Raw genomic sequence first — 72089 nt, 5'->3', positions numbered from 1 at the left:
TTGCAAAAGCACTCATTTTCTATTTGCTTTTACTGATTTATGTAGGTATTTACTTTAACTGTCCTGCAGCGCGCTGTTGTGTGGTTAAAATACGCCATCTCTTGGGCTTAAAATCCATCCAGGGGGTTATATTTTCACCGTTTTAATGAAATAGATATGTCCTTATTTATCTATCATTGGTCATACAAACACATTTTTTTCCTACCCTATCACCAGACAGGAACATTGATTCTTCAAAACCCTGGATTACGTTACATTTTTTCCCCAACTTTTTTTCATTCTCTGTAACTACATTTTAATTATTAACACTAAACTGTGAAATTATTAAATTATTTCCAATATCCAATTGAGTGCAATTAAATTCATTTTCAAGTAATGTCATGGTTGTGATTTTCTGTTATAGTTTATTCCTGTTTTATTGTGTTAATTTATTACCCGTTTCCTTGTTGTTTACTGTCTCTTGTGTTGTCTGTTGCGTTTTACCCTGTGTTCATCCTTGTGTATCTTTTATCCTTCAGTTTCCTGTTTTATTTTGTAGTCCGTTTTCTCCTATGTCATGTCTTCTTTTACTTCCTGCCTTTGTGGTTGTCTGCCCCACCCTGATGTGTTTCACCTGTTCCTGAGCCCTCGTGTCACCTGTCCCTTGTTTCACCCTTGTTACTTTGTGTATTTAGTCTCCGTGTTGTGTTTGTCTGTTGTCAGATCATTGTGTGTATGTCTACACCCACCCCCTTTTGTCACGGTGTTCCAGTTTATTTTTGGATGCCTGGTCTTTTTGTTCCTCAACGGTTTTTGGTACTGTTTTTGCCTGCTTTCTTCAGGACTCCTTTTGTTGTAGCCCTTGTTATTTTATTAAATCCTCACCACTGCTCTGTTGTCTCTGCATTTTTGGGTCTGCCATTTCCCTAATCGTAATAAGTACTTTGATTATTATGTTTTCATCAGATGTGCTGAGTTATCTCCCCTCACTCTGACCTTTTTTATTTTCTTCTTTTTACTTGTAATTAAATCAATACCCTGTTTAAAAACTTTAGCTAATAAGAACATGCAGGCTATAAACTGAGTTTTCAGATTGTCCCTGCAGATTTGACTTTTTTTAGCCAGCCTGGATTTTTTTTTAATGGTTGTTCATTAGCTATTTGCTGGGGCATGAGATGTAATGCTTTCTTAACTGAACACAAAGCTGTGTAAATAAACCTTGATTCAATAACCCAACCACTTCCTGAGCCCACATACCCTGGGAAAAAAAGCATTTACCATCCCAAGCTTCTAATATCAATGAGCAGAAAACTATACTGCTGATGCTCAACTTTCCCCCTTTTTTAGAACACAATTTAGTGGACGTTCACACCTACCTGGTTTGGTCCAGACTTACTGACTTTTCAGTTTGATCTGAACCAACATTACAGGTGTGAAACCTCCTCTTGAAACAGCCGGAATTTGGTCAGATGAAAAGAGGTGGTCTCGGTCTGGATCAAACTTAGTCTATATCCTTGACGTGCCACTTCCGGGATTGCTCCGTTGCCGCCGAAAAGACCGCCAGATTTCACTCATTTAGGCCGGATATCCGTTGCCTTGGGCTTCCTTTGTGTTGGCGTTCTAACCTCTGGTGGAGGACTATGGTTAACTGCTCCTCAGATCTCTGCAGGGTAAATCCAGACAGCTAGCTAGACTATCTGTCCAATCTAAGTTTTCTGTTGCACGACTAAAACAACTTTTAAACGTACACACTTTCCACCAAAACAAGTTCCTTCCTAAGACTATTTTGCAGAGGCACCGCGGCTTTTCTCCGGTGCTTAGCGCCGCCCAAGACGATTGCGATTGGTTTAAAGAAATACCAATAAACCAGGGCATGTTTTCCTCCCATCCCCGAATGCTACGTGGAGTAGCCAGACCCTCCTCCAGCGCGCTTTAGAGGTGGGTGTGGCAAAGCGAGACTAGATCAAACTGAACCATGGACCGGTTATTTTCTAGTGTGAAAGAATTTCTTTGGTGGTCACAGTTAGAGAGTAAATGCGGTAAACATATTCTTTGTAAATCTTTACAATAATTTTGCGAACAAATTAAGCAGGCCTGCCTTGTATTGAATAATTGGAGCCCAGGTGCAATTTTTTGTAATTTTCAAAATTTCTGATCCTCTGAATAAAAACAGAAAATTGGAAAAACAGTTTAAAGATCCAATTTTTTAATTTGTCAAGGCGGGAAAAAAATTACAAATTGGATATTGGAACCCATTTTTCTGTTTTTCCAAATGTCCGTTTGTGCTTAGAAAATTGAATTGATAAGCGTTACACTGACCGAACATGAACCTTGTTTCGGACTTTCAACTGTGAAAAAGCCCTCAGTTGCCTGCTTGTCGGTTAACAAGGGTCGGCTATCGGTCAGAAAAAAATATCTAAATTAGCATCCCCAATCCACACAGTTAGTAAGATACGGAACTATAAGAACTAACAGTATTAAATGTTTAATGAAGCCTGGTTTAAGAAACCCTTAGTGTTGCTTTTATCACTCCAGCATGCCATTGCTGGTGGGGTATACAGAATGTACCTTGAAGAAGAATATATAAACATATTTTTACACTTGATTCTGAGAATCTTCAAATAAATAAATGCATCAAAAGTGCTGCTGAGTATGTGTTGATGTGTGTAAGCCTCAGATGCCCCATACGGTTTCTGTGGCTCTCTTTGAAAACTTCCCAGTCGATATGTCAGGCTCCATTGATTAACCTGACTGGTAGAAAAGGTAAGTTCTAAGCACCTCTCATGCTACTGACGATGAATCTCGACATAGCTGATTAATTAGTGAGCCTCAACTGCTGCCGCTTCGGAAAAAAAAAGAGAAAAAAATAATACTCTTTCAAATTTTGGAGTCAGCAGTTGTGTTCCCCTAATAAATAATGCATTGATCATTCTGGGGAAGAAATGGGAAGAGGGTGGAAGATAATGTTCGTTTTGATTACTTACCTTCTAACTACACAAGTACACTTGAACAGTTTGTTTTTCAGTGGGGTTTTTAAGTAAGCAAGTAAGTAAGTAAAGTGTATTTGTAGAGCACATTTAAGCACAGCTTAAGCTGACCAAAGTGCTTTCTGAAGAAGCACCAAGGTGCTGATAAAATCATACAAATGTTAGAAACAAACACACATACCGAGCAGCATCCCAGTCAACAACAACGAGCAGCAATTTAGAAATACATAATCAGACAGAATCAGCGCTTAGTGTGAAAAAAAAGCCCAGTGAGTAAAACTTGAGTGTCTTTAGCCTAGATTTAAAGACAGAAATGGAGGGGGCGCATCTGATATCTAAAGGCAGCTGGTTCCACAGTCGTGGAGCAGCAGCTGCAAAGGCTCGGTCACCTTTTAATTTAAGATAAGATCGGGGGACATAAAGAGAGATTAGTCCTCAGATCTAAGAGACCTCGGGGCTGAGTGCCTTTGAATAAGATCTGTTATATACGATGGTCTGCCTTTTTCTATAGAAAACACTACACACTCATTTTGCTTGACAACATGGCAGCTAACACACTGATAACATGTTGCTCACAAGATTTAAATCTGCTATTCCCCCTTCATTTACCACTGAAACGACACCTCTAAGAGCTGCTAATATGCCCTACTGTGCTTTACAGTGGCTTTATGTACTAGCAGTACCCTGTACTGACAATAAATCTGTTTAACATCCCCCTGTAACAATAAAAACCAGCAGTTAGCACTCTATCAAGCTTTATTTTGATTTGTGTATTGTCGTGGCACCGCCATAAATCATACTTGTGTGGCACTATGTCTGGGCCACAATATAATCTATACTCTGTCAGAGCATTTCACTAAGGGCAGCTTCTCCTCTTGCTGGGCTGAAGCGTCTCCATGGCAACTATATAAATGTTTTTCCCTGCACAGATACAGGCAGCTAGCCTGACGTCGTCATACTCAGATTCTAGTCAGAATATGAGTCTGATACTGCTCCACTGGGCTGTGATTATGGAGCGTGTTTCAACCAAACCAGGAAAGAAAATGCCTCTGCACTCAATTGGATAGACCTACAACCAATCAGAGCAGCGGAGTATGTGACATATAGGGTTGGGTACCGAAACGCGGTGCCAATAGGGCACCGGTTCCGACATAAACGGTAGTAACGAGACCGAATAAGAACGAAAATTTTGGTTCCTCATTTCGGTGCCTGACATCGCTGCTAGTAGCTGGATTAAACACAATGGTTAAAATGCTGACAGTTTACGTTAAGCGGTGTAAAGTGTGACTGTATTTCCCTGTAGAGGATTCCAACAGCGGGACGTAACAGTCTGACTGCAGCTGCCGTTGTCGGAAAAACAACACAGACGGTGCGTTCACTTGAAACTCGCCAGCCATGTGGTGCATTCAAAGTTATTGTAAAATACCCTTTTCCCATCCGGTGCTTGTTTTTGTCGTTTACCAGCAATTTACTGGTGAAATAAGTCATTGTTAAAAGTTATTGTTATTACATTATTAATCAATCATTTAATTTTGACCATATGGCCTAAGCAATAAACAAGCCGTTCTTTAATGTCGCCAACTGTCGTTTTGTGCTCCTTTTTATATTTTATATTATATACATTATAAATATATATATATATATATATATATTTTGGTTCAGTCACCATTTAGGCATCGGCACCGTTTTAAAAGTATCGATTTAGCACCAGTATGGAAAAAAAACGATACCCAACCTTAGTGACCTTAGTATGTTGAGCGAAGCATAGTTGTCAACAGAACTCAACTGCACGCACGGTGGAAGAAGTAGAAGAAGAAGATGAGTGTAAACGATCTTTGCCGGTGTTGTAAAAATAATTTAAGGATACACGGAGTACTTACCAACACGATCATCATTTTTGAGAGAAATAGTAAAGGTGAATGCATGTACGAACAAGTTCTCCGTTTAGGATTAGAACTCGATGATACGGGTTACGTGGTTGATTACGTTACTGTTGATCATCTGTCCATGCCCGCCCTGACAATTTGATTGGTCCAAACAGCTCTGGTACGAGCATAGTTGCTCCACAACGGATCAAGTCCAGACCGATCTTCCCGACCTCAAATGTTGTGGGCGGGGCTAAATTTGGCTGGCATCCAGGCTAACGGGCCGCCATTCGTAGACGCATGCTTCGGTCCAGTGACAGAAAACAGATCAACACTGAGCACACTGTCGCTTGTCGGTCTTTACTGTAAAAGTTTCTGCACTTACACTTGCTGTGGCTCTTTCTTTTGTTGCTGCATTTATTGTTCTGACTTTACACAGGTGTAATAGAGAGGCAAAGTCCCTCCCCTTCCGGGTGGACCGCCATGGGACCTTATTTCAGGAAAAAATATGTACTGTAGTGAACAAAGTGAGAGAAATAATTTTGAATTCAACCATGAATTAAACATATGACGTTCATCAATTTAAGAGTCTCAATTTGTCGTAAAACTGTTGAAATATAAGACTCTGAAAATACACATTTTAAAAAGGCTACACACTTCAAAGTCGCATGGGTGATGTCTCGCTGAAGCTACGATGCCTGTGTGTTTCGTACCAGGATGTAAAGTTACTTTCTGTCACTGCTCAGAGCTTAGCAGGCTAGCCGAGCATCAAGTAAAGTGAAGTCCATTGTGCTAGACGAGAAATGTAGCTCACGGAGCGGTTTCACACAAAACTAAGTGGTACTACGACAAACCTGCAAGAACTTGTTGACTTTCTTGACTTGCAAAATTATATTTAAATTGATGAACATAATGTGTGTAATTAATGGCACAATTCACTACTGTACTTATTTTTTGTTTCCGAAATAAGGTCCCATGGGGTCCAATGGAAGTGCAGTTACTTCACCTCTCTATAGCGTTCCTTTCACATGCTGCAAATACAGAGAAATACAACTACTTAGCACAGCAAGGACTTAATCAGCCCCACCTTGGATATTGCTGTGGATGAGTCAGGTCCCCGCAGATTTGATAGTACTTTCATGCAAGATCGTATTAAGAACCTACATAGATCAGAATATTTACAGTCTATGATCAGAAGCAATGAAGGGTTATATGTTTTGTTTGATATGCCATGTTTTTGTTTTGGAAGAGTAGCTGCTACCTTACCGGCAGCTAATGGGGATCAAAAGAAAGGGAGAAAGCCCCAGGTTTCTGCGTAAACCAGGTCTTTGATGCCCTCACCTCAATCCACAGCTACCTTAAATAAATAAAAATGTATACACAATCCCTGAGAAATACGCAATACATGTCATTTATCATACTGTGTGCTCGTTTTCACATTCAACCTTTTTTTATCAATCATTCAACCAAAGAATTGTCTTGCCAAGAAAGCAAAGCCGGTGTTTCAAAATCCAGCCTGCAGCAGGCTTGACAGAAGTATGGAAGGTTTTTTTTTTATGATTCAACTGAGGGCTTGTCATGTGAAATAGGAGAGTAATTTACCAATGCAGCAGCTCACAGGAATATCTGAAGGTTGGGTGAATTTCACTCTTCAAGTGTGTTAGCATAACTCCAGTTTATTTAAACTGGGGTCTTATTTTTGTGTAAGCAAGTTATGAATTTAGCCAGACGATGTAGACTGGTTCCCTACAGTATTCATAGATAAAGTTTAAAGTTTAAAACCTTTCCAGTACAGAGTTTTTATTTTGAATTACTGTTTCCTGCTGCAGATAATTAGCAGTGCTATGATGTGCGATATTATAAAACATACTGCATTTCTTCAGTCTCTTGGTCTATCCTTTACATGTGGGAACAGTTGCCCTCTAGTAGCATCAACAGAGAAGAAGCTACAGTGGGTCATTATGACAGTCCCAAACAACATTTTCATACTACGCACTCTGGGCTTAGAATCTACAAAATATTTGAAACCCTATCAGGAATTCAAACACCACATTCAAAAACCTATTTCAGGAGGACTTACTTAAAAAGACAAGCTTTACCAATTTTTCTGTGCTATTTGTACATGTAAAGTCATTTTTGATGTGCCTTCATAGTAGATTCTCTATGCTGCCATTATTTTTGCAACACATCCAAAATTTTTTTTTAATTCCAAAAAACTATTTAATTTGTTTTCTTTTTTTTTTTTTATTATATTTTTTTTTTTTTTCTTTCTTTTTTCTTTTTTTTTTTTTTTTCTCAACTCCTTTTTTTTTTTTTTTTTTTTTTTTTTTTTTTTTTTTTTTTTTTTCTACTATTTTTTTTCCCCCGACATTAGTGTTGTACTTAGCTCTGGGGAGCTTATTCCCCGGAGTCCTTATGTTTTTTTTCGCCCAGCAGTTTTCCTTGGATTAGGGTGGCACCTAAATCATGGTTGCAGCTGTCACCGTGGTCCTGCTCTGCACCCTGCTATGCCCTGCTACGCTCTGCAGTGCCCTGCTATGCCCTGCTACATCCCGCTATGCCCTGCAGTGCCCTGCTACACCCTGTAACGCCATGAACTACTACTATTTCTAGTCATAGTTCCATTATCTTTATTGTGACTATTATTGCCACTGTTCATCACACCCCCAACTGGCACCGTCAGTCACCTCCCACCAAGAGCCTGGGTCTGTCCGAGATTTCTTCCCAAAAGGAAGTTTTCCTCACCACCTGAGGTTTCTCCCTAAAAGGAAGTTTTTCCTCATAAATGCCACACTAAATGCTTGCTCTTGGGGGAATTACTGGAATTGTTGGGTCTTCGTAAATTATAGAGTGTGGTCTAGACCTACTCTATCTGTAAAGTGTCTTGAGATAACTCTTGTTATGATTTGATACTATATATAAAATTGAATTGAATTGTTGTCAGGTGTTTCTTTTGCAGTCAACATTGTGAACTCAAATGTATTAGGATACATACAAACTTAACTTTTTGCTGTAAACTTAGTTTCAGACACGCCACAGTTTGGGAACAAGTCCTTCAAATTAAACAAAAAAAATATGTGGCCCTCTAGAAAGACACATAAGTGTTTTCTGATCTGACGCCACTATCGCCAGGAGCACTGGTGGACTCTAGGGGTTAACTGATAGAACTGGTGGCCAAACTAATGAAAATCCAAACTCAGTTGTAATAAACCTGTTATGGGTCAGTGTCTGTCTCCCTGTCCCAGCCTGTTTTCCTGTTTCCCCTTTCCCTTATGTGTGTGTTGTCTGTGTCTGTCTGCGTGTCACTCAAGAGGATTTAGGTCTAGGGGCGTGGCCACTCTCACCTGCTCTGCTCCAGCCAGCTGCAGATCATTCCAGTAATCAACCAACAGCCAGCTGCAGCTCACTCCAGTAATCAACCAACAGTTATCTACCCGGGCTGTTCACCTCTTCAGCGCCAGTTCGTTGCAACCATTCCTGTGGTAACGTGGCTCCACTCTGTGCTCGAGAGAATTCAGTCCTGTTTCTAGCATACCTGTTGCCTCCTTTGTGCTTGTCTCACGCTTCCCATCTCTGTTCAGATCCCGCCTCTGGACCTGCTGCTTTCGGTTCTCATCTGCCTCCTCGCTGCCTGCTCACCTCGCCAACTCGTTCTCAACCAGCCTTTCCACCCAGCTCTCGTCTTCGCTGCCTGGCCACACACCCGCCGTCTGATCTCCAGCTTCGACTCCACCTGGAGCTGCTCTCCTGGCCATTCCCTCCTGCGCTATCCACATTGTGTCCAATAAAACACTGCTAACCGCTCATCTGTGTTTGTGTGCCTGTTCTCAGTCCTGGGTCCGACTAGAGCCTAACAGAACGAACTGGCCACACAATGAACCCGGCTGAGACGCCACACGAAGCACAGGAGGACGGCATGCAGCACGCCCTCCAGTCTCAGGGATTGCTGTTGGGGCAACATGACCACCTAATACGGACCTTATTGGAGACCAACCAGCAGTTGTCGAATCAAGTGTCCAAGTTAACATCACAAGTGGCTGATCTGGTAACATCTAATGCCTCCCTATCTGCACCTCCTCCTGTTTCCCCAGGCTGGGCTTCTACTGCTCCCCGAGAGCCCCCTGTCACCTCGCCTGAACCCTTCGCCGGTGAGCTAAACAAGTGTCGTGGTTTCCTTCTTCAGTGCCGCCTGGTTTTTGCACAGAAACCCCACTCCTTTGCCTCTGAGACGTCTAAGGTACAATACGCTCTAGGTCTGCTCAGAGGGAGAGCTCTGGTCTGGGCAGAAGCCGTGTTCACTAACCAGCGTACTGAGGGGTATTCTTTCGATGAGTTTTCCTCACGTCTTAAGACTGTGTTTGACCACCCAGACCACGCCGGTAATGCCTCCAAGAGACTCCTGAAGCTACGACAGGGCACAAGCAGTGTGGCAGACTATTCCATAGAGTTCTGGACATTAGCCGCTGATTCCAAGTGGAATGATGAAGCACTCCAGGGGGCGTTTGTAAACGGTTTGAGCGACCCTGTCAAAGATGAGTTGGCTGTTCGGGATGAACCCACTAACCTCCATTCTCTCGTTTCTCTAGCCATTAAAATCGACAACCGGTTACGGGAGAGGAGACGGGACAGGAGCGGTCGAGCCTGCCCCACTAACAGGGAGAAGCTGTCCTCTACCGGCCAGGCCACAGCCCGACCAGCTCAGCGCTCACCCCCCTTTGAGTCCTCTACTATGGAGCAAGACGAGCCCATGCAGCTGGGTCGTGCTAAACTGTCCCCAGCAGAAAGACAGCTGCGCCTTCGGGCTGGCGAATGCCTATACTGTGGGGACGCCACCCATTTCCTCGCCAACTGTCCCGTTCGACCAAAAGACAGAGCTCGCAAGTAAGGGTGGGTGTCCTTGCGAGCCCTACATCTACCTCCCACATCATAGGCCCCCGATTAGCTATTTCTGCCACACTCCAATTCAGGACTCTGTCCCTTCCGTTAACCGCATTAATTGACTCCGGAGCAGAGGACAATTTCCTCGACGCCAACTTTGTTAAACAAGCAGCTATTCCCGTTACATCTCTACCTTCCCCTATCCCAGTCACTGCCATTGACGGTCATCGCTTTGCCCGGATAAGCGCGCAAACTGTCCCCATCTCTCTCATTCTGTCAGGCAATCACAGAGGACGATTCGGTTTAAGGTAGTCACCTCACCTACCACTCCCCTTATCCTCGGTTATCCCTGGCTTAGCTGTCACAATCCCCACATTGATTGGGAAAACCACAAGATCCATAGTTGGAGCACTCGTTGCCATTCTGTCTGCCTCGGATCTGCTATTCCGCCCTCTGATAACCTCCCTCGCTCTTCCGGACAAAACTCCTGACCTCGTCGCCTGTCCTGATGAGTACCGAGATTTAACGGAGGTTTTTAGCAAAACTAAAGCTCTCTTTTGCCGCCTCACAGACCCTATGACTGCGCCATAGAGCTTCTTCCCGGTGCCCCCTTACCGTCCAGCCGGCTATTCAATCTGTCCCGGCCTGAGAGGGAAGCCATGGAGACCTATATTAGGGACTCGCTGGCTTCAGGCATCATCCGTCCCTCGTCTTCCCCTGTCGGCGCCGGTTTTTTCTTTGTTGACAAAAAAGATAAAACCCTGCGTCCCTGCATCGACTACCGGGGACTCAACAACATTACCGTCAAAACACATATCCCCTGCCACTCATCAATTGGCGCTCGAGCCCCTTCAGGGCGCCACTGTATTCACCAAACTTCGACGCCGCCGCTACCACCTCGTCCGTATCAAACATGGGGACGAGTGGGGGAAACGCGTTCAACACTCCCCTAGGGCATTTTGAGTACCTGGTCATGCCATTCGGTCTAACTAATGCCCCTGCGGTTTTTCAGTCCATGGTGAACGATGTCCTAAGGGACTTCCTCCACCGTTTTGTTTTTGTCTACCTAGACGATATTTTGATATTCTCCCAGTCCCATGAGCAACACGTCTCCCACGTCCGCCAGGTCCTCCAACGCCTCCTGGAGAACAAACTGTTTGTTAAAGCGGAGAAATGCGAGTTCCACCGTCAATCTGTCCCTTTTCTGGGATTTGTTATTGAGCGGGGACAGGTTTCCCCGGATCCAGAAAAAATAAAAGCTGTGACCGAATGGCCCACACCCACCTCACGGAAACAACTGCAGCGATTCCTCGGCTTCGCTAATTTCTACCGCCGCTTCATCAAAGACTTGAGCCGGGTGGTAGCCCCCCTGACTAAGCTCACCTCCCCCAAGATCCCGTTCCTGTGGACCTCGGAAGCTGAGACTGCTGTGAGTACACTCAAAAGACTGTTTTCAACTGCTCCTGTTTTGATTTATCCTGACACCAGTTCGCAGTTTATTGTTGAGGTGGATGCTTCTGATTCTGGGGTGGGAGCTGTACTGTCCCAACGCTCCTCCACGGATCAGAAGCTCCATCCAGTGGCTTACTTCTCCAAGAAACTGTCCCCAGCAGAAAGGAACTATGACGTGGGGAACCGGGAGCTGCTTGCGGTGAAGCTGGCTTTGGAGGAGTGGAGGCATTGGCTGGACGGAGCGGAGCAGCCTTTCATCGTCTGGACTGACCATAAGAACCTGGCCTACATCCAGTCGACCAAAAGACTGAATTCTCGACAAGCCAGATGGGCTCTGTTTTTTTTAGTCGCTTCAATTTTGTATTGACGTACCGTCCAGGTACACATAACATCAAGCCTGACGCTCTCTCTCGCCAGTTCTCAGACACAGAAGTGACCAGCACACCTGAACCTATCCTGCCTGCTTCCTGCTTGGTGGCGGTTGTCCGCTGGGAGATCGAGGTCCTAGTCAGGACTGCTCAAGAGACAGAACCCGGGCCCACTGACGGACCCCCCAACCTTCTCTACGTCCCTTCTGCCGTACGACCCCAGGTTCTCCACTGGATTCATACCTCCCGCTTCGCTTGTCATCCTGGCATGAGACGTACCCTCACACTACTCAGGAGACACTTCTGGTGGCCCTCTGTCGAGGCTGATGTTAGAGCCTACGTGGCTGCGTGTGCCATCTGCGCCCGGAATAAGGCAACCCACCGGCCTCCCTCAGGCCTGTTGCTTCCCCTTCCAGTCCCAAGCCGCCCCTGGTCCCATGTGGCCTTGGATTTCGTCACGGGTCTTCCTCAGTCTGAAGGTAATGACACCATACTCACCATTGTGGACAGATTCTCTAAATCTGCCCATTTTGTTGCATTACCTAAATTACCGTCTGCCAGTGAGACAGCGGACCTCTTTGTCCAACATGTATTCCGTCCCCATGGAATACCTGTGGACATTGTTTCTGACAGGGGCCCACAGTTAATTTCTCAACTCTGGAAGGATTTCTGTTCTGCTCTGGGTGCCTCTGTCTCTCTCTCCTCTGGTTACCACCCTCAGACCAATGGCCAGACGGAGAGGACTAATCAAGACCTGGAGGCTGCGCTACGCTGTGTGGCAGCCCAGAACCCGGCTACCTGGGCCAGACACCTTCCTTGGGTCGAGTACGCCCACAATTCACTCACCTCGTCTGCCACCGGCCTCTCCCCATTCGAGGCATCAGTGGGTTACCAACCCCCTTTGTTCCCGTCACAGGAAAAGGACCTGGCTGTGCCTTCAGTTCAAGACAACCTCACCCGCTGCCGCAAGATCTGGGATGACGCCCGGGAGGCTCTCCTCCAGACCGCGGAGCGAAACAAGAAGACGGCCGACAGACACCGGGTTCCTGCACCCCAATACCAACCAGGACAGAAGGTCTGGCTCTCGTCCAGCAACGTACCCCTACGGACTGACTCCCGTAAACTGTCGCCCCGGTTTCTGGGACCTTTCGAGGTGGAGTCCGTCGTCAACCCGTCAGCTGTGCGGTTGAAACTGCCCCGCTCTATGAGGATCCATCCGACCTTTCATGTCTCCCAGTTGAAGCCTGGCTCCTCAAGCCCCTTGTGTCTGCCTACGGAGCCCCCTCCTCCGCCTCGTCTTATTGATGATCATCCGGCCTACACTGTGCGGGAGCTCCTTGACGTCCGGAGACGTGGTCGGGGTTTCCATTACTTGGTGGACTGGGAGGGTTATGGTCCGGAAGAACGGTCCTGGGTCCCCAGGCGTTTTATTCTGGATCCTCAGTTAATCTCGGATTTCCATCGGGCCCATCCTGACAAGCCTGGTGGGACGCCGGGTGGCGTCCGTTGAGGGGGTACTGTTATGGGTCAGTGTCTGTCTCCCTGTCCCAGCCTGTTTTCCTGTTTCCCCTTTCCCTTATGTGTGGGTTGTCTGTGTCTGTCTGCGTGTCACTCAAGAGGATTTAGGTCTAGGGGCGTGGCCACTCTCACCTGCTCTGCTCCAGCCAGCTGCAGATCATTCCAGTAATCAACCAACAGCCAGCTGCAGCTCACTCCAGTAATCAACCAACAGTTATCTACCCGGGCTGTTCACCTCTTCAGCGCCAGTTCGTTGCAACCATTCCTGTGGTAACGTGGCTCCACTCTGTGCTCGAGAGAATTCAGTCCTGTTTCTAGCATACCTGTTGCCTCCTTTGTGCTTGTCTCACGCTTCCCATCTCTGTTCAGATCCCGCCTCTGGACCTGCTGCTTTTCGGTTCTCATCTGCCTCCTCGCTGCCTGCTCACCTCGCAACTCCGTTCTCAACCAGCCTTTCCACCCAGCTCTCGTCTTCGCTGCCTGGCCACACACCCGCCGTCTGATCTCCAGCTTCGACTCCACCTGGAGCTGCTCTCCTGGCCATTCCCTCCTGCGCTATCCACATTGTGTCCAATAAAACACTGCTAACCGCTCATCTGTGTTTGTGTGCCTGTTCTCAGTCCTGGGTCCGACTAGAGCCTAACAAAACCAGAATTATCCTTAACAACTTCCAACCTGTTTGGTTAAATATGTCTGAAATCGTGTCCCTTGTTTCCTTAAATGGCCTTCCTGCAGTTATTGCGCTCCAGATTAGGCAATCACCACTGGTTAATAATTCATTTCCAAGGGTATAAGTGGGTGTCTGAGGCCATTAAGGAGATCACTTGAAGACAAATGTGAAATGGACAGGATTTAGACATAATCAGCTTAATGTCCCTAATTACAGGAAGTGTTATTTTCCCTTTACTGAAGCCACCAAAATCATTTGAATTCATATGTTAATCAGCATAACATAATGTTATGTTCTTATCAAGCAGTCTGGCCTGGGACTCATGCTGTGAAATGTTCAAAAAGCTCCTATTAATCAAGGGTTATTATAAAGCTTGACAGGCGCCAAACCTAATGCAGCCCACCTCACATGTCCCTCCTCTCAACATTTATTTTAGACAATGCTGTATAGCCAACTGCAGGGTTCATCAGGGGTCAAATTGTCGACTTTGAAGTCCAGACTCTTGGAAATAAATTGAGACATCAGGTAGAACAGTAGGATCTTAGAGTAAGTATAAGTCTTAATTATGATAGTTTACATGCTTTATTGTTCCAATGCTTTTCCTTGTGTTTTTAGTTTTTACATATCCTCACCTTAAGTCACATCCAGTTCAAAACGGCGGCTGATAAAAGTTAAGGTGTCAGGTACCTTAGGCTCTCATGAGGTCCGGATACAAACGTTCAATCGATGTTAATCAGTGAACCCATGCACACCTAATGGCTGTGGGAGAGGAAAAAGGCAGATTGTTACATCATCTCTATGAAAACAGGTGATACCAAGGTAATGGTCTCTAATGAACATATATCTCTCACAAACCACCCCAAAAAACAAAAAACCCAACCACCCCCCCCCCTTTTTTCCCCCCCCCACAACCAAATAATTTTTGTTAAAAAAAATGATATCCATGTCAACTGCTTCCAAGAGTCAGTGTCCTAACCCAAAAAAATGTGGGGGAAAAAAGGGGCGCCGGGCAAATTGAAGGGAAATGTAGGAACACAAGACCTAATTTTGAAATGTGGGAACATAGGGCTGTGGGACCATTAGGCTGTGGGAACATAGGGCTGACCCCCTGAGTCTGACTTAATGTCCCGCCCACAACACTATCTGACTATCTTTTAATGTGAATTATGTTGAAAGTTTCTAATTCATTAAATAATTGCTTAAAGCATCTAAACAATGTTTTGTGTTGGATTTTGTAACATTCCAAAATCTTCATTTTGACTTAAAGATTTTCATTTTCACTGTAAATGCATATCGGTTCCAAATATCGGTTATCGGTTTCATTAACTACTAATAATCGGTATCGGTCGATCCCTAATAGCATTCACTGTTTTTGCAGCAGAAAGCTAAGGACGATTGTTGGACGAGGAATGAACTAAGATCAACCGACATCCTTCTCTGCTGCTATACAACCAAATATTAGAGCCGTACAGCATTATAGACCTTCACATTATCAATGATTGTGTCAGGTTAGACTTCACACACAGTCTCCTGGGAAGACTGTGATGTAAATGTTACCTGATAATCATCAGCGACCAACAGATTAGTTTTCCCAGACACATCTGACAGACATGCAATTGATGTAATGGTTTCAATACACAGCACTTCACCCTGCCCGTGTCTACAGCACATTGTACATACGTCCCCCGACTGTATCTATCTAAATACAATAATGCCATTTGTCAGCAGTGTTGTATGTGACACACACTTCCAAATGAACACAGCAAGGTCAAACTGCTCCTGCTAGTCTGAGGGACACAACAGTCTACACTCTGTTTGTGTTACAGTAAGAGCGTGTGCTGTCAGTGCTGAGTATGTGTGTGTGTGTGTGTGTGTGTGTGTGTGTGTGTGTTTGTGTGTGTGTGTGTGAGCTTTCAGTGTTTGTCATCCTAGTGAAATAAAGGGGACGGGTGCAATTTTCCATCCTAAGACACCTTCAGGGAGAAAAGGGAGAAAAAAAAAAGCTTGGCTCATAAGAAAAGCAATGTGAGGTCTGCTTTCCAGTGCCAGCATTTGTCTCTAATTTTCTCCAAGTGCCCTGGAGCAAAACAGTGAAAAGTGCTTATATTGAAAAGTTTACCTGGCAATATATTTTCCTCTGTGATTAAAAAAAAAAAAAATCTACTGGTGGCTTATTCTAGTGCCCAGGAAACCTATCTACACACGCCCCTTAACAGAAACTGAACACAAGTGTTGGATATTTTATTTGAACTTTATTTGAAGGCCATGTGTTCATTTGGCAGGAAACGTGTTCTGAGTGTTGGCAATACTGCCAAGAAACAGGATGAGGCATGACCTTTAGTGCAGCCCCCTTCAGACAGGGAAGCTGCCAAACAGTTTTTAGTAGAAACCCCTGATTCAAACCTGTTCAAAGTGGGCTTTTGTCTACATTGAACCACTGTGCACACTATTGCCATCTTACAAACAGCATTAGCTGTAAGCACGGCCTAGTAACTACAGTAATTTATGACAAATTTAGGTTCACAACATACCAGGTAATGCATAAGTCACTTTTAGGACTTAATAAATGCTTAAAATGAAGTGGATTATTCGATGTCTTCCAACCAGGTCTAAAAGAAAAGGTTTTCATACTTGTTTAGGTCAATCCTACGTGCCATTAGCCTAGTATCAGAATAGGGTAAGCTGCTCAGAGATAGCATCATATGTGAGTGGTACAATGCATGTTTTGTTATGGAAATGGGGATGGATTGCTGTGTGTGCATTCAACTTTTGGCCACTGAGATACATACGTTATCTTCTCTGTAGTCTATATCCACGACGTTCCACTTCCGGGATTGCTCTGATGCCGCCGGAAATTCCGCTGGATGTCCCTCTTTTCAGCCGGATGTCCCATTACCTTCCTCTTTCTTTGCGTTGTAATTTCAAACTCTGGTGGATTTATGAAGACTATGGTTAACTGCTCTTCAGATTTCTGCAGGGTTGCGTTGGGCTTTCTTGTGTTAGCATTTTGACCTCCGATCGATTCATGAGGACTAATGGTTAACCTTTTCTCAGATCTCTGCAGGGTAAATCCAGACAGCTAGCTAGACTATCTGTCCAATCTGAGTTTTCTGTTGCACGACTAAAACAACCTTTGAATGTACAAGTTCCACCAAAAAAAGATTCTTTCCAAGGCTATTTTGCAGAGGCACCATGGCTCCTTATGGCGCTTAGCACCGCCCAAGACGATTGTGATTGCTTTAAAGAAATGCCAATAAACCAGAGCATGTTTTTCTCCCATCCCGGGATGCTGTGTGGACTAGCCAGACCTTTCTTCGCAGCACTGTGGAGGAAGGTCTGGCAATGCGAGACCATCTTCTCTGTAAATGTAATGTATGCTGGCGTAAAACAGATGCACGGGCCTATGCCCAGTGCAGGCTTTATATTCTCTTTTATCTGGGACATTTACATGTCCAAAAAGACATCATTACCCTGAGGCTATTGATTTTCCTCCATGAGTTTACGTCTCTCACTCTGCGCCAGCGGAGCAGCTTGTAAAGTTTCTTTTGGCTCAAACCTATGGCTCCTAATAATCTCAGATGCCTGTGCACTGTAGCTGCAACATTATGCATCCTTGTTTGAGTAAACCCTTAGAGCAGCAGATAAATCTCTCCTTCCTCTCGAGGAACTTTGGCTTTTATTGCAGTCCTCTCCTTTGTCTGCCTGATGGATTATAGTGGAGAATTTATGCACACTTGACTTATAAATCTTGATCAAGCGCTCTTAAGCATCATAAATCACTACTTGCGCCATTATCTGTGCTTGACTGTGGGAAGGGTATGACAAGAAGTGTTTCGGAACACTTTTTAAATATTTAGCATTGTACTATTCATGTATTCATTCAGTCATAATAAATCAGACTGCCGTGCAATTTAAAAGTTTCTGAAGCCATCACAACCATAATCATTATTCTATGTTTTTCTGCTTTGCTCATATAATATAAAGGCACTTGTGTTTTTCATAACACCTCTCTTGGCCATGATTTGCCTTGTTAGCCCTGGGAAAGGCTCACCACCTACAGCGCCCCGTCCGCAGCTAAATGGATCACTCTGTGGGGCCAACATCTGTATTTGAACTGGCCCGGAGCCCAGTTCTCGGCCCTGGCTTCAAGCACAACACGCCATTTATAATATATTCCCCCGTCTCCATTCTTGGATTAAACAGAAAGTGCCATTGAAGCAAAAGCTGCTCGAGAGAAACCAACAGCTGTCTTTTTCAGTTGCCTCTGCACTCGGTCCTTCGGTACAGGCTATGTGCTGAGGTTATTTGGTTTGGCACATTGATAATGTTCACATCCCCGCTCAACTGTACATCGTACAGATGGAACATGAGGCTCCGTGGCCAATGTTGAAGCCAGACATCCACCGCTGTGTTTAAAGTAAGACCATGCAAGATTCACACTGCTCTCCCATCGGATTGTTTGTTGAGCTTTCTGCGGTCCAAAAGTCAATGGATATGGATGGAATTTCCAAAAAGAAAAAGCCGAGATGGCAAGGGAAAATGATGAACGCTGCTCTGGTGGAATGTTTTAGAGCCTGAGTTGATTACAGTGTGCGTAACGAGTGCGTCTTGCAGATTTGGCTTCAGAATGAAAGCCTGGCTAGCCCTAAAGGAAAAAGGCAGATGCTGAATCTACTGAAGGCAATGTAAGATCTCACTCCAATTTCCCAGTGTTATTCCCCTACAACTCTGCCGGTACATGTGATGCAGAAGCATTAGCACTCACTAATTACATGCCCAATTTCCTCGAACAGGATTGTTTTCATAGCGAAGCTCTTAGTCTGTTGTTCTGATTGATCTCTTGACTGTAGCTGAATCTACAAGTTCAATCCTTTCTGAGTAATTTCATCTCTGCTGCAAAATAGCATTTAGATGCAAATATAAATGTTTGGCATGTGGTCATGCTTGCATCATTTACCAGCAAATGAACAACTCTTGTATAAATAGATATCAGCTGCCAATCTGATAGGGATTCCACTTAAATCATTTCATTGAACAACCCCAAAACACGACAGGTTGAAACTGACTAATCTGTTTCATATTTGGAATTTGATTTGAATGTAAATGGAAAGCTTGTGCCGTTGCAAGAGGAGATGAGATGTTTGTGTCTGCGCTTGAACGGCAGCCAAGAATCTATGGCTGCCTGCACTGTCAGCAGCCTGGGGAGGATGCTTGATAAAAGGCCACATTAGGCATGAAATAATCTCCAAATCACCTAATGCATATCAAGATCAAAACAAGCGGGGTGGGAAGGACGGGTGCTGGTGATGAGGGGAGAGGGCTGAGTTGGGGAGCAAAAAAAAAAAGTAGGCAGAAACAAAGGAATGTCAAGGGAAGTCAAGCATTTTGTGCAACAATAGCGAGGAAAAACTTCCTTTTAGGCAGAAACCTTGGACAGACCCAGGCTTGACCACCTGCCACTTTGCTCGTTTGAAAGCCATGATGTCTCTCTCTCTCTCTCATGGGGGGGCCAAATTCTCTGGGCGGGCAAAGCAGAGAAAGGGGAGGTGACCTTTCTCCTTATGACCTCATAACAGTCCTTCCAGAAGAAGATGTTTTTTTTGATTGTTGCGGGTAAAAATCCTTGATTATGCAGCACGTTTTCTTAAAAAATGCGATGGAATATGGAGGATATTTATGCAACTTTATGCGATGAAATTGCGGGAATTTGCAAAAATTGCGTGAACTTGCAAAAATTGCGGTTTGATGAAAAAGAGAAAAAAAGTGATTCCCCAACACCCTGCTTTTTTTAAAAAACTATTTCAAATTTTTTTTTTACAGATATTCAGTCATCGCAATACGTAAACAAAGATACAAAAATATATACAAATGATATAATATGAAAGTAAAAATGAAAGTAATAGTCTAAACAGAGGGAAATAAAAGATACAAAAGAGACAGACTTTCAAAAATCATTAATAATATAGACAGCAGGAGCACTTAAAGAAATCTGAGTAGACATCAGATATTAAGATAGCTTTCTGATACCAACTTAAGAGACTCAAAGTACATGTCAAATTCAACCTCCAACACCTGCTTTTCGATGAAGTTCACGTTGCGTAATTACGTCACTTCATAACGTTCCCATGGCAACAGGGGAAAATGGCTGCTCTTGTGTGAAGTAAACGCAACATTTTTCAACTTTCTGCTTAAATATATTATGTGACTTTTTTGCAACGAAAATGCAAGCCCCGCATATTTTGCGCGGAAATTGACAATTTATTTGAAAAAATGCGGCCCACGCATAAATATGCGGACTTTGGCTGATTATGCATTGAATTATGCGATCGCATAATTGCGTTTTTCTGGAAGGACTTTCATAAGGAGCAGATTCCAGATCGGCCCATCTGAGCTTTCATTTTCTCAAAGGCAGAGCAGGATACCCAGGGCTCTGTTTACACCTATCACCATTTCTAGCCACTGGGGGACCATAGGCAGGCTGGGGGAACGCATATTAATGTTAAAAAACCTCATAAAGTGAAATTTTCATGCCATGGGACCTTTAAGAGGTGAGAACACATAAGGACTCTGGGGAATAAGCTCCCCGGGGATAAGTTAGTCACAAGCATTGGTGGGACATGAATGCATGCAGATGGAAAGAGAGAGGAGAAAGGAGATCAGTGTGTCAAAGGAAGTCCGCCGGCAGTCTAGACCTATAGCAGCATACCTAAGAGCTGGTCCAAGGCAAACCTGATCCAGCCCTGCAAGGGTTTGGTGGATGAATCGGACGACTATGAAGAGAAGCAGAGAAGAGGAGGGGTGCCGTGTCTGCAGCTATTTTTCAAACCTCCTTTGGAATTGGATCATCATATAGATGAAGTATCAATGTTGGGAAGATAAAATCTGGTTTATTGCAACGTGGGTCTTATTTATTTATTCATAAAAAAGTTGATTTCATCCGTGAAACATAAACAACTTAATGCAAACACCACATTTCAAGTCCTGAATGGAGCAGAAAAAAGATTAATCTTATATAATCCGCCCCTCTTTCACAAAACATACATTAACAAGACAAATAATTAAATAATACAACTATTCCCTTAGCAGGTAGCGTTATTTTCGGGCTTGTAGCTTGCTAGCTCGAAGTTTGTTCGTCGTTTCCCAAAGCGAACAGAGTTTGAGAACGACAACAACACAGAGAGGGGAATGTCAGGCAATTATCCTGGAAATGTACTTCCGTTGATCCAGACTAGAGCGCGGATCGCGCCGCGTTTTTCTGTCCGAGCCCGGCCCGCGTCCGACAGGGCAGTAACTGAAGCCGACCCGAGCCCGACAGCCATTAAGATATTTATGTCCGAGCCCGAGTAAAATTCTCATACTAATGACACCTATGTTTTTTTTTGTGTGGAAAGCTTTTATTAAGCAACTGTAGGAAGGCATTCGGAAATGTCAACAGATGAGCGCATCAGCGCACATACGTACAACGTCTGCTTCCTCTTTCTCTATCTCTCTTCTGCTGACTTTCCACCACACACACTGAGCTGTCTTAAAGGAACCACAGCGCCATTTTACAACAAATGCCTTATCGCGCTGATGTGACCGAGCCCGACCCGAAGTCGAACATCATTTCTAAATATCTGTCCGAACCTGGCCCGGCCCGTCGGGTTTGGGTCGGGTATCCATCCTCTAATCCAGACTACGTGGCTGTAGACTCTTTGTTTGTACAGACTCAAAGGAGTCACCAAAAAGCTTACAATGGCTAACCTTTCTGAGCTAACAAGCTTGTTGAATGTCCACACACTGCCTGTGGATCGTTTGAAGTGTGAATGAACCGTAACAGACAGGCGAGACACGACAGAATAATACCGTCCTTGTAGCTGACTCCGTTTGCTGACTCCATTTGCCCAGATGTCTCTCAACATGGCTCCAAAATGTGCCAAGTTCCTTTGCAGCAGTGCAGCAGCCATGTCTCTGTATACCCAATCGCACTATGCTCACATTCCCCGCTGTGAGGGAAAGCAATAATGCGGTCCAGGACATCCAACTGGACATTTGGTGAATGCTATTCCAACCCCATGCTGCTCCTTGAACTACCCCGTAGATCCCTAACCGCTTATTTATGTTCATATTAATTTGTGTTGATCTTCAAACTGGTTTCTCTTCTCTGGTTTCGCCCTCCTGTTGAATTGGCTTATTTTTAGGGCTGCACAGTGTGTGTGCAATCGCAGCCCTTCCTTGTCCATCAACATTAAAGACGCCTGGATTAGAGAGATGCCTTCAAACAGATGTGGGAAACATGAAACTGCGGTGCTCCTGCGCCCTCTAGCCTCTCGTTCGTATTCTTTCCATGTGAACCCAGTAGAGTTCACCAACAGCTAATTACCACCGCTGATTGACTGAATTAGCTGTGAAAAGCGTCTTGATGATGCTTTTTAGGTCTGTGAGAGCTGGATTTATTTTAAGACAGACAGGGAGAACGGGGTTGAAAGAACTTTCTTACCCCATATGGAGCATTCCTCCAGCGGATTCAAGGTTTTAGGTCAGTTATATTTGAATGTTTTAGTTCTGTAGAATAGTCAAGAGCTCAACTTGTGACTTATTCCTTGGATTTTTGTTTTCAGTCAAAGAATCGCCGTTGACTCAGATAAAAAAAAAAATTTTTATGGAGACTGAATCAATGTGTTGTCAGTGGGCAGTATTATACATGTTGTATACTTATAGATGCTTTACATTTCCAAGAAAAAAAAAAAACATGCTTACTGTCATCTGTCAAAAATGATTACATCATCAATTAAAAGAAAAATGAAGATCCATCTGAAAGGTAGTACATTATTGGTAAAAATACCAATATTACAATCTCAGTCAGGACATTTTATTATATTATTGGTGAAGTTATTACATTATTCAAGGTCAAGGTAAACTTTATTATCCCAAAATATAATAAAAATAGGGAATACGCAAACATGCACAAAACATAAAAACAGATAAAAAATATAAAATATGAATAAATAAATATGAATAAATAAATATTCCATATGCCATTCCCAACCCCTCTTTTATTAACCTAAAACACACACACACACACACACACCTACACAGGGAGAGCATTTTTCAAACGCCCTCAAAAACAGCCCTGGACTTTCTCCCAAATGGGCCCATCATCCGGCCATTCGCCCGACAGACACTAGCCAGGATGTCCTGATACTATGCCACAATACTGTAGCCTATCAGACAAAGTGTTCACAGCAAGTAACATCTCAAAACCAATGATGATAATTGGGGTTTTGTTTATTAATGAAGCCTCAGCCTTCAAATAAAAACAAAAAATGTACAATGCCATTACATCTGCATTGAAAATAAAATACAAATAATGAAATGTCACTGTCTACAGAAACCCCAAATTACACAAACTTGTAATTATAAAACAGTACAGAGTATTACTGACAACAATTTCAGAGATAAAGTAGGCTACTTGCTGTACCTGAACATGGGGATTAGATATATTGTAGGCCTATACCAAAACTACACTGAGAGTGTTAGTTACTATATACTATAATTTAGAACTTTTCAAATATAATGTAAGCGAATTTTATGTTGGGGAAGTAAAAGTTTCTTGAGAAGGGCACAATTCTCAGCAACTCTGTCTATTATGAGGTCATTAAGGGACATGAGGATGTTTTTAGTTAAACTTTTGGTTAAATTTGGAGAATTATTTAGTCCCCTTCCCTGTTTGTTAGCACGTTTAGAGTATACCAATGCATGCCTGATGTTTTCCCGTTTAATTCAGTACCATAGTCTAGCAGCAAAAGTGAGCTCACTACAACCTCTCATATACAACCAAGTGAAATCGCGGTCAACCCGCGATTAATTTCTAACGCGTTTAATGTTAAGTTTGACAGCATTAAATGGCACGATCATTTTCATAATCATGATGCACACCCATGTTGATAGCTGACTATATAATTCGCTAAGAAAGGGATAAAGGCAGCCTGCTCCTGGCACTTACCAGTACCTCTTGCTGATGTGAAATTAACTCTGCTGTCTGTCCCTCATCATGACCAGGCTGTGGATGCTCAGGCTCAGCTTCCACTTGGTCCTCTACACTCTGGCTAAGTGATGCAGTGCTGCTTTGGTCGTCAAGGACTACAACATTACTGCTGCTGCTGGCAGTTGCTCTGTGAGCTTTTTGCATTTTGCTGTATCAGTCTCGAGAGACTTGGTCCTCTTTCCTTTGAATTTTTCCCATCAACCTTTCTCCGTACATTTTCTACAAGCCATTGTCACATGTAATGATGTAGGCCCATAGACTGGGTAAACCCAGTCCGATCTGCCGGCGATTTGATTTCACACTAGACTAGTAGGCCTACTCTTCTTCCTTTTTTTTTTTACAATTAGCACATAAGTGATCGTATTAGCACCCCCTTCTGGTGGCTTTTAATTGGCTTTTATTTGTGCCGACACCCGTCTGTTGTACGGCCGTTCTGGACTTTTCCCGAACACACAGATTCTCAGTCCGTCCCTGTATATAGCATACATGGTTAGCGTAATTTGCTCTTACCAGTGTATCTCCGTGTGTACTTCATCCACAGCAATCCCACCAATCGGTCCCAACATGTCCCAGTTAGAGAGGAAATGCCATAAACATATTCTTTGTAAATCTTTACAATCATTCCCTTAATGAATAAATGCCATTTTCAACATGTAGCTTGCTAGCTCAAAGTTTGTTGTTGTTTCCCGAAGCAAACGGATTTTTAGAACGGCAACGCACAGAGAGCGGAAGGTGGGGAACATCCGGCGCGTGAGCCATGTGAGGGATGTCAGGCAATTATCTTGGAAATGTACTTCTGTTGATCCGGCCTAGTGTACAGTAGCTCTAAAGTGTTGGCTCATGACTAAAGAAATACTTTGAAAACAAACTACATGACAGACGCTGGACATTCCTGTGAAGTTGATAACCTTAACAATGCCTCAGTTCCATCAAGTGTCCCAGGAAGCTATTTCAGTAAGTCAGCATGCACAATACCAGGACCTCTCCTAAGTGGAATGGAGCCATTAGTAATGGTTTTGAATACACCTGTGCTTTTCCTACTATGACATGTCAACATGTCTGCCGTGAAAAAGGTTTATGAGTTCAGTGGTAGGCTGCACTGTGTTTATGGCTACTATTAATTCACGGTGCTGCAATAAATAATGTTCGGTAACACCTTACTTGATGGTATCTACATAAGAGTGATATGACACTGTCATGACACATGAACCTTAACCCTAACCCTAACCATAACTTGTCATGACAAAAAACGAATGACATTTACTGACAGAAGTGTTATGTCATAAATGTTTATGACTTGTTTATAATGTTTATGACATGTTCATGACAGTGCCATGTCACTCTTATGTAGATACCTTCAAGTAAAGTGTAACCTAATGTTTTCCATCTCACATTTCAAGCAGTATTCATGAACCTAGAAAAATATTAAGAAAGAAATTCTGTCAGTGTGTTTGGCAGAGATCTGATTTCCCTTCCCCAAACAACTTTCTTTCATATATTCAAATTTGTTTAATAGGATAAACCCCTTGGGATGTATCATCTCATTTTTGATGGGAATATGCTGAAATGACTAAAAGTTTTAAAGAAGTGTATCTTTCCCCCACTGAATTGCATCTTCTCTCCACTACTTGCTCCAATATGCCCTCATCTTTGGAAAGTTTTTTCCCTGGTACTTTAATCTTGGCTGACTGGCCCTGTGGAGTACTGGGAGTTTACTCAGCTGGCCTGTCAGACCTGAGGGCTAGTGGTAAACCAAGCAAAACCAATACCAACATTATCAAAACTATATCCTGGCTGTTTTGTAGTCCAGTTGGCTGGAGGCTTCCATGAAGGGTTAGGTTGTAGGTGGATTGTTTTGGATACATTTAACCTCTCAAACAATGAACTGACAGGAACAGAATGTCAGGAGTTGCTGAACTTGGTCTAAATCACAACTCAACTTCAAACTTAAAGCCCTCAAATGTGGTGCTATTGGCTTGGCAGCACTTATTACAAATGCTTCTTGCCTTTTGGTTGTCAAAAATTACTGTATTCATCAATTTTTAGAGATTCTAGGGTAGCAGGGTGTCCAGGTTCAACAAGTCCCCCAAATTAAATGACTAAATATGTGGTGTTATTTAGTTTTTGCTCTGGAAGTTCTCCCAGGTTTAGACTTAACTGATATATTATACTTAATACTTAATTATACTATAATATCTGATTTAGTTTGGCCTTCTTGTCTCATAACTACTCACACATACACACATAAGTCCACATATCATCATTTTATCTATATTCTTGTCATTTATTTCATGCCTTTGTTATTATATGTAGACAACCTTATGCTTGTTTTTTTTTTATTCAGTGCTTACTTCTGTTCAATTTGTAGATTTTAGGACTCTTGTAATGGTAATTGTAATTTTAATCTCACCTGCACATTCTTTTTTTATATCATTTTATTTTCTTGAGTTACTTTTTTCTTGATTTTATTGTGCAAAATGAACAAATAGAAAAAAATTTGGACATTAGTGTACATATTCTCATAGAACTAGGGTTACAGTTTATAACCTTTGTTCTGTTTACACAGGCACTGGCTGCAGCCACTGAGCTGCCTTGTGGCTGGATGACTGTTTTGTTGGAGGTCCGGATGGAGTTACTTCCTGACATCGAATGATTTAATAACCATCAATAAAGCGTGCCTGGAAACCAGGGGAGACTACCAGCCTAGCCATACACTAGCAGTGATTAAATTTGAATAAATATCTTGTCTAGTGAATCTGTACTGTAACATGATTTGTGAAGGAAGTGAAGGTTGAGTTAAGCTAAATGTTTCTATCACATTATCCCTATAACCGGTAGCACGTCCTCGTCTGTCTCTATTTTAGTCCAAAATGAGCCTGAGACTGAGGCACATGTTCTCCTGATGAAGTTATGGGCAGATGGTGGGTGTCATTTGCTGTGTTCGCTTTACGCCACCAAACGGGCCGGCTACATCTGGGCTGGCACCGAGCGCAGAGCAGCAGCAGCTGTGACGCCTTGTATACCTGTCAGTCAGCAGCAGTGCAGCAACAGAGGAGCATCGTTTAGCTTCACAGTGTCTTTTAAAAGTCCCACTGGGTAGGTAAAGACATAAACCTTGTTGGAAGTGGTAGGTGAAAACAGGGCTGGGTAGGTTACTGCAGTTGGGAGGTGTCTTACGTTGATTTAGGGGATGTAAGAGAGGGCCAACAAGGCATTAACTGAAGATGGCAAACATAATTATTTGTTATTTTATTGCATGTTTTACAATATCTATAGAACAAAACAATGGCTTTGTTCTAGCATGTTTTAGTCTTTCCAACATGGGGGTATGTTCTTTGAGACTTTTGAGCAGAGAAAAAACACTTTGCTGGTTCGCAAAATAATTTTTTGTTTTGTGACTTTTCTCTAATCTTTGCCTTCTTCAGAATAGGGGCTTAGCCATGCATGTCCATGGCACTGTGTACATTTAGGTAGCCATGAACTTGTTTGTTTTTCTGTGTTTTTGTCCCAGAACTTTGACCTTTTCAGTGGTTTTACTTCATGAAAGTTAATTTTAACATTTGGGTTGACTAAAAATGTCTTGTTTAGCGATCAGTTGTACCAAAAGACACTTCTAGTAAGTACATTTTGTTTATGTTTTGTGCTACCTAACAAAAGCATCACCAATAATATCACAGTTAATGTGAATTACAGATGCACATTGCTAACACAGGTAACTAGCTATTGCTAGCTTGTCACTTAGCGCTCTTGTCCAAATATGGTCAGTTCTGTCTCTGAAAAAAAACAAAATGGTGAAGGCCAAAATGCCGAAGTCGAGGCTTCAAAGCGATAGTTCACAAAATATGTTGCTATGTCCACTTTTATACAGTCTGGGATATCCTAGTCTTTATCCACGACCTTCCACTTCCGGGATTGCCTCTGGAAATTCCGCCGGATGTCCTTGTTTTCGGGCGGATTTATGTTACCTAAGGCTTCCTTTGTATTGGAATTCTAAACTCCGGTGGATTTCTGAGGACTATGGTTAACTGCTCCTCAGATCTCTGCAGGGTAAATCCAAACAGCTAGCTAGAATATCTGTCCAATCTGAATTTTCTGTTGCATTACTAAAACAACTTTCGAACGTACACATTCCACTAAAACAAGTTCCTTGCCGAGGCTATTTTGCAGCAGCACCCGGGCTCCGTGGGGCAATTAGCCCCGCCCAAGATGATTGTGATTGGTTTAAAGAAATGGCAATAAACCAGAGCACGTTTCTCTCCCATCCCGAAATGCTGTGTGGACTAGCCAGACCCTCCTCCGCAGCGCTGTGGAGGAAGGTCTGGCAAAGCGAGACTAAGGATACCCAGTCATCTCCAACTTCACATCACATAGAGTGCATGAAGTAACCCAGAAACCAACCAGTTCTAGTAAAGTGGAATAATACTAGATGACCCTAACTTTTCTGTGTCTATTAATTTGTGGTAATTTGAGTAAAATAAACATATGTAGGAATGTGAGCACAATAAACTAAAATAATTAAAGTCAGATTATCACTAAGGGCCTTTCTACAAGACAGGGCTACAAGATAAACAAAAACAATACAAAAAACTAATTAATAAATAATAGTAATAATAAATAAATAAATAATTTTTCCTCATGAGCGCATCCTCCAAAATCGCCAACCTCTTTAAGGTCAAAGCAGTGGCTTTCAGCCAGTGAACGCCTCGCTGCTCTACTCATCATATGACAGCATCTATAAGCAGGATAAAGTCTCTATGACCCTTCAGCTATGAACCTCCTCCAACTGCATCACCGGTGAAAATGACATTACTTTTTCTTTCTTTAAGAGGGAAGTAATTAAAATGACATTGTTGTCAAGACACCCAAAGGACAAACTAAGGCATGCTGGTTGAATCAATGGATGTAAAAATTAATTTTAAAATTAGATATGACATGCATAAATGATCATAATGCCGAGGTCGCACTGACGGCCAACAGTAATGTATGCATTTATAAGAATTTCATTACTTAAGCAGGGCTGGATTGAGCTTCCTTTTGTGACACTAATCTCAAATGACATAAATAAAATGTAAATGCCATCCAGATAACCAAAGCCCCTCATAGCACTAATCGACATTCAACAAGACAAATCCAACTGCTTCAGCATGTCAATATGCTGCTGATGCCCCTCACCAAGAAACAGATCATATACATGAAGCAGGAATGGAGATCAAGGCAGCCAGAACAAAACTCTGTAAACAGGACTAGAGCAACCATTTTGTGAGTATGAGTTACATGGAATTGGTTGCCTAATTAGAGTTGGCCACTGGCCAAGAGTTGGCAACACACAGTGACCAACCAAGCATTTGTCACTGTGTGGTCCCCTGTGTTGCAGCTATTGTCTCTTCTGTGAGAGAGGCTAGGGTTGTGATTGGCTGTCTAATGTTACACGTTGCAGAGGCAGGCAGGAAAAACTATGTTACGCACAGAGACAGGGCTCAATTAAAAAATATAGCTGCAAGCAACAATGAGGGGGCCAAGCAGTACACTAGCAGGAATGGCGTTGCCATGGCATGAGCAAGCACTCACAGCAACTTTGATGGCAATATATATAATATGGATAAAGAATGGCTGAGATATCAGCTCATTTACTTTGTTACAGTGCCCCTGGAGGCCAAATTACACCAATGTCCTTGTGCATTCTCACAATCAAGTGCCAATCCCTGTACCAAGTTTGATTTCGATACGTGTAAGCGTTGCTGAGATATGATCCTACTTCCTGTGATTATAGCGCCCCCATAGTGGTCAAAGGTCACCAAATTTATTTGACCTCCTCAATTTGGGTCTTGAGTCCATGTACAAAGTTTGGTTTCGATACATGAAAGCGTTGGTGAAATATGAGCCTACTTCCTGTGATTATAGCACCCACGTAGTGGTCCAAAGACTCCAAATTGATTGTGCGTCCTCAGGATTCAGTCCCAAGTCCATGTACCAAGTTTGTTTTCGATACGTGAAAGCATTGCTGAGATATGAGCTCATTTCCTATAACTTTAGCGCCCCCGTAGTGGTCGAAGGTCACCAGATTTATTGTGTGTCCTCAGAATGGGGTCCCAAGTCCATATCCTAAGTTTGGTTTCTATACGTAAAAGCATTGCTGAGATATGAGCCTACTCCCTGTGATTATAGTGCCCCCATAGTGTTCAAAAGTCACAAATTTTCTTGAGCCTCCTCCTAATTGGGTAATGAGTCCAAGTATTGAGATTGGTTTTGATACGTGAAAGCCTCCCCGAGATATGAGTTCACTTCCTGTTTAGCGGCTTCGCCGTCAATTTCGATTGGCTGTGATGGGCAAACACTTTTGAATATCAATACGCAGTGGAATAACTTTTGTAAGGCTTGGTCTGAAGATCATCTGTGCCAAGTTTCATGAACATCGGAGATATTTTGTAACCTGTGAAAACTTTTTAGTGTTTTTGATGAAATCCAATCAATAAGGGTGACGTCACAAATTGGCTTGTGTCGGCCTTAGGACCTCCCACAGTATTAACAGACACCGCTAGTAAGTTTTAATTCCAAACACATCAAACGTTATAGGCCAAAACGTAATTTTGCTAATTACAGCGCCCCCTATAGGTGTAAGGTCACCAAATTTCTTGAGCCTCTTCCTAATTGGGCCCTGTACCTATGTACTAAGATTGGTGGTGATACATGAAAGACTTGCCCAGATATGAGTTCACTTCCTGTCAATTTGGCTGTGACAGGCAAACACTTTTGAATATCAAAACACAATGGAATAACTTTTGTGAGGGATGGTCTGAAAATCATCTGTGCCAAGTTTTGTGAAAATTGGACCAATTCTGTGACCTGTGAAAACTTTTTAGTGTCTTTGATCAAATCCAATAAGGCAGAAGGTCCAACATAGTGGATATTGACATCATGGGGTGCGTTGAGTTCGGTGTCATCCAAGGATTCCAACTATATCTCGATGTTCAAAATCGGGCATACGGTTCAAAAGTTAATCACATGGATGCAACGCCAAATTTGACCCATTGGTGGCGCTAGACTGCTTGAGGTGCAGACCTCAAACTTGGTGAAAAGAATTATGGGACTGTCCTGAATCAATGTGCCAAATTTCACAAGTTTTTACTGTACGGTTCTATGGGCTGCCATAGACTCCCATGGCAGAGGAAAGATGTGTAATAAGTAGAATCGCTATGGGGCCTTGCAGCTTCGCTGCTTGGCTCCCAATAAATAAAAAGTGTTGTAATGTGTAATGTTGAAATTTCTTTTTGATTTATAAAATTGTAATCGATAAATACTTTCCTTTCCCAAGCCACATTAAGCTAATTTACGTTTTACGTTAGCATGGCTATTTTTAAGGCAAATAATTTTGGATTTTACACAGTCCCTAATTTGCAAGTATTTCCAAAAATGTTGTTTGAACTTCGAGTTTAAATTGACGCTATAATTCTTCATAAGACATGAATTGTCCATTTTTGTACAGATCTCCTATAGTACATACACCACTTGAATGCCACTGCCTCCAAAATACTGATGTTTTACCAATATGTATGGCAGGATTAAACCACAATGAAGCATATAGCTGTACATAATGCGACAACTTATACATTTTATGTACCTTGACCGACACTTCCTTAGAATGTACAAGAATTGGGTTTGTTGTTTTACTTCGTTGAGACAGTTGCTCCTTTGGACTAAATGGTAAACATAACGCATTCTCAATCTCCATCCAATCTAGCTTGTTGTCTGTCATTTTCCAATATTTGTCTAATTTAGCCATTTCAAAAGATATCCCATATAACCTTGGATCTGGTAAACCTAATCCCCCTTTCTCCTTGGGGGCGCAGAGTTTACTTAGTTTTATCCTTGCGATTTTCCCGTCCCATAAAAACTGTTTAACTATATCATCATACTTCTTAAAAATGGCAGGCGGTATCATGATTGGCAGCATCATTACTAAATAATTAAAGTGAGGAGCTACTATCGTTTTAATAATATTGACTTTTCCCCACAGAGTAAGTTTTATCTTTTGCCACTTCTCCAAATTTGTTTTGATTTTTTGCAACACCGGGTTAAAGTTTAACGAGGGCATCTCTCCTAGGTCTTGACTGAGTTTAATTCCAAGATACTTCATGCCTTGAGGTACCCACTTAAATTTAAGTTTTTCCACCATGTAATGGTGGCATGCGGAAGTCATAGGCCTAGCCTCGGATTTATTCCAATTAATTATGTAACCTGACAGTTTAGAGTAGGACTGAATAGCATCCATCAAATGTGGCAAAGATGCCTCAGGGTCTGTCACTACAGCTAGAATATCATCAGCATATATCAACAATTTATGTTCCTGTCCCCCACCCTCTACTCCCTTAATTCTCCCATTATTCCTGATACTAACAGTTAGTGTTTCCAGACAAATTATGAACAATAGGGGGCTCAAAGAGCAGCCTTGGCGAGTGCCTCTAGACAGGCTGAAAAAAGGTGATATAAGTCCATTGGTAATTACTGCAGCTTTTGGTTCTTTATATAATATCTTTACCCATTGAGAGAAATAGGGGCCGAACCCAAAATGTGACAAAGCGGAAAAGAGAAAGCTCCATTCCACCTCATCAAAGGGCTTTTCGGCATCTAGGGAAATGGCAGCTATAGGCACATTTTTGGACTGGGCAAGCCACAGTGGGTTTGTATTCATTTCCTCATGTTGTCTGATGAGGATCTGTTCTTCATGAAGCCTGCTTGGTTTGGATGTATAATATAGGGTAAGACTTGTTGAAGTCGGACAGCCAGCACTTTTGTCAGTATTTTATAGTCCAGATTAAGCAGGCTAATAGGTCTGAAATTAGATGGGTCTGTTATGTCTCTATCTTTCTTTGGAATCAGAGATATTAAAGCTTCATTAAATGTTGGCGGCATGTGGCCTTTTTCGAGTGCCTCCTGATATACCTTCACCAAGACTGGGGCAAGAATGTCTATGTACTCTTTATAATATTCCACCGGAAAGCCGTCATAACCTGGTGATTTCCCAGTGTTCATTAATGACACAGCTTTCCGTATTTCTGCTACAGTTATAGGCGACTCTAACCTCTCTGCGTGATCAGGGTTAAGCTCAGGTATATTAATGTTAGAGAAGAATGCATTTATTTGGTTGTCATCGCAAGATACCGATGATGTATATAGTTTCTTGTAGTATTGTTGAAATGTCTCATTTATACCTTTTGTTGAGGTTACTAATTTATCTCCCTGTTTGATGGCTGAAATTATATTCAAGGAGTCTTTTTCTTTCACTTGTCTAGCTAATATTTTTCCAGTTTTTTCCCCACCTTCATACAAATTTGTTTTTAATCTGTATAAGGAGTTTTCTACTTTTTTGTTAAAGATTTCATGCAGCTGAAACTTGAGCTTACAGAGTTCCAGATATTGTGGTTCTGAAAAGTGTTCCGCTAAATCATTTTCCTTTAATTTAATTTCACCTTCTAATTCCCTGATTCTGTTTAGGCTCTCTTTTTTCTTTTGAGCCGAACGGGCTATTCATTTCCCTCTTATATATGCTTTAGAGGCCTCCCAAACTGTTGCAATTTCCTTAGTGCTGCCAGTGTTTAATTCAAAAAAAGATTTCAAATCCTCTCTCAACAACGTCCTAAAGCCTTTGTCCTGTAATAATGAAGTATTCATTCTCCATCTAGTCCTCTTACCCGTGTCCAATTCTGTATTTAAACATAATTCCACCGCTGCATGATCTGTGATAGCAATAGTTCTTATACTACAACTAACTACATTGTTTACTAAAGGGCTTGCAATTAAGAAAAAGTCAATTCTGGGGTGTGACTTATGACAGTGGGAAAAAAATACTCCCCCCTCCCTAGGGTTAGTAAGCCTCCAGATGTCCACCAGCGCCATGTCATCTTTTAACATGTGAATTGCTTCCCTATCTTTAGTCATCAGTGGACCTTTAAATTGACTTTTGTCTAAAATAGGGTCCATCACTTGGTTAAAGTCTCCTGCCAGTATTATTTGCCCATCCATTTCCCCTAGAACCCTATTCACTTCATGAAAGAAATGTGGGTCTCCCTTATTAGGTGCATAAATACTACATAATATCAATGGCATACCCTCTATTAGTGCCTGCACACATATCATTCTTCCCTCTGTATCCTTAACCTCTTTAAGCAACACAAAATGTATCCTCCTGTTGACCAGAATCATAACCTTACCCAGCCTGTTTTGAATTTTGCTGCCTCACCCTCATTAAGGTGGGATTCCTGTATGAAAACTTTATCTTCCTTATTAGTTTTTAAATATGACAATACCTTGCGTCTTTTGACTGAATTTCCACATCCATTAATATTCCATGACACATACTACTCCGTTGTCGTCTCTTTAATAGTTGAAATATCTGTAGCGACGCTCTGCAGTGTGCTGCTCATTTTAGTAATTTCTGTAAGCAAACAGTCGAGACTGGGGTCACCTGTTGGGCCTTCTTCTTCATGTGGGGGGCTTTTTCGGTAGCCATGCGGCCTGCGCCTTTGAAGTATTTCGACGTGTCCATTTTTTTTAAATTTCTGTTATTTCAATCTTCCAAAATAGCGCCAGTTGTTTCCTCTTCGCAGCGTGGGTAGTATTTTAATATAACTTGAGCCTATACTTTGATATCATCACACATTTACCCGTTGGAGAGCGGAGGAGCCCTAATCAGCCGCCATCTTGTTCGCCGTACCCACGTGACTCCGGAGCCATTTTTCGGGAAACGTATCGTGTAAATAATGTTACTTTGTTAAACAGACCAGACCGAGGTTTCATCCCATGAAAATGATGAGCCCCAGCCTCAAATTTTGGTTTTGAGGAGCTGCTGCATTTATTCATGGACAAACTGAAGCCTACACTGTACATTCACTACCACCTGACAACTTCAATGTTTATTTCTTCTGCTCCGATCACCAACAGCTGTCTGCTCTGTTTCACCAACTCACCCGCCGGATGACACGGGGGCCGGGGTGGGGGGTAAAATGCTAATGAATCCAAATCCACAAGTGTGTGTGTGTGTGTGGTGTGTGTGTGTTTGCTGCTCATGCCCCTCTTAGCAGCTGGCCCGTATCTAATTGCTTCTACGAAATGTCCTCTCTATCCACTGGCACGCTGCTGAGCAGAGCGAATGGGGAGTGTAGGAATCAATGCAGAATTCACATCTTTAGAAAAATGAGGAGCCATCCCAAATTATTTGTCAGAGTGTATGCAAGAGGAGGGCACACGTTTCCACTCGCAGCTAATTAAATACCGCGCTACTTCACAAGTTTTATTTCATGTGGCTTGGACAGGAATTCATTGGGACGCAGGTAAATCGAGGAAAGTGGTCCTCAGAGATGCCAATAGCCAGTCCTCCACATTACTTCCAGTCAGTGACGTCTTGCTTCATCTGCTTCTGCCCACTCAACACTTCAGATAGTATCAGAGCCAGCTCTACAGGTGTAATTAACGGCAATAGCAAACAAAAGTGATTCCTTATGATTGATGTAAGATTAATAAGGATAAATGAGCCCAAACCTGGGTGATGGACACATAAATGAGTGTTAGAAGGAAAAGCAGAGAGTTTTAATGACATCACTTGTTGAGATACTTTGTATTCTCTGTCTGTCAATGGAGGAAGGAAATGCAGATTGCGTACTAATGGATTTGGCTTCTCACAATCCTCCTTTACCCTAGACACCCAGGGTACCTTAAACATGCAAACTTTGCCAAAATTTGTGGGGAATAAAATAGATGGAATATATAAAAATACTTCATGTGGCCAAATCTAAACTTCAAGTGCTCTGTTTTTTTGGATGTCCTTCCCACAGAAAAAAAAGCTATTTCAAAAACAATTTCATGCAATTTTAGAGCACATTTGCATAATTTCTGTCCATTATGTCCATCTGAAATGGCAAAAAAAATGGCCCACTCTCCTGCAATCCTGATGATCCCAACATCCCAGTTATTATGGTAAAAAAAGACGGAAGGCCACCTGACGAGCCACTAGGTATGGAGCGTTTTGTATTCTGTTCAGGCTAACTTTCTAACACTGAGTAACCAGTTTATGTGGTAGACACCTTTAAAATCCTTTTTAACACTCAAAGCAACATATTAACTGCCATGCTGTCAGTGTCAGAAAACTGAACATGCCTGACTTTAAATGTCTACAGGAGAGAAAGGAATTATTACAATAATGGTGCTACAGTATTAATAACGCAATCTACAATCTTTAAGAAAAGTTAACCTGAAACTATATTGCCAGGTTAAAAAAACGGATAAAACTGAAATAAAAATTAACATAAATCATTTCAGTTTTAGTTTTTTACAAAAAGTTGAATGGACTTCACACTGTTTTTCCAGGAGATGGCGTTGTTTCACAATTGCTTCACATCGGACACTTAGGCCCCGTTTACACAAAGGGAAGACGCAGATATTTTCCTGCGGTTTGGCCTCTCATTTACACGAAAACCCCGTTTTTATCACAGAAAACGATTATTTCATATACGGCATATATACACGGGTACATATATACGAACACTTTTCTGAAAACCGAGAGGTTGAAATGTCCGTTTATGAAAATAGCCGGCCACGTGGAAACGTAGCATTAAAGGGGCGCTATGCAGTTTTGGCCATTTCTTCGCTGTTTGCTGGCAGGTTTCTCTATAGAGCCCCCCCTACAGCTTCAGAATAGAATAGATATTTGGCAGCTCCGATGTTTACTCGTGTCTGACTCCTCGCTAGGTCAGTCTGCCATTTCCTCTTTCTCTGTTCCTCTGACAATGCTTTCCTAGCTTTCTGCTTCTTCTTAGCCATGACGACAGTGTGAAAAACTCCATCACTACTTTGTTCTTATAGCTAGCTGGTTTCTGTATGTGTGCAGTGCCGTGAAGCAATTTGTTACATCGCGAGACCTGATATGACATAAAAGTTGCAAGGGTGGTTTTTCCGCTCACAGGCGCTAGGGGGGAGCGAGACGACCACCATTCAACCCGAAAAAAGTCATATAACCATTCTAATGACTCCGAAGCTGTTCAGTCAATGTAATTTAAGCCAAAAAAACTGCATAGTTCCCCTTTAAGTAGAGAAAACATTAAACATATGGGCCCCTATTTTAACGATCTAAGCACAAGGCGGGAAGGGCATGGCGCAGGTGCGTTTAGGGCGTGTAAGAATCTATTTTTGCTAGTTTAACGACGGTGAAAAGGGTCCGTGCGGACAGGCGCATGGTTCAAAAGGGTTGTACTTAGTGTCTTCATTAATCATATGCGTGTTTTGGGCGTAACATGCAATAAACCAATCAGAGTGTCATCTCCCATTCCCTTTAAAAGCCAGGCGCGTTTGGACCTTGGCGGATTGCTATTATGATGGCGGATTTGCTAAGCAGGAAGGAGAGATTTTCAGGAGAAGAAACTGATCTGCGCGTGCGTGAAGTGAAAGCGCCCAAGCAGATCATATCATAATACTATTTCACATTGTAATATTTTTTATTTTTAATCTTTTTTAATTTCTTTTCGTTTGTGTGCTGCTGAGTGTCCCTGTGTGTTTAACAAGCATAGTGTGCGCGCACATTTTACTAATTCGCTGTTAAAATAACAATGAAATGCTGCGTTATTGACTTTAGACCAGGTTTTTGTTGGTCAATGGCGCGATCACTTTCCGCTGCTTCAAGATAGCAATACACCCAGAATGCCAAGAATACACCAACAATCTTTCTGAAAAACTAAAACTAAACTAAAATAGAATTGAAAAGTCTAAACTAATTAATTAATAAGACCTGGATTCAAATTCAAAACAAAATCTGACTAGTTTAGTTTAGACCTTGTCAGCCTAGCTGGAATCTGCAGGTGTCTAGAACCCAGCTGCATGCTAAATTAAACCTGTCAAAATGAGTCTTTTTATGCCTTTCGTTTGATATATTGTATACATTGCAAGCGTCGGGAGCAGAAAACATCACATCCGCATCTAAAAAGCTAACACAATCTGCCCCACAGTGACTTCTTGCATGTGTCCATAACTATAACGATCATCTGCTCCAGTCGTGGATTTCTCTAGGTGGAATAATATTGTAATCAGTACAGCCTGTCCTACATCAGTTGTGTAGCTTGTGTACCCTCCAGTCAACAAGACATCGGTGCAGGATGGAACGGCTTTGTGTGGTGTGAGCGGTGCATTCATTCTCATAGCTTGAAAGTCTTGTAGTCTGCATCAGGCTTCGGTATGACACACACACACACACACACACACACACACACACACACACACACACACACACACACACAAGTCTCCCAAGGAGGATGTCAAAAGTGCCTTTAAAAACACTAACAAAATGCAATAAAATGTGAAATATGGGGTGAGATGATTATGTGTGTAGAGAGTCTGGATGGCTTTTGGAAACCAAACATTGACTATTACAGTGGCAGCATGTCTTATATTTTAGATTCTTCAAAGTAGCCACCCTTTGCTTTTTTTGATAACTCTGCAAACCCTTGGTGTTCTCTCAATGAGCTTCATGAGGTAGTCACCTGAAATGGTTTTACCTTCACAGGTGTGCTTTGTCAGGGTTAATTAGTGGAATTTTTTCCCTTATTAATAAAAAAGCAAAGGGTGGCTACTTTGAAGAATCTAAAATATAAGACATGTTTTCAGTTATTTCACACTTTTTTGTTAAGTACATAATTCCATATGTGTGCATTCATAGTTTTGATGCCTTCAGTGAGAATCTACAATGTAAATAGTTCTGAAAATAAAAGGAAACACATTGAATGAGAAAGTGTGTCCAAACTTTTGGCCTGTACTGTACATATGATCTAATCGGTTTATCAATTAGCACTTGCAAGAGGCTACAGCTTATCATGATATAGTTTACCAACCTCTTGTACATGCTATCAGGGTTTATGTAAGGACAATTCATCACCTTAACCATAACCCTGGATAACATTCAATGACAATGAGTTCCTTTACATCCATCCAACGTCCGCTTATCCGGGGTCAGGTCGCGGGGGCAGCAGCTCCAGCAGGGGACCCCAAACTTCCCTTCCCCAAGCCACATTTACCAGCTCTGACTGGGGGATCCCGAGGGGTTCCCAGGCCAGGTTGGAGATATAATCCCTCCAGCTAGTCCTGGGTCTTTCCCGAGGCCTCCTCCCTTTACATGTACACCAATATTCCACTATTATTCAGAATATGACAATATTACGAATATGATATGGGTCATGTAAACAGCATATTCCGTTTGGATATATATCCCGAATAAGGTATTTTCCGATTAAGACGTGTGATATGCGGACATTATGGCCTTTTACCTGATAACGATCAGCTCTGTGCATTGCCATGGTTGTTGTACACAAACCAACTAGCCAACAGTTTGCAGGGCTGCAGTAGAGATGCATGTCCAAAATAAAAGAAGGAGGAACACAGCTACTTTGAATCATTACGAAAGACTTGGCTATCAAGAGGTTTTAACCAAAGAGGGAGGCTGAGTTTGCACGGTCCAACAAGTCCACCATCGCTGGAAAACGTTGAAAAAATCCTATTTTGCACGGCTGCATGTAAACGGGAATATTAGGTGAATATTATTTTCATTAGCCATGTAAAATGATTAGTTGGAATATCGTCTTTTTCGGAATTAGGGCAAAAACCCGGAATATGGGTGCCTGGGTAGCTTACCTGGTATAGCCCGCGCCCATATATAGAGGTACACTCCCCGACACAGCGGCCGCGGGTTCGACTCCAACCTGCGGCCCTTTGCTGCATGTCATTCCCCCCTCTCTCTCCCCTTTCATATCTTCAGCTGTCCTATAAAAATGAAGGCCTAAAAATGCCCAAAAGTGGTCTTTAAAAACAAAAACACTGTCACTATTATTTAACATTGGCAGGGATAACCATGCACTGTACTGCAGACTGCATACCTAGAAAGACTGCACTGTGTAAGCGCAACACCACAGGCCTTAACCAGCCTGGCACTTTTTGTGACATGCCATCATGCCATCCATCACTTTCTCTCCTTCTACTGTCCATCTGTCCAATGAGGCAGGAGACTCATCGTCCGTTCAAAAAGGCAACCATATGCATTAAAAAGCTATCCCAACTCTGCAAAATCCAGATGGTCTCCTATTGTGTGTTTGGAATTGTTGGGCTTAAATAGTGATTGCTGTTTGTCTAATCCGAAATGCAGGATTTAACTATAGGATCAACCAGGGTGCCGTTTTGGCACAGCCTCAGGCTTTTATCATTGTGCCACTCGTCCCGCTCCTTCAGCAGCTGCCAACACACACACTGTGGCAGTGACTGCAGAGCTTTTATGGCCCGCTAAACAGGTTGTTGGGAAATATATTAACAGGCAACAGGGATGACACTCATTACCAAGTTTTTGGGACAGAATGTGCAAAGCAATTTTGAAGCGGTGGCCACAGTTAGAGCTGGAGGTCTAGATACCCCTTTTTTTTAGCCATGCTAGCATTATAGCTGTAGGGATGGCTAAGCTGTTTGTTGGTCCACCACTTTGGTCCAGACATTTAAGGTGCCCAGAGCATGAAACCTGACTGATATCAATTTAAGATGTTAAAGTTTATGGAAATTAGCATGTATTCCAATACAAAATAATACAGAAAAGTTAAAGTTCAAAAGTTAAAGTCAATGAATATGCTGGAGGGGTGCCTGGGTAGCTCACCTGGTAGAGCACGCGTCCATTTATAGAGGTTTACTGCTCAAAGCAGCGGCCGCGGGTTCGCCTGCAGCCCTTTGCTGCATGTCATTCCCCCTCTCTCTCCCCTTTCATGTCTTCAGCTGTCCTATAAAAATATTAGCAAAATTAGCCTTCCAAAACAGACGTACGTCATCTTCTTTTTTTTTTCTACATGAATACACATATTTACATGTGCAAAGTGCATTTCAGAGCACATTAATAAGAAACTGAGGCGGAACATGACAACTGCATGGACAAGAAGGGCTAAAATAAATGAAATATCAAAACTGCACAAAATAAATAAGGCCACAAAATTAGATATTTAACTTCTATGCATATCTGTAATATGAACATCTGTAATAGGGCTGGTAAAAGGGCTGTTCAGCTGTCCACTGTAACATCTGTATACAGGGTTGGGTCAGATTACTTTGAAATGTAATCCATTACTGACTACAAATTCCATGGCAATTTTTGTAATCAGTAAGGTAATCAGTTGGATTACCCAAAACATGTAACGTAATCTGATTACTTTAGGATTACTCTTAGATCACTTCAATAAATATGCACTTTAAGTAAAAGACACTGCCACAGAATTGATCAATGGATTCTCATTTTATTTTTCATTTATTTATTCATTTATTTTCATTACATCTAAGATTTTTTTTGCTCGCATTCCTGTGTGAACTAACTAAAAACGTTATTAACTAAAAACGTTATATTTATTACTACGTACTTTTTTTGCTCTGCACATATCCATTCAGCAATGTTTGAACGATGCCGAGCATGTTCCTGTAATGTTAATGTTAATGTTCAACTTACCTCCAAGTGTTTCTTCAGATTTGAAGTAGATGTTAGCGCCGTTGACAATACTTGCACTTTTGGTTTGCACAACTTGCACACAACATACACATTATTATTTTCCACTGTCTCTAAATCGAAGTTGTGGCGATATTGCCAACTAGTAAACCCATTTTTCCCATCTTTCGACATCGACGGCTCCTCCATCTTGAGTTTTGAGTTGAACCTTTTTCTTGTCAAGAAACTACACAGGCTGGATGGTAGTCACATCTAGTGGACAAACGAATGAACTGCTGGTCAAATTAAAACATAGGCTATCATAAAAAAAGTTGCGTTGTTTGCATGATAAAATGTAATCAGGTAATCCTCAACAATGTAACTGTTATCTGATTACTAGTTATTTGCTTTTTGTAATCTGATTACGTAATCCAGATTGCATGTAATCCGTTACTACCCAACCCTGTCTATATAACCAGGGTGTGATTTGTGAAAATAAATTCCCCTTCCAATACAATAATGGATATAGCGCCACTCAGCCAGCCATGCTAAAAAACTTATTTATGAACTTCAATATCCAATGGAAAATAATCTCAAAATGAAATCGAACAACGTGTTGTCAACATAAAACACAGCGCTTTCGAGCCGGAGAGCGGCGAAAATAAAATACTTTTACCCATGAAACGTGTGTTCGCTCCTCAGGAGTGTTTTAATCCAAACCACAATCTTTTTCCTAAACTTAACTGGCCATTTTTGTGCCTGAACTTAACTGTCATTGTCCCATGACGCTCACTTTTTCTGGGTAAACTCCAATACCACGGTCCCTGTGAGGACCGTCATCTGGCGGTGCCTGTAGCCGGCTCACAGTCACCTATTGGCGGCTAAACACAACCAGCAACTGACGCCCGGATTTTATTGTTCTATGGCACTATAGACTGTTCACGTTACAGCGCTTTAGTTAGTTCTAAATGCTTCTATTTTAGGTAGCACTGATCACTTTGAGGGTGGGGATGCATTTTGTCTCCACCAGGGATACAAATAATTCAGCAGAGGCAGGGATATGTAGATCAGAAAGGGGGAAATCCAATGCACACCCCCCTGGAAAATCGCACCCTGTGTATATCTACTGTATACTGTATGGTCTGACAGTAAACGGCAGCTTTGTGTGAATACACAGCGGTGTGCTTCTCTGTATGCCCTCTGGGCAGGGGCACTTTTTATGAGCGCCGTCCTCTGGTGGTGTAATGTAAATGATGGCATCTGTGCTGTCAAACTGGATTACACATTGCTTATGCTGTGATGAAATAACATAATGAGTAAAGGTGTGCCAGCACAATATATCCTGGCAACAAGATGCAATTACATCTGGAGGCCACCCAAGTCAACAAATTGCACAGCGAGCACAAAATGTTCACTGACAGGAGTCAAGCGGCACATTCTGAAAATGCCAGCACCTTTCTCTGAGTATCTCTCTAAATGCCTTCTCCTCAACTACAGTAGTGGTTACTACTCAGAATGCGAGGATGCATAAAAGCAAAGAGATTGTTTAAGCATGTAGTCAATTAAACGTTCGTCTTACGCTGCCGCTAGAGTGCGGATCGGGCCGCATTTTTCTGTCCGAGCCCGGCTCGCGTCTGACAGAGCAGTAACCAAACCCGACCCGAGCCCGACAGGCATTAAGATATTTATGCCCGACCCGAGCCCGACACAGTTAAAATCTCATTTTTTTGTCATACTAATGACACATGTACGTTTGTTTGTGTGGAAAGCCTGCATTTATTAAGCAACTGTAGGAAGGCATTCGCAAATGTCAACAGATTAGTCCTCCATTGTCATTCCGATCGAATTCACCCCAGTCAGAATGTTATTTAGCTGCTCAACCAGCTTTGTGCGATTCTCTGTTGCCACCTCACGGCACCGTTTTGACACAGTGGTGGGGTCAGGCAGTAGGCTACGTCCTGCGCTGCCACTGAACCATATGTAGCACCGACGTTAATAAGCTACTGGGCCAACTCAATGAATGACTTATCGCGCTGATGTGACCGAGCCCGATCCAAACATCATTTCTACGTATCTGTCCGAACCCGTCCTGGCTCAGGTCGGGTAGCCATCCTCTAATTGCTAGCCTTAATTCCCCAGCGCTGTAGAGTAAAGTCTGGCTATACCACAAATACATTCTAGGATAGGAGAAAAAAACACTCTGGGTTGTTTGCATTTCTGTAAACCAATGCGTAAGCTCCAGACGCAGCGACGGTGGCTCTGCAAAATAGTCTCGGGAAGTAACTTGTTTTGGTGGAACATTTATACATGGTTAAACCTCATTAGCTCTTACCAGTGTATCTCCGTGTGTACTTCGTCCTGTGCAATCCCACCAATCGGTCCCAAAACGTCCCAGTTAGAGAGGAAATGACCTAAACATATTCTTTGTGAATCTTTACAATCATTCCCCGAGGGAACCAAGCAGGCCTGCCTTGTTGCGCGATCAAAATGTTCTTCGAAACGCGATTATCCAGACTACTTAAACATAGACAAGGTCATGCAAGACATGTTAATAATTTCTTTAATTAGATTAAAAAAGAAAATTCTGTATGAATGGCAAAAAACACATCACAATTGATTTATAGTTCATTTAGATCTCACTGCATAGACCAGTGGTTCCTCAAGTAAAGGACCCCTAAATTGACACAAATTAGACCACGGACCCCCATTTGATAAGATTTTTTTCCCAGGGTCCTGCATCTCATAGGATGGAATAGCCATTACCAAATAGTCATACATTCTGTCATTGTGTTTCTTATGGATGGAATAGACACTATACTGTATATTATTTGCACATTCTGCACTCAACCCATTCCGCCTCTTTTTCCTTATGCAACAGTTATTTTATATGTATATTTTTGTTTCTGTATTTGTTTATTTTATATTAATGTTTAATATGTTTGTTGGTGTTTTATGTATGCACCATTCACCAAGGCATATTCCACATAAGTGTAACTTATTGTGGCAATAAACCATTTTCTGTTTATGATTCTTTTCTGAATTATAGTGAAAATAAATGATTCCCCTTTGTGCTGGGGACCCCCTGGAACCACTTCAAGGAGCCCACTTTGGGCACAACTGCCATAGACAGCAGAATGCAAATAATTGTTTGGTAGCGCCAATACTCCAGTCAGTAAACCATGATACCAGTGCCAAAGATAAAGGCGCAACAAGATAATGTAATTCACTAGCAAGGACCACGCCACAACAATATTTAATGAATTCTTGATTATGTTGTATGTGAACGGATGAGATTGAAAAGGGTTTGTTGTCTGGAGACCGGGTGGAGTGAGACTCCGTGTAAGGTGCTTTCACCCGAGCAGATTTTGGACCCACCCGGACGGTACCTAGAATGAGAAATGAGAGAGGTATGCTCTGGGTTGAGTAGGAAGGGATGATGGAGGGGGAAGGTTGAGGTAGGGAAGGGAAAGGTTGGGTGGGTCGAGAAGTCGGACATAAACAGCACTGAGTGGGTTGGCGAGGACTATAAAGGCTTGTCAGGTGATTAGAGGTGTGGTTTGGGGCTTTGCCCTGCTCCCAAAGCGAAGTTAATTCATCAACTTCATTTAAAAGAGCGCCAGTTGACCCCCAAATGGTTAAAAACAATGTAGAAAACTCGATGGAAAGCCATTTCTGTCCGTTTCATCCCTGTGAAGAGGCTGCCTTTCTCCCTTTTTTACTAGGCCCTGTTCCCAAAATTAAAGGTGCCCTGCCACACGTATTTCATCACTTTGTGGTAATGTCTGAAGTTCTACCATGGACTCTGTAACAGTTTTTGTGGAAAAAAATGCCTTGGTTACCTTATTTCAAGCCATTCTAGCGTGGTATAGAAAGCCTGCAGGAAGACTCAGCTCGATTTGTGCCAGTTCTCATTAATATTCAACGTGCTAAGCTGCTTGACTCTGATTGGCTAACAGCTAGCCAATGAGAGCCTGGCTATCAGTATCCTTTACCCAGCGCAACTGGGCGAGCTCATGAATAGTAATGAGCTCAGGCAACATGATGTCAGACTGACCAGCTTTTGTGATTGGTCAGATTTCTCCTCTTATTTCTGTTCAGTGGCTAGAGCTGACAGAGGAGGTAGCAGTTAATTTTCACATTTACCACATAACACAAACACATATGGACCTAACAGATTTCAAAAAATGCAAGTAAAGACGGTTTTGTGTGGCAGGGCACCTTAAAGCTTTTGTTTGTGTCTTCTTAATCCTTCATTTCAGAATAATGTTTCAGTTTATTCAATAAATTATCATTTAATGTGTATAAAAATGACCATGCCTGTTTAGTTGGTTTGGTTCATAGTATTTTTTCCTGGTTCTGCCTGTGATGTTGGGGAGAGATCAGCTGCTCGTCAGCTCAATCAAGGAGAGTACATACAGGTTTGCCTGATTAGGTCCTCTCAGCATGGAGGGCCTGGGCACTCTGAAGCTGCAGAACAATAGGTAAGTGGTTATGCAGTTATTGTTTGTTGACATTTTGCCTCAGTTTAATTTAGTTTCTTTTGTAATTCCCGGGATTCATTTTGTGCCCTTTGTTTGACTTTTCTTGTTGTTGAAAAACACCAGTTTTGCAGTTCTCCAGCTTCCTGTCTGGCTTCCAAAAAATCCCCTGCGTAAAAAGTTCCCCACCACTTCATTGACTTTTGCATGAGGTGGTGGTGTTACAATCTCCCTTTCCTCACTCTCTGTCTCTCTGTTTATTCAACCAAAAATGAGAGAATAATTATCTTGCTGGCGCACCTCATGGTCCTCCCCCACCACTATGTTGGGTGGGGAGCGAATGGCCGCAGCTCCGGAGGCCTTCAGTTGGCGGCCGTAGCAACTCGAATTCAGCCAGCTGAGCGCAAACCCCAAGGGCAACCGTAGGCTGGTGGTCAGTGGTAGCGCTGGGTCTAACCAGCAACAGATCCTGCAGGAATTCGGAGCGGTCCGGGATCAGACCCCCAGGCGCTAGGGTTTGTGCTGGCTGAATTCAAGTTGCTACAGTGGCTAAGGTCTTTGTCCTCCCCCCTGGCCTAATTCTGTGGGAAACACTGCACTTTTCATGTATGCTATCATTTGTTCGCTAAATGTAAACCCTTTAGAGAAAAACATTAAAAAACAATGTTTTTTTTTTTCTATCATTGCTGACATTTTGACATGAGAACATTTTGACATGAGAACATTTTGACATGAGAACATTTTGACATGAGAACATTGTTCACGAAAAATAGTTTGGGGAAGTTGAGTTGAGTGCTTAGTTGAATGAAATGGATAAATTAGACTAGGGTGTAATATAGTCCCAGGTTGCTAAAGACATGCTTAACATTTTAAAATGTTTTTTCAAATTTTTAAAAGGGGATCTAACAGAGGGCCAAGATATTAATTTTAGAACCCTGTTGTTGTCCATTAACCTTTCCATTTGGTCTATTAGTTTCTTGCTGATGTCTGAGTCCAAAGTATATTGTCAGAAATGTAATTAGTGTTAGACATGAGTTTTCAATTGATTGATTATAGATTGTAATTTCTGCAGTCCTGAGAACAAGACGGATGTGGGCAGACAGATACAGAAACCTCCTCAGTTATTGTTAATGCTGGTAGAACATTATGATTCATAGTCTTTGTTTCTCTGTTCTCTGGTGTTGTCATCTTATAAGACAATTGTCTTGGGCACTGTACCATGTTATTTAGAGACAATACAGTCGCTGCTCTTTCTCAAACATCAAAAGAGTGACATTCCTGACAACTAGAATACAGAGAGAGGCTTTGATAAGAAGGCAGGAATTAAAGCCCAAAACAACAACAGAAAGTTTGGTGACACAACAGACATACAGCTTTATGTCAAAGCACATTTATATTCATAGCGCTGATATCGAGACGGATTCCATCAGTCTTCAAATAAACTTTTATTCAGAGAGGGTTTCTTGCTCTTGCACGTTATTATCAGCAGTGGCACAGGCCCTGACAATTTGTAATTCATTAGGACTTTCCACGCGTATTCGCCAAAAGAGAGCAGAGACAAAGAGGAAGGACTAATGAAGTGCCAGGTGCAGCTCTTTGATTGGGCGAGATGTGAAGCCAGATCCTTTTTGTTCTACCAGACGAGGTAGCAAGGTTCCACTCAGAGATCCCGCTTGGGAACAAAAACATGGAGAGTGATGAGATATCTGCTACCAACAACAAAAGAAGTTATGTGAATTACTAACACATTCTCACTCCCAGCAAGTCAAAAAGCAACGCTTGGTCAGGTGCCTTTTGGCGTTTGTTACTGATGCAAAAAGTCTCCTTTGGCGTCTAGGACTTTGGCATCAAATGCAGATGTGCTTGACCTGGACTCTTGGCGTCACTGTTTTACATTGTGGGTCGGCGTCACTTTATGTTTAACTGACATGCGGCACAAGAACGGGAAAGTTAGGTCTAGGAAAAGATCATGTGTGGTGTTACAAAATGTACGTTTCAGTGACACGCTGGACAAGAACGGGACACGAACCCTGGTCTCCTGGGTGTCGCTCTTGATACTTCGTCATCTTGCAGCGCCGCGGTCGAGCTGCTGCTATGCCTGGTGCGTCTGTATCTGACTCTGAGAGATACTGACCAAGCGTCAGTATTTTACGATTATTTGAGAGTGAGAATGGATTGGAATTACAGCAGGCATGATATGGGAAGAGGTCCACAAGCTGAACAGCAGGAGAAGCTGGAGGAAAGACAACAAGACCGAGCAGAACCTCCATCTGTCACAACTTCCTCCCCCTGCTCCTACCAAGAGACAACATGCTGCGGTTTCAGATCCTGCCTAATGCTGGTAAATATCTGCTATCTTTGCTGAAAGATTAGATTTTACTTGCTCTTGAGATTGTTTATAAGATCACATTATTGGTGTCCACATACATTGGATAAGGGTGTTTACCATGGTTCTGGTTCAACTATGTTCCAGCTAAATGCTAATACTACAGCATGAAATTATATTTTAGACAACACAAAAGAGCGTTGATACTTTTAAAGTCCGCTAAACCTCAGATGATGGTCAATGGCAGCTTTTTTTAATGTCCAATGAAAAATCTGTTTTGTATGTGCTTGTCAGAAGTTCTGTCAGAATTTGACATATTTATAGGCAAATGATATATATACATTGATAGGCAAATGAAGCCTTGTGAATCGTTTTCTTTATTTTCGGAGCCCACTAGATGGCGCTCTTGGTTTAAAGAGCCCCTATTATGCTTTTTTTGATTTTGTTGTGTTATATAGTCTATCCCACAGACAGCAATTTTTCTCAACTGCCTAAGAATGCAGGGATTAAAGTATTCCGGCACTGTGCCGGATCTCCAGCGTGCGACTGTGAGAAAAAAAACAACTTGCATGCGGTTTAATATTTGAGTCAATTGATTTCACCTACCAACCATATTTATTTATTTATTTATTTATTTATTCGGGACAGTGCACATTAATGAACAATCTAACATTTCTGTACAGACTGTAAATGAGCCAGGTTATAGCATAAATGCTAATTTCCACCTGTAGTCCCGATATGAGAGGAACGCAGCTCTAACTAACGCAGGGCTTAAAGTACTCAGGCCTGGTGCTGGATTTCTGGGTGTATGACTATTTGTGTCCCAGAGTTTAGACGTCTAGCTATATGAAAAGTTAAACAATGCAAAGTTTTGAATAAATGCACATGAAGCAACTAATGTCGACATGGACAAAATCATGAATGTACTAATTCGCTTTTTTGATGATGACCTGGCCAAAGTAACACAACATCTAGAAAGTTTTGTTTTCACAATGATTCATTGTAGGATTAGGAAATCATTGCGATATGTAAATCTACATTGACTTTTAATTTAACATAAGGTTGGAAGAAGTAAATTTTTTTTACTTTAAGCCCTGAGAACGCCTTGTCCACATTCCTGTTTGAAATTCCTCAATTAGTGATCAGTCACTGATTGAGAACCATAGACAGTATATAAGAATGGACCAACAGATCCCGTTGCTGTGGACCAGTGAAGGATATTAGAAGCACTTTTCCGGTGATGGCCAGCTTTATTACTGAGAGAGACAATGTAAATGTGACGTGAGCAACCTGTCTGAAAGTTGGAAGTCTTCTGGTAGCTGTGCCAAGAGAAATCTCAATCATTCCCAATCTTGCAGAGACGGAGAGCGTAGGTATATGTAAGGAGCACGGGCACAGGCTAATTATTGCTAACTAAAATGCTAGTTAACATTAGTAATTAATCCTAAACAGCTCATGTAAGTTGAAACTGCCTGCGCGCTTCTCCTGTACTATATGGTAATTCCTCTACTATGTGACACAATCGTTAGCCTATTTTTACAAAAAGCGTCTGCTACGGAGCCATAACGTGAGATACAAGGTAATGGAACCTTTTATACATTGTTGTGTTTCTTTAGAAATAAACATTGGACTTTAAACGCTTCAGATGTAAAGTTATTCGCTGTCAAAGTGACGTCAAAATGAATAGCAGGCAGTGGAACGCTAACGAGAGGTGATCTCTTTGTAGCATCAAAATGGCGCCATAGGAGGTTCGAGTTCTGAAGCGAAGCTTACCCCCTTGTTGAGAACGCCAGCCCAGTTTGTGCAGTATGTGCTGCCCATTGGTGCTACCTGAGCAAGCGCAGCCCGCCCAGTGGCTTGTTTGAATTGTGAGCCAGCTGACCAAGCAGAGCAAACTGGGCTTTTCGGGAAGGCAGGCAGATGAGCTGCAGAAATGGGCAGTATGAGAACATTTTTAAACATCAAGAGTGCAAATATGATGCTGAAAAGGGGTATAATAGGGGCTCTTTAAAGAAAACTGAATAGCAGTTCAGTGTGCTTCGAAACCTATATCAAACAAAGGGCACCAATAGGGGCATGGGATCAGAAAAACACTCATGTGAGTCATTTAGGAAGGCAATGAATAATCACGTTTTATTCTATAATCTACTGTATCATCTTCTTTAGTAGAATGTCAAAGATCCTGTGACAGCTTTCTCTCTGAAACATTACACCCAGATTCCACTGTTCTGGGCTTGAGGTGATATTGTTTTGTAGTGAAAGGCATGCATAACACATTACCTCCCTTTTGTATATGGCACACCTGAGCGGATCTCTCATGTCATGGCACGAAAATGTAGCGAGCCCACAAAAGCACACAGGCGACTTTTACTTCCTCAAACGTTAAATTAAGCGTGAAAAAGACCGGCTCACCGAAGCAGATAGCATCAAGGCTGAGCAGTTTTCATTGGCCATGTCCCATTTTATGCTGCTCTTGTCTCCCATATTTGTTTTTCGCCTTGTTAAAGAAGCCATCTGTAACGATAGGGATTCTTGTAAAAGCACCCAGCATTATTTAATGATGTGGGCGTCAAGAGCAAGACACACAGTTTCCATTAATCTTGCCCTGGTTTTACATGACGTATATTCATATCAGTTCTTTGACCCATAGAAAGTAAGTTTATGTCATAAGATACTGGCTTATGTAATACCCTCTTTAGTTCACTGTTGGAGGTTTGAGCTGCAGTTCAAAACCAAGTCATACTGCATCAGCATTAAACATTGTTTGAGTTTGTTGCATTGGGGTCTGTAAGGAAAATTTTTTTTGGTACAAACAAGGCAGTTTTATCAGCTGTCTCAAAGCAGAATGGCTCCAATCACTGATCATAATAACCATAACCCCGATAACTTTTCTTTATTGCCGATCTGATGACCTGATAAAGACTAAAAGGCCTCAGTATGCTTCAAACAAAGTGCAGCATCTGAAACCCTCTACCCCAACCCCTTTCCAATACCAGAACCAAGGGTCAATTCTGAAAATTGGCCAGGTGTGAAGATGTCATGGGGTGGTGATGGCGCAGTGGATATGACACTTGCCTTTGGTGTGGGAGATCCAGGTTCGATTCCCACGGCAATACATCAACCAATGTGTCCCTGAGCAAGACACTTTACCCCTAGTTGCTCCAGAGGCGTGCAACCTCTGACATATATACCAATTGTAAGTCGCTTTGGATAAAGCGTCAGCTAAATGACATGTAATGTCATTCTAGACATGAGAACTTTTGTCAATTTTGAGTGAACAACCCGAGTGCATCACCATGAATGCTTTGGTGGGAAGACAAAAGTGTGTCTATACCTCACAAGAGCATTGAGGATGTATCCTCATTTGCAATAGTAATGCTCGCAAGAACAACATTGTATAGCTTAAGAAGAAATACACTGAAGTATAAAATTATAAGTCAATGAATGAATAAATCAGATGAAAATACAGTAAAGCATTTACAATTAGGGCTGACAAATGATTAAAATATTGATTCGCAATTAATAGCATGATTGTCCATTAATTCACGATTAATCGCACATTTTTAATCCGTTCTAAATGTACTTTAAAAGGGCATTTTTTCAAGTTTTGAATGCTCTTATCAAAAAGCAGACAACTATGCTTGCTATATGCAAATGTTTACTTTTTATTGGAACAATCCAAAATAACGTGGTTTGGTTTAGGTGGTTTAGATAGGGGTAAATGAAAAAAAAAAAAAAGAAATCTTTGACAGTGCTACGTAACCTAAAATGAAAAGCCATTTTTTTAATTGGAGTCAGTGTTTTGACCCAGTTGCTGTTTTTTGCCCTGAGCAAAATGTGGACACTTATTGAAGTACTGTATGTAAACACATGCCAATAAACTAATTAATTAACAGACTCCAGATACATATTATGCCATAGACCCAACTGAATGACAACTTTTGATTCTATGGCCAACTCTAAAAACCAATTAAAAAGTGTATAATTGAGACATGCTGCAGTATTGCAATCAAAATGATCTCTCTCTCTTGCTCTCTTTTTTCACCCTTTTTTTGGAGAAAATCCTATTTGGCGGGCCTGAAAAAATTGAAGTCATGTTGTTTTAATGAGCGCTGCTGCCTTTGCATACCCATGAGCTTCCTAATTGGCTCGATGACCTGAAATACACACCTGTAGGGCGCGAGGGGTCGCGGCAGAAAGAGAGAATCCGGCTGAATGTCCAACACGGCTGGACACATCAGTGCTGGCAGGTCAGTGACCGTTTCCTCGGCAGTGACCTCTCCAATAAGTGCAGAGATATTTAGTGAATGTGACAACGGTGGAGGAGCGCTGGGTGGAATTAGCTCTGCAGGTTAGACTGGACTTCTGATCGGCGTCTTTTGCAAATCAGCCAGAGGTCTCCGCATCTGCGAGACAAAAAGCATTGCGTTTCTGCAAATGGTTTTGTATAAAGGCTCTTACCTTTGTCAACACATTATGAAGAGGTATAATGGGGACATTCATAACAACCAGGCTACAATATCTGACAAACGTTGTATTGTGTATGAGGTATGTGTGCATGCAAATGTGAATAATAATGAAGACTTGCTTAGAGTTGACAGATTATGACCTAAGCTGGTCTGATGATGGTTAGGGAGGTAAATAAAATGCTGAAAATATACTCCAAGTAGTGGTCTTCACAGGTCCAAAATTTTTTCCAAACCCAAAAAGATCAATCATATTATACTAATTGGGATTTATGTGAATACTGTAGATATGAGTGGTGAGCATGAGCAACCCATTATGATAATAAACTTTATTTGCATAAGACCTTTCACACAAGAAATGGCCGAAAGCTCATTTCTTTACAATAAGGAAATTACATGCACAGAGTGCTTCCTGTGAATAGACATGACGAAGAATAAGGTGGAAAATAAAATTTGTGATTAAGAAATATTTTACACCGGGTTGTTCACGTTTATAAAGCCTACATGAAACAACACGTTAAGACCGCACGGAGTGAAGTATCCAGACGTGCTTTTTGTAGTCCACCTTTGTGGTTTCACCAAGGCAGACCCACGTCAATAACATCCGCCGTCACATAATTACTTAGGCAAGTGTAAGTGCAGCCGGATTCTCCTTGCAGTTGTCTTAACCTAAGTTCTTATGAATTCTCCTTTGCTCCTTAAAGTGCTCATATTATGCTCATTTTCAGGTTCATAATTGTATTTAGAGGTTGTACCAGAATAGGTTTACGTGGTTTAATTTTCAGAAAACACCATATTTTTGTTGTACTGCACATTGCTGCAGCTCCTCTTTTCACCCAGTGTGTTGAGCTCTCTGTTTTAGCTACAGAGTGAGGCATCTCACTTCCGTTCCATCTTTGTTGGGAGTCGCACATGCGCAGTAAGTACTGCTAGCTTGTCAGTTGCAGAGTATGAGGGCATGCCCTGACAGTACCTAGGTAAGGACTACTAGCCAGTCAGAAGCAGAGTATGAGGGCGTGCCACGCTAGCAGCTAGGCGAGCATTATAACGTGTGTTACAAAGTAACCACGTTTGTCTCTGAAGTAAAGGCTGGACTACAATAGAGCTGTTTGGAGCAGTTGGTGAACAGGGTTTTCTGTTGGAGATAAAAGTCCCTTTGGGGTGGACTTTGGGCTTTTTTACTTTGTAAACCTATAACGTGCACAAAAAGATATATAGCACAATAAAGTAAGGGAAAAAGCCAAAAAGCATAATATGAGCACTTTAAATTTTACATTTTGCTCTCAAATTCAAAGCATCAGAGGTGTGTGGAATCAAAAGCCTGATGGTCACCACACACTGAGCGGCTCACAGGAGCACTATTGATCCCAGGCTTTGAAGCATTGTCCGCCACATGGGGCAGGCAGGAGAGCGCAGGAAGTGAAGAGATAACTCCTCCACCTCCCCCTTCAGGTCCAAAGTCTTCCAATATTTCAATCAGGCCAGCCTTCAAAGAGTGTCCCTCCTCCCTGTTCCCCAGAGCACTGCCCTGCATAGGTGAGGCAGACAAGCGGAGTGGTAAATGTATTCATTTGTAGGCGGCCCTCATTTTATCGACTTTTTCAAGGCTGGCTGATAGATGCTGCATGGGGCTAACTCAGCAGGGAGAGTCACTTAACCAAAGGGCATCTGTCAACCCCAAAAATGGGTTCACACATGCCCAGCCACAGCTGATGAATCTTTTAATAAGAAATGTCTTAATAAGAAATAGTCTCACATGTGGCCTTTCACTCCTTGTGTGGAAAACTTTCTAACCATTTAGGCAATGTCAAACCTACATATGAAAAACATTCTTTCCATATTTGCACAGTGGAAAATCCATAATGTCATAATTATTTCACCAGACCTCAGGAAGCATAATTTATTAATGGAATGAAATGGACCAACATTTTCAGAAATGCTGGTTGATCCCTTCAGTTCGTAGAAAAAAAAAAAAACAGAAATTAAAAAAATGACAATTTGTGGTTTTAGGGGTGTTACATGCTGGAAGAATCTCTTGGTGAACAACAGCCTGGCGCAATGACTGTGTGCAGCTTCCTGAAGTGTTATCATCACAGCGGGCCATGCCAGGTATTGTCCCATAAACCTGTGCTCACTGATTGTATCTGACAAACTGCTCTATAGCCAGAAACGCTGTGCGGAATTGCTCCATGGATGGATTAACTTTGTCAAGACGTAGTTCCAGCAAATGTTGACATGACATTAGTCATGCATCATGTACAAATGTTAAACTGTATGCTCCCACCACAGCACTGTTGTATATTCACTAGTCATCATCCATGACGTTCCACATCCGGGATTGCTTTGGTGCCACCGAAATTAAATCGCAAACTAAAAAATTAAAAAAAGAATATACATAAATAAAAAAATATTATAACATATGAATATTTTTTTTTATTTAAGACAGATCCCCTTCTTGCCAGCTCTCATTGAAAATCAAATGAGTGCTTTTGCTGCTCATGTTGCTCTCTTTGTATACAGAAATTGTGTAGTGTAACTGTAGGACTATGCGATAAAAATTCACAAAAGCTAACAGTGCATTGGGTAGACACATGACATCCTGACGTGATGCGTGATGACTTCTTGAGGAAGATTGAAGCTTGGGAGGAAGGATTCGCGTTCAATGACAGTTGTTTAATTGCAGTTTTTGAGACCTTAACATCCTACAATGTTTATTTTTCATGTTTTTACGGAAAAAAAACGTAAGGTTGTACAACAAAACAAACACGCCGTTAAAATGCGAGACCTTAGGACTGTGTAGATTGACTCAATATTGCCATTATTATTGTGATCATTAAAGAAATCTTGGAAGAACTTGGAGGTATAGCTGAGGTGCCATGATTGATCTCCTGTGGACCACTAAGCCATGGGGGAGAGCTTGGTTGACCCTGACCTAATTTCCATGGGAGAGAACAAAGGAGAAAAGGTCCATTGTGACACAACATTAATCATCTGCCAAGACAGTTCTTTTTTGAAAGGAGACCTAAAAATACAGTTTTCAGGTTCATGCTTGCGTTTTGTGTTTTTACTACATGTTATACATGCTCGATGTTCAAAAAACACTTTATTGTTCTCATGCCGCCCATGGCTGCTGCACCTGTATTTACCCTCTATCTGAGACGCTCTGTTGGAGCGCCTGTCTCTTCGAGCCCCCCTCCTGAAAATGCCCAGTCTGCTCTGTTGAATCTGTGCTCTGCTTTTGCTGCCTCTGAATTGTCCGTTGCGACGGAATATATATAGCACGTCTTTAAACAGTGAAAATCACCAATAAAAGGCTTCTAAACCAAATACTAAACAACTGGACATGTTCCAGCAAGAATGTAATCTGAAATTTTGGAGAAATTAACATCGGCAGCCAAGACTAGAGCATTCCCTGCCGTTAGCATATAGGTACACGTAATGAGCAGTGGATTGTAATGGAATATAACAACATTTTCTACCGTCAAAAAACGCCGGAACGGAACATGCTCCAGCAGGAATGTGACCTGAAATTTGGGGAGAAATTAAACATCTGCAAACAAGAGTACAGGTTTCTCTGGCGTTGACTGGCTTTACTTTGACTATCTGTAATAATCAATTATGTATAACCCCTACACCCCGCCCCTCTAATCAACAACAACATGTTCTTAATATGTATTATGATTACCTGTTCAGTAGAGGACTCAGATCCAGTGCTGGACCCAGCCTTGGACGGGTTTTGGATGCTCCATTTTCCTCATGGTCCTAAGAAGCCGAGAATGGTCTTCGAAGGGAGGCCAGCAGGCTTGGCCATCCATAAACCACGTCTTGGCAATAGCAGTCATATAATTTTGCTCCTCAAACTCCACAATAGGGTACATCTTATTTTCCTTATTTTCCTCTGTGCACAAACCCTGGTAGGAGCATCACACACCATTGCTGCCAGTTTAAATGTAAGGTAGATCGCGTTGGTCATGTTGTGAAAGAATCTGAATCACACCACGAATGGGCTAGACAATTGTGTGGTGGAACTTTTAAATAGGGACAGCCCACCACTGTTAACCTGAAGAGGCACATGATTAAGAGAATTGTCCATTAACAGGCACCTAAGTGTTTCTTAACATCACTAAACTTGACTCCAGGATGCAAGATGGTGGTACTGAACCACACACAGAAGAAGGCAGTGACACTTTGCAGGAGAATTTGGAATCATGGACATAAAGTCATTCACAATGCACCGAATTCATTGCAAGTGATGCCAGAACATTACTTGGTACACTGCAGTCCAACAAGATTCTGGTCCAGGATAAAGCTGGCGGCCAGTGGTCAGTTTCATATGCATCAAAAAACTCCGTCTTCCGTCTCATCGACAGATTATGTAATTTCAAGGTCTCCATCACCGGGAAGACGTAGAAGGTTCAGGCGTCTCCTCAGCAGTCCAGCTCCGCCTGGATGATCCAAACTGGACTTCAACTGAAGCAGACTTAATTCCAGCAGTAGATCCAATTGTAGATCTCATTGTGAGACCGTGATCATTGGACACATTATGAAATAAGAACGAAATGCAGGTTTTCTTTCTTATCAATCGCTCACACACACAACTCTTTACTAGTGTATAATTTAATTAACATTCAGTCAGGCATTTATGTAAGCCATGGAGGGCCCCATGCTTTTCATTCTTTCGCTGAAATAACACTCAGGCAATTATTAATTTGTTTTCTAGCACAAGAGGTTTGACATATACGTATATGTCATACCCTGCAGATGTAGACATAATGTAATCTCCGGCAGCAGCAGCAGCAGAAATGGGCCTGTCACAGCTCTGATGAGCCAACTGTAGGCAGAGATAGATTAGAGTTGAGTTAAGCTTCAGCCTCAAATTCAGATTAAATCTACATCCTGCATGTGGTTTATTGAGATGTCAGTTATGTCGTTCGCCGTACTGCCTCATACATTGCTACATTATTTTCTTGTGTTGGCTTGGCCGTCAGTCCAATGCTTGCTACAGTGTATATGTATCTGTACATGCACCACAATGAAGAGAAGATGTTCAGAGGCTTTGAAAACTTTTGAGCTGTGGCTGATATAATAGAGAAATGTTTCTGTAAAGCTGTCTTTGTCAACGTACATCCCAGAGTAAAGCTTCAAAAGAAAAATGGCACTCCCAAGAATAAACTGGTGTCAGTCACTGTTGGGAAATCTATTTTTTTTTTTTTTTTTTTACGTTTAACAGACAACTTCTAACTTTGAAAACAAAATCCAACGTGTTGCCTTGGCAGCAGTAAGGGAGGACGGCTTTCAAACTAAATTGGACTCAACAACATTTGCTGAAACTCTTCATCACCCCCATCTCACCCGACAAGAAATCATTTAGGGTCCTCGTCTGAGTAACGCAGGGTACCCCCAAGAATCTCAGAGTTAAATTTGGGACCTTTCTAATACCACCTAAATTTAAGCAAATTTAATGGCAAGTTCATGGCCATATAATAGAAAATCTGTATGGGTTTTAAATCTGGGAAAAGCATTGTTTACCAAGTTAATAGTGTCTAGAATACCACCTTTAATTTACATAATTATGTAAAAATAGCATTTATGTTCTGCTTTGGGTGAAAAGACTTTTGGCATGGCATCCTCATACTGATGAAATGAAGAACTTATTCAGCCACATTTCAAAATATGGTTACATATGGGCTTTGCAATATTACAGTAATTGGAGCGTTGTGTGGAGGGCAAAGCAAGGATATCAGCACATTGTGGCGCTTTAAATCCAACACTTAGCCAGGTCTGTGGTCTAATTTATATTAAGTAACAAAGGTACCTTAGCAGAAGGTGAATGCTGAATCTTAATTAAATCTCCAGCTCCAGCTGCTCTTTAATTCATCTTCATATAAGCTGATCTCATGGTGTAATAAAGTCGGTAAATTAATCATAGCATAAGGCTGTCTCTGTAGCTGCTGTTGTGATTCCTTTTATTTGGAGTCATATATTTTTTATGATTTGGTCATTCTGTCTCCAGCTCAGCAGTCTTCAAGCGAGCAACAGGACAAGGACAGTAACAATGTGTTTACTCTGCCAGAGGTGCTTAAACAAACTCTATTTAAGCATTTATGGTCAAATCTTTAGAAATGTAACTGAATATAATGAGTGGGTGTTAGGACGTCCTGGAAAAATTACACAACCCACCAATTGTCATCAGATATGGATTCACATGATGATGGACTACGTGTCATCACCTTTTGTATGATTGAGCCCTGTGTCCTCTTCAAACCAGCACGAAAATAAATAACAAATACATAAATCTGTAATCAGAATCAGCTCTGTTGACCAGGTTTGCTTAAACAAACAAGGAATTTGACTCTGGTTAATCTTCGCTCGATGGTGTTTTAAGCCTCCAACGCAGACTTCAAGGCACCTAACCCTAACCATTGCCTAATCCTAGTGCCTTCCAAGCAGTGCTGCCTGGAAGACGACGTTGGGGGCTTAAAACACCAAACACCTTAATCTTCACTCTCAAAGTACAACACTCACTTAACATATAAAGAATAAAAACAGAAAGGACAGTAAGAAATATAAATAAAATACTGTTAAGTATACAGTATAACAATACAATAGAATTTAGAAATTTACAAAAAATATACAATAACAATTGAAGAGAGGGAAGGAATAGTGCAATAACAGTATAGTCTGATATTCAAGATTTAAATACAACTATAGTGTAAGGCACTTCAGTGCAATGGTAATATATTAATAAAAATATCGTAATTGTAAGATTGAAATATACATGAGGTAGATGAGCAGAACAGTGTTGATTGATTTTGTTCAGTGTAAGGGTGGGGGCTATTTCTGGGCGTTCAACAGAGTGACTTCTTGGGGAAAGAAGCTGTCTTTGTGTCGGCTGGTTTTGGCGAACAGTGCCCCGTATCGCATACCAGAGATTAAGAAGAGAGTATTGTGAACTGAAACAGTTCAAACTGGCAGATAACTGTTTTCATCATAGACAGTAAAAGATATTGGACGCAATTTCCAGGTCTGAAAAATGAAGCCAATGTGGAAGTGCCTTAACCCCTGTGTTGAGCCATTTTCAAAGTTTCTATACTAGAAATTTGGGTATTGGGTTAACAATAATTGCAAAAAAGAAAAATGTCGGGAAAAGCGACAAGTGTCGAAAAAAGATGATAATTTTACATTTTGACCCAAAAACAACAAAAAGTTGAATAGTTGATGGGAAGACAATACAAGGGTTAAACTTGCATTCTATCTCATTTCCAGCAGTGGGCGACTCCACTGGTTGCAAAAAGAAGTCTGTTCCTATAGAAGTATATGAAAAAATGACCCTACTGCTCACTTGATGTACTACCTTAGTAAACATTTTCATAACTAGTTTATGGTCTCAATCGCTAGTTTCAAGTCTTCTTCAATACAGCATGATGTTCATTTTGGTGGTTGTTAAACAGCCATGGCCCACCTGCTCCTCTGTTAATGTTAGCATGGCGGCGTTAGCCTGCACCAGTTGGGATCACTTCACTAGCTGTGTGTCTCAATTTATCTTGCGAGTAACTAACTTGAGTTCTCAATAGAATTTTAATGCGAGTACCTGAATGTTGAAATGACTGAAAATGCCCATCCCTACTAGTAGCCGTGATAAATTAGTGAAGCTCAATGCTTACCTTTTAAGGAGGAAATTAGCGAACTCTTAAAGTCCTTTTGAGCTCTAAGCTGTCTCAATTTTTCAAATGCATCGTCAATGTTCAGAAATATGAGGTCTTGTTTAGGTCGGGTAGAATCTATCTCTGTTGATCCCGTTTGTTTGGTTGGTGCTTCCAAGGCAGTAGCACGCTTTGGTCGTGTTTCATATCTGGCAACCCGAGGTGTCAAAATGGGCAGACGTTCTGGACCGGAATGGAAATTTCAAATGAGAACATACTGGCTTTAGCATTGTTGTCAGGAAAATACTATACTTCAATTAAGCATGTTTCCTTAATATCTGATGATATGATTTAATACAGTAAATATATAACATATTTGTCCTTTAAGTGCACAAGTGGTAAGAGTGTATTTTGCAAGAGCTCTTAAGAGACGGAATGTGTAATCTAATATGTATTTCTCAAATAAAACCAATTTGAGTCTCATAGTCATAACTGACTCATAAAGTAGACTTAATTAGACTTATTGTACTCAATTAGCCTCAAGTATAATAATTACAGTTAAAATTAATCCTTGATGCCCTAACATGCTTGAGAAATGTCAATGCATGAAGTTTCTTTTGATTTTAATCCTGACACACAGTTAAAAGATATAGATATTGAAGTCAGTGTGTGGGATTACAACCTGATTAGATCTGTTTCAAACCGACTCTTGAAGTAGGAAAGCTCAGCATATTGATTCAATGATGCTGCAATTTAGTTTGGTCTTTTTTCCCCCCAGTCATTCCCACATACACATTCTTATTTTGCAAATATTTTTTATTAATCTGCAGCTAGTAATAGTGCCCAGCAGATGCACTATTTCTTCTGTTTGCTTAAAATGGTCAGTTTTAATACATTTCTTTTTTTAAATTGAACCATTAATTAGATTTGGGCTTAAGGTTAAGAGTTTGTTGTTATTCATGTTATTTCTGAAGGCCCTAATGTGACAAATCTGGTGTATTTCAGTGAATCGCGTCAACCAAAATAATGTAGATAACGAGAGAATGAGACTGAGGGAAATTGATTTATTGCATCAGATCCCCACATGCAATCATACAATCCCTGGGAGTAGGAGAGCAGGTCAAAACATTTAATTATATAATTATTTTAACTCATAGATATCACCATGTCACCACCATGTTTTCTGAAATGTTATATTCTAATGAGGCATTATCTTTAAAATAGTTTTTTTTCCTGTTTTATTTTGTAGTTTCTCTGCTCTCCCATGTTGTCTTATTTAACTTCCTGTCTTGACCTGTCCTCACCCCTTATATGTTGCACCTGTGTCTCATTGTTTCCCCTGTCTTGTGTATTTAAGTTCAGTCTTTCCTTTACTCCTGTGCGAGATCGTCTGTTTTCCTAGTGTGCAGCCTTTGAGTGGTTTTTCCCTGGTTCCTGTTTCCCTGAGTTTCTGTTGCCCTTGGATTTTTGGACCATTGCCCGTTTTTTGGATTGCCCTTTGTCGTTTCCTGGACACTGTTGCCCAAAAGCTTTATTAGCGTGCTAATAAAACCATTGAACTTAACTCACCTGAGTCGTGCATTTGTGGGTCCATTTCCTGGTGTACGTGATAATGCACTTATTTGCATACACTTCCAGAACAAAAATCTAAACATTGGCTAAAGCCAGGTTCAAATTCTTGTTTTAATTTGTTGACATATTAGTCAGTTTTTTTTGTTGTTGTTTTTTGGGATCTATTTCTTTTTATCACTCCATAAATCAGAAAATACTGTCAACAGCCTTGAATAAAAAATTTACTTTTCGTCACGTTTTAAGGTATAAAATATAGTATAAATCAGGCTATGAATGATATATGAACAAACCTTCAGAATATATATATATATATATATATATAAAGGTTCTATCTATCTATATATATATATATATATATATATATATATATATATATATATATATATATATATATATATATATATATATATAAAAATATAAAAATGAAATTGGAAAGTTTGGAGTTTGTACTTGCAACTGTACGAGCGATTTTCAGCTCAGAGTACGAGAAAACTCATTTTAAGAAAACGGCAATTTTGCACTACAGGCGTATAGGGTTAAACATTTTAACTAACATATCACTGTGAAACTTCCCCAGATGATTACTTACATTCAGACAATTAAGTTTTATGAAATTTTAAATTTTTAAATATTCACATGAGGCATTATCTAATGCAAATTTTTGGTGAGTTAGAAATCTACAGGCGCAAATAGACAGTGTAGTATAATTAGACCCTAAATGTGTATTTTGTATGTATTTTTCACAAAGAAGACACTGTTGTTATGTAGTGGCTCCCCATAATAGTGACATACAGGGGAAAAATAAATAAAAAAGGGCATTTTTAGTCAATAGCAATACTTTTGCAATCGACATCTGCCAGTGGTGTGGATGGTTAATTCTATCTCTGACTGTGAAGGTGATGCAGGCATTTTGCTTGTCTGCAGTATCTCCGCCATAAGATTCAATTGAACTCTCTGCCACTTGAGTCGGCATTCTCATGAATACAAAACAGTTTTCACACAGTAGCATCATGTGTGGCTTTGCATCGATCCAATTTTCCTGACCCATTTTGGTAATTTTACATTCAATTTTACACTTTTTTTTGCAAGTTACTAACTCGAGTTCTCAATAAAAATGTAGTGCAAATACCTGAATGTGAAAATGCCCATCCCAACTAGCCGTAATTAAGCATTAATGAATGCTTACCTGTTCACTTAATGTAAATGTAGTTGAGCCTTCCCTTCTTTAAAGCCACTGACAAACCAACAAGGATGAATGTGGGAAAGAAACCTATGATATATGTAATGTATGCATTTGATCTTCCTCCCCTTCAACACAGAGGCTTTAAATATAATACATAAGGAGCACCGTCAACATACAGTGCATTTACCTCTTAAAGATGTTACAGTATGGCAAATTTACACTTATGGCTCTTGCACAGGGCAAGGCAATGCGCAGAGATATGTTCAGAGAGCTGATGAAGATCAAATCCACCACTGCAGACTCTTATGCATATCAATGAGGTACTAGTCACAGACTCATCTAGATGTAAAATATCTATAAAAAAAAAAATATATATATATATATATATATATACACCTAACCATATAAATGTTACGCATATCACGATTTAGATTTGAAATCAAAAATGTATCAAAATGGGCTTCAATATCAACTAATAAAAATCTAAAGCAGGATTGGTGATTTCACACGGAACATTTTTCTCCCTCCACCCCGCCTACTTGCACACATCTGAAGGAAGAAAAACAAACCGACACGGCGTAGCTGACCAGCTAGTAGCATGAAGCTAAAGAAACAGGGTATCGTTAGCTTACCAGTTGGTAGCACGCAGCTAAAGAGACAGGGAAATGTTAGCTTCCAGCTGTTAGCATGAAGCTAAAGACAAAGGGTATTGTTAGCTTACCGGCTGGTAGCATACAGCTAAAGACACAGGGTAACGTTAGCTTACCGGTAGGGACCTGCAGCTGCTCTTTTCTAGACCCCATGGCCACTGCCAGAGTCAGAGATAACGGGGAAACAACAGAACTGAAAAACCTTCCTGCTAGTGGAACCAGATATACCAACATGGCATCATGACTTTGCATAAACATACACGCCACTTTCCTAAAGCCAAATGGCTTGTTATCTATTCTATCGTGAGAACGTCATATGTGGGTTATAAAAAAAAAGGTTGTGTTTAGGAAAAGAACATTGGGAAAGGCTTTAATAACACAAAAAACGACAAAAACACGCTGAGAAAGACGCTGATTGCCTGATGGGTGTCAGGGTTGATAAATACTACGCAAAATGTGGAAGCATAGCGTGCGCTATTACCGAACTCGCATAAACGGACGCAGCGCAAACTGCGCTAGTGTTAGTAAATCAGGCCCAGAGTTTGAAAACGGTAACACACAGCGGAAAGCGAGGCATAACATTCAGCAGGAATTATCCTAGAAATGTACTGTTGTTGATCCAGACTAGGTCAGAGCTAGAGACTGATGTCACCTGTTGGAGGGCTAAGTAGATTTTGTGACGGAACAGCCTGCAGAGCCTAATGAATACTGGGCCTCACCCACCTTTTGACACATTTTATTGTTTACTGACACATTTTTACAGTAATGTGTTATTGCTACCTCTAACTCAAGTAATGGACTACTTCAAATGCCACTGTCAAAAGGGAAAAAGCTTAGTTTCATTAGGTTAAACAGAGACTATGACAAACTGCCTTGAGCAAAGAGTTTGAAACATTTAGGCTATGACATGCTGTTGTCATTCTAAAATCTCAAACATTCGCTATAGTACACCTCATATGCAGTTTGTTCAAACTGATGTTTGTGTTGAGCACTGAACTGAGGTATATATAGATAGGGCCACATTTTTCTGTCCGAGCCCGGCCCGCGTCCGACAGGCGTTAATTTATGTCCGAGCCTGACACAGTTCAAATCAAATTTTTTTGTCATACTAATGACATGTATGTTTGTTTGTGTGGATAACTTTTATTAAGCAACTGTAGGAAGGCATTCAGGTGCACACGGGGCAACAAGTGCACGTTAACACAGGCGCGCACAATTTTTAATCACAAAAACAAACCTTTACATCAAGTGAAACAGGCCCATTGGCTACCTACATAATGAGTTGTTTTAATGTGACAGAGCCCGACCCGAACCTGAACATCATTTGTAAATATCTGTTCAAACCCGGCGTGGCCCGTCGGGTATCCATCCTCCATTTGAACGTCTTTGACCAAGAAATCGGCCGTTGACAAGGTTCAGGGTATAACAACCTAAATGATCCGTCACAGAAACCTGCCTGAAAGTGAAAGATCAGTTCCACTGGTTCATTAAGAGCCTTCCACTGGGTGTAGTTAATTCACATGCCATTTAAACAGCTGGAAAGACACAGAGGGGAATAATTAGTAAACTGAATAAATGGAAGCATCCGTTAAGTTTGATTGTTGGGTCAAAAGCAACTTTCTGCACCAGTGCACACTTTGAGAAAAGTTATTGTCTTTCAAATTATAAATGCTCTAAATGTAAAAACCTTCAGTTCCATTATTTTCTTTCCATAATAATCACCCTGGGGAGGGTCTGTGTTAAATTCTTACTTTTGATATGTAAATTGACAAGTCCGTCCCTGCGACGAGAGTCTATATCTCCCACAGGTAAGGTATGCAGTATATGTTACCATGGGCATGCACCGTTGTAACCACGAAAACCCACGGGTAAAGTTGAAGTTACCTCCTGCTTCTTACTACAGGCCTCTGCTCTCACAAACTACTGGAGTTTGTAACAATGGAGACATTAAGAGAGACGCTGGAACAGCAGAAAACTTTCTATAGGGAAATGCGAAAAAGACAAGAGGCATCTTTCAGTGCTTTCACTCAACTGAAAATACAAATAACAGAATTGATAATGTCACTAAAGATCTGTCTGAAATATTCTCAATCAGATTTAGATGACGTCAAGACAAATTTGGTCAAGTGCTCTGAACAGGCAATTAACCCGCAAAAACAGGTTCATGAAATGAAATCCAAGCTTCCTTTAAATAAAGATGACTGATGTTCTGGATCACTGAACTCAAATAAAGAACCTGATCACTGGAGCATGTTATCATTAGTTATGATCATCATATTGTCAAATCAAGGGCAGATATTCGGAGACCTGAGGCATGATCATCTGCACAACAGGTTCAGTATGATTGAATGTTGCTTTTTTTTATATTATACTGAAAAAAACATGAGTTATGATGGCTCAGAACTTGCCAAAAAAAGGGGTACAAGGTCACTTGCCTGCTTAATAATGAGAATCTACACATACTTGCCATCAGTAGATGATAATGAAATTGCAGCAACAGGTTTCTGTGTTCATAGAAAGGATAGAAGCAGCTTTGGTAGTTGTTTTGCAATTTATATGCAGTTTGTATTGAAAATCATGAATCCGGTTGTGCTGAGAGACAACCTCATGAATTTGAGATGCTTTGGATAGAGATGATTTTACTTCATACCAGACCACATCTTTTAGATACACTGTAAAATATTACAGACCCATTTAGTTATGTCCACTTATTTCTTATTTTTAAAGTTGTGGATTTTGAACTCAACTTTATGAGTTTTTGAAAGTTAAACTTGCATTTATTCATTGGGTTGACTATTTAAAAAAATGTATGTGTTGATTGAACTTGGGTATGTAAGTTAAAGGAATATTTCACCGCTGGAAAGCTGAATATATCTTTAAATTGGGTCACTTATGTAGTAGAAATGTGAAATTTTTTTTAAATTGGTGCCTTCTAGGCCGAGAAAAATGTGTTTTGGTCTTATATGGATGAAAAACACCAAATCCCAGAATGCACCTGCTTCGTTGCTTTGAGTCCACTCCCAAGCCACGCCTACCGCTTGACAGACCGACAGAGGCATTCAACTCAACTCAAGCGTGTTTTATTGTCATTTCAACCATATACACGAAACAACGTTTCATCGTGACTCAAGTGGTGTTACACATTTAACATATATAAAAACGACATAATATAAAAACGACATACGAAACAGGCTACATTTAGTACACACACTTTATAGGCTCCGTAAAGTTCAGCTAACGCATACTAGCATTAGCGCTTGGTGGGCTGTAAACACTGAGCATAAACACAGCCGTGAATTAGTGTGTAATGTAGAATGGTCGGCATTTAACAGTCACAAACTCCACCAGCAGTTAGCAGTTAAATGGATACAAATCACCACATTTCTGCGCCACTCGGTGTTAACACAGCCCACCTCTTTTACCTGGCGACAGAGCATCTCTAGCTCGGAGGGCTAGCAGGCCTGGTAGCTGGACAGTCCGGTACACTATTCAGGCAGGTTTCCACAACAACAAAAACACGGCAGTCTCAGAACTCACGTTGGGAGTGTCGTTGAAGTTGGAAGTTGGATGTTTGTGGCCTAAATGAGCGGACACTTGCAAGCAGGATCCGTAAAGTTCAGCTAACACATACTAGCATTGGTGTAGCTAAACACAGAGTATAAACACAGCCGTGAATTAGCGTGGAATGTCGAATGGTCGGCATTTAACAGTCACAAGCTCCACCAGCAGTTAGCAGTAGCTAGTTGGATTTTATTTCTACATCAGTCCGTTTAACACAGCCCACCTCCACGGGCCGGCGAGAGCAGCCTGGTAGCTGGATAGTCCCGGTTCCGGTACACTGTTGTTCAGGCATGTTTCCACAAAACAAAAAACACAGCAGTCACTGAACTCACGCGTTGGGATTTTCGTTGAAGGAGGATGTAGTCCAGCTTGTTGTTTAATGAGCAGACACTTGCAAGCAGGATGGCTGGGACAGGTGGACAGCTGCGTTAGCTTTCCACCTAGCCGATGAGGATGTGTCCCCTAGCCGGCTAGCGGCATTGAGCGACACCGCTGGTCTCCGTCGGCGAAGCTCACGTAGGGTGCCGAGTATTGCGTCTGTAATAACGTTTCCTCCATATTCTCCGATCTGTACCGATGTATCCCGGTGGTAAACACGTCCGGTAGTTTGAATGCAGATAATTGTTGTAAATGTTTTCTGCTGAAAACCGAAAGCCTGTTTAGCGAAGATTCAAGATGGCTGACAGTCGTTTTCATTCGGAATACCTCGGCCAGACTCGGCAGTCCAACCCCCTGTGGGCATGTTGAAAACATACGGAAGTAGATCCTACTACTGGCGGTAGTCCTTTGCTACTGGCTGTAGTCCTTTGCCTCTGGCCCAAAAATCTTCCGATGACGCAAAAATCGTCATTTTACGTCATCGGAAGATTTTTTCCAGGCCCCAAATGCAGAGATCTCTCGTCTCAGGGGGACATGAGGGAGGGAAGCACGGTCATTCAGAAATACTATCGGGTTTCTACTGATACAAAGCTGAATGCTAAATCGGTGAAGTATCCCTTTAAGTTATCAGTTGAAAAAAAAGCGTGTGTGTGTTTGTTGCAACAAAAAAGAGCTGCCTTTCGAGTTTAAAATAACCTTCTTCCACGGCAAAGTTAAAGCATGGACACAATAAATTAATTATACACCGCAGATAAGTGATGTAGCCTATTCAAATTTCTACTAAAATATAACACGTGTTGTGGCAAAGAAGAAAGCACTGGAGCCCGGCAGATGGAGTACCTGTCAACAACTTGTGAATTTCACTCTTCTCAAATTGAAATGGAAAGTTATTTTCAAAAGTCAAACATTTAGCTCCGCCCACATATAGCCCAACCCCGATCTGCGTACTGCAGTCAGGACTGCAATTGGTTCATTGGCTGGCCAATTCCCATGTTGCAAGGTGATAAATAGAGTTGTGTTAAAATTTGCTGAAAAGTTTGCAGTTTGTTCGAAATACAAAAGTAACTTTATGAATTCCGTTTATTAAACGTGTGTTTAGAATGTAGTGTTTTGTTGCCTGGTAATTGTCATTGTTGTGCTGGTTTACATTTGTAACCATGAGTTAAGTGACTGTTACGTTTGATAAGAAAAGGTAGAGTATTACGGTGTTAGAATTGAGCAGTAATAGGCTTTCTTCAGCCATTAATCTGTGGCATGTCACTTCACTACTGCCCATTTTGTGCCAAGTGACGCAAGATCAGCAGAGGGGCCCCTATTTCGCACGGGTCCCTGGGGTGGCCCCACCCAAGCACCCACACTATCTCTGCTATAAATGTGGTTATGTTGTTTTAACTTGAAACTGTGAGTTGAAATAAAGCAGAAAGGTATGTCTGTTATACTAGGCAAGGAAGGTTTCTTGCATTATTAAAGAAAATAAATTATTTGTTTTAACTTAAAGTATGAAGTTAAACCAAGTAATACAAAGTTAAAGAGCAATGTGTAGGTTGAATTCATAACTGAATTAATACTAAATGTTGTCTGAAGAGGTCTTTTAAAAACACATAAGTAGAAATTGCTATGTTACACACAGTGGCAATTTCTTTAAGACTGCAAGGGAAGCTCAGCTTCCCCTAAAATGTCTAAAATTTAAATGGTCAAATATGTACTATTGTGTTAACATTTTATTGACTAAAATGCGTTAGAATACGTTCATTTCCAAGACGAGTTGGTTCAGAATTGGCTGACTCGATTTCCTTCTCATACATTCCCGTAGCGTCTCAGTGCATTTCCCCGTTGAAGCCCAGCGTCCGTTGACTTCAATGGGGCTGCTTGGAGCAGTTTTTTCAGCGCGAAACTAGACGGTCATTGGATAAATGCTGCGATTTATCGTCCGCCCACGGACGCCTACCCGTCTTGGGGGTCAATGGAGCAGGGGCTGGCCTGGACGCTGGGCTTCTGCGTGATGATTGGAGGGTCTGTCGAAGGACTGTATCTCCTTTTGATTGACAGTGATTTTGTACTATAAAAAGTCGCCGAAGCTGTTCAACTTCAAGCAGAGCTCAGCTCAGTCCCATCGCGGATTTTACAAGTCTAGTTGGAAGACGAACTGCTGCAACCTTTTTCTTGGTATTTGCCTGGCGAAATTGCTAGCCAATTTTCATCATACATTTCATACAATAATACACCACATTCCTTGTTTCAGTTTAACCTAATTCCTACATTTCCTCCTTCGAGTTTAATATCGTTTTGTTAGATGTTTGTTCATTCATACAGTAGGCTAGGCTAGTGTTGTAGGGGTGAGCTAGCCAGCTAGCAAACTGCACACGATGGCAGACACTGCTAATATTGTCGACCTGATTTTGGCGAAGCCATTTGAAAGTCTTCCTTACGAGGAGAAACTTAGAATTAAACAGCAGGGTTAGATCAACACTTAAGATTGATTTAGTGCAAAAGACAGGGCAAAGTAACAGGTCTGTTCAGCTCTCCTGGTAGGACAGAGTTAGCTGGCTGTGCTGTGACAAAGAAAATACTGCTGGCCATTCCTCTTGATGAAACCTTCCCATGGATATTATAAATTATTATAATAATTACATAATTTAATTATAATAATAAATAATAATATATATATATATATATATATATATATATATATATATATATATATATATATATATATATATTATAATATTAACATAAATAAATGGACAATTTGTATGATGTAGGCCAAAAATGAGCTTCCCCTCTTTGAATGACCAGCAGCCGCCACTGGTTACACAAACCCTAAAGCAGAAACTTTGATGAAAGGGTGCCCATTTTTAAGCTAGGCTGTCAGTACCCGATCCGTTCCACCTGCACAATCCGTTCTGCGCATGTGCAAGATGACACGTATGCCATGACGTAGGCGCAGATGATAATGCTTCATGCCACCTCGAAATAACAGGCACCGCCCCACTGGTTACGTTGTTTCTGCAGCTAGATTCAGTCTAAAATAACGTTAAGTCAAACTTAATGGGAAAAGCAGGCTACAGCTAAATTAAGACAAGTCCTTATGGTCTCCTAATGGGGTATGTAACATTGGTTGGGCTGAAAATGGCCTGGTTGATATTTTACTGGCCCTTATGCATCCCTGTGTTTTGGCCCTATTTGTAACAAGAGCTTTTCTTCCAAATATGGTATGGTCATGAATATTTAGATGAGCTGCGGCGCTGATTGGTTGTGCGACTTGCCATAAGCAGACATTAGAGACGGCGCTGATTGGTTGAGCGAATCCCCAATACACATACATTAGAGAAGCGACAGAATCTCATATTCCAGACACTGCAATGTTTCATTACCAAATTCACTTCTGAGACTTTTTTAAGCGAGAAATCAACTATATAAAGCTGAAATATGGGCCGTTTTACAAAAATTGATGGCTAATTGCAAATTTGGTAAGACGTGTCGGACTTTAGGAGCTCCACACAGTCTGACGAGAAAGCGGCAGCCTGCTGGGCTCCATACCCAGGGCAAAGTCACCCCTTGTGGATACTGCACTACGGGGCTCCGCGGCCAGCTGCCGGCATAACTCTAATATATTCACGGTTTGAATTTCGTCACGCCACTTATATAACATCATTCCCCAATGTCTTATAAAGCTAACCGTTGTGTCCGATTTGATTTTAAGGCATATTTATGAACGCAAGGCGTCTTTGTAGGACGACCAGCTGCTTGCTATATGTCCCATTCATTACAATGGGGAAATACCGCAGCTAGCTAGCTACACTGTCGCCATAACTAAATTATATTTACAGTTTGAATTTCGTCACGCCACTTATATAACATAATTCCCCAATGTCTTATAAAGCTAACCGTTGTGTCCGATTTGATTTTAAGGCATATTTATGAACGCAAGGCGTCTTTGTAGGACGAGCAGCTGCTTGCTATATGTCCCATTCATTACAATGGGGAAATATCGCAGCTTGCTCACTTTCGCATAACTAAAGTATATTTACAGTTTGAATTTCATCACGGCATGAATATTACAGGTTCCTCAAGGTCTTACAAAGCTTAGCTAACACTTGTCCGATTTCGGATTTCAATTGAATGTATTTTTGTGAATGTCAGAGTTAGGAGGAGGCTAGCTAGCTCTCATTGATGGACTCCATCTCACCGCGGCTCTATCAATGAGACTCGCGGACAAGAGGCGTTTATTTCCCCGATTGTTTGTTTAAATAACTCAACACACATACCCATTATAAGATTAACTGGAACCTGCAGGCTGCGGTAAAAGATTGCGGGCGTAACAAGCTCGCTGACACTGCGGTCAGGGCGGCGATGTAGCAACCCAGGCAGCACCAACACCGGCACTAAACTCCGACACACAGTCGGAGAAAATTTGCAATTACCCATCCTTTTTCGTAAAGCGGCCCATATTTGAGCTTTATATGGTTGATTTCTCACATAAAAAAGTTTCAGAAGTGAATTTTGTAATGGAATAGCAGAGATCTGCGTGACCTAGCTAGATTCAGAAAACTACCTGATCTCAGGTCAGTTGTGTAGCCTATGTAAATGTTGGGGCGCGACCGTTCTC

General features: G+C 41.5%; 1 long non-coding RNA gene across 2 annotated transcripts; it reads left to right on the top strand.

The window, feature by feature from the left end:
• The first annotated feature begins 45679 nt into the window (after window positions 1-45679).
• LOC120549664 lies at window positions 45680-55527 on the top strand. Of its 2 annotated transcripts, XR_005637416.1 has the most exons (4): window positions 45680-45704; window positions 47701-48042; window positions 54504-54602; window positions 55333-55527. It is a non-coding gene; the product is annotated as an uncharacterized LOC120549664 (long non-coding RNA). The 2 variants fall into 2 exon arrangements; XR_005637415.1 differs by lacking the exon at window positions 55333-55527 and having other exon boundaries at window positions 54504-54832.
• Window positions 55528-72089: the final 16562 nt, after the last annotated feature.

The sequence above is a fragment of the Perca fluviatilis genome, chromosome 20 (assembly GCF_010015445.1).
Source record: "Perca fluviatilis chromosome 20, GENO_Pfluv_1.0, whole genome shotgun sequence".
Lineage (NCBI taxonomy): Eukaryota > Metazoa > Chordata > Actinopteri > Perciformes > Percidae > Perca > Perca fluviatilis.
This window is presented reverse-complemented; position numbering and strand designations above follow the sequence as displayed.